Below are 63,186 nucleotides of genomic sequence, written 5' to 3' on the forward strand. Positions count from 1 at the left end.
CCGAGGCACACAGTCTGCCGGTAATCATCGCTGCCACTGTTTCTGCTGGTGGTACCACTGACCGAATACTTTAAAAAGTACTGCCAGAAAATAGAAAAGAAATAGCTAAACATTATTCTTGCCTTCTAATCTCACTCTGGTATCTCCCATTGGATGAATAGGAAAGGGGACCAGCTGGCAAGGGAATTTGGAGAGGCATAGTGCATAGCCTCCCAGCTCTGGTAGGCAAGAAGACAGCATAAAAGGGTTACTATGAAGCTGAGAGAATAGTCCCTGTTTGGCACAGTCCACTCCTGGCAGCACATTTTCATATCCACCATTCTTCTCATATTTAAACTTCCTAACAACATCAGTTTTCCACACAACAAAAAGCAGAGAATTTTCATAAATACAAATATAGGAGGTCTGTCCAGAAAGTATCCGCTATGTGCTATGAAAAATAGAGACATTTATTGACGAAGATAAAGATATAAGAAACATTGTACATAGGACAATGATGCTTCAGTCCCATTCAAAATAGGCACCTTGGAACCACATACAGTTCTCCCAGCATCTCTTCCATTGTTCAAAACACTCTGCAATATCCTTTGTTGGAATCGCCATCAGCTGCTCCATCATATTTTCAAGTCTTATCGATGGTCTGACAATAGGTGATTTTAGTTGGGGTAAAGCCATAAGTCACAAGGTGCCAAATCTGGGCTGCAAGGGGGATGAATCACCTGGCTGATTTGATATTTCACCAAAACACTCTGCATGAGATGTGTTGTATGAGCAGGCACATTGTAGTGATGAAGCTGCCAGTCACCAGTTGCCCATAGTTACAGACTATTGAATCATATTAATAGTTTTCCCAGAGGAATGCTCAAGCTTAATGCAGAATTTAGTACAGATTTGTTGCTTTACTCACTCAGTTGTTTTGAATGTGATGGCCACACAGTACATGTGCTTACTCAATGGCATCTATTACCCTGACTGAGTAGTATAATGAAGTCATCATTGTTCATGCATACACATTCCAGTCCACTCTCCTTTGGCTGCCAGGTTGCATTTATGTTGTGCCAATCATTGTTGTTACATTAATAATGGCTGGACTTTTTCTGGAAAGACCTTGTATACTCACCCATTTCCTGAAAAGAGCACATGTTAAGTCAAATAAGTGGCTGGATAATATTAATTCCATTTCTAATTTAGTTACCCACCACGAAGATATATTATTACCTGAATACACAATTGTAACACTTCTACATAATATAGTAGGAAAAGAGAAGAGGAGATAATAATATATAAAATATGCATAGAGCAAGCAAACAGGAAAATATAAGTAGCTGCTAGTAATCATTTCTGTAGCTATCCATGAGAAGTTGATATTCATAACTTTCTTAATCTCCAGCTATGTCTTCTTTCCTTTGCTCCAGTGAATGCTTCAGCTGATTGGTGATTTTTATCTGGTGTTTGACCTAAAAATTTATTTCTGAATGTTCTGATAACTTAATGGCCCCACTTTTCCTGGATTTCTGTAATCTTTCATTAATGTTTAACTACTGTACATAGAAGTCATGGAAGTACTCACAGGCACCCCAGAAAATCCCCTGGGTTTCTGTGTTCTCCCGCCTGTCAGCAACAGTCTGTTTCCATTTGATACATAGAGTAAATAAACCCTGACTGCTATAGTAGCCCCATTATTTGCCTCTTATTTCAAAGGCATGAAGAACACTAAATAACCAGGGGATGGTTTCAACTTTGATTTTACTGAAAATAATATTGTGATTCTTAGAAATTATCTTCCTGGGAACTAAAACTCCTAAACCAGATAAGTTCAAAATTTTGGGAATGAAAAGGAAACATTTATGAGTGTGTTGTTAGGCTCATTAGTGATATGAGTCATTCTGGCTTCCACTCTTGACTCCTAGACTACTGCATTCTTGCTGCGAAAGAAACAGCATGATATATTCCTCACAGGTTCAAAATATGTAATACACCCTATAGGAAGTAGCCAACTACAAGGTGTTGTCTCCAAGCTGATATTGGGAATTGCCTCTCATCCTATATGGCCAGCTGTTTCAGAATGATGAGGTAAATACTATAACCAGATATGCTCACACAGGGGATTGCTGAGGAGTCTGACTCACCTTCTCATGCAATATATTTGTGTTGAAGATCCAACAGAGCCCAATATCACATGGAGCACTGTTGTTTGGTGCAAAGTAGTTGATGCAACCACTATTCCTATTGCCACTACTGACTAGAGACACCTTCTTTTTCCTTTGTCCCACTTTCTAATATTCTGTCAGCAGTTCTCAGGGGTAGAACCTAGCAGAACTGTGTCTGAAATGTAACAAGCAGCCTTCTAGCTCCATTGTTAGAGAAGAAGCTATAGAAGAGCAAGTATGGAGCTGAGGAACCATACATTTCCTTAGACACAGAGACAGTTCTCAAATAATATTGGAAGGCAAAGTCATAGAGTTATAATAGCTTCTTTCCTTACACTCAAAATTGTTATTAACTATTTAATGCAATTCTTTTCTAATTTAAAGTCCCAGTTCTCATCAAGGGCATAATAAAGCCTTATGTAATGGAAAATGAGACCACTATAATCAGGAATCTAAAAATTACTAAGCCCTTAATATGGACCAGGCATTTTTCTTGTGTTAGCTCTTTGAACTTTCAAACAATCCTGTGGAGGGGCACTATGATGCTCCTAATCTCAGTAATGAGGAAATTGTGCTATAAAGAGTTTAAATAATTTACCCAGGGTCACCCAGAAAGCAAATAGTGCAGCATAATACAAACTTAGTATAGGAGAACATTTTGCCTTGCCTGGGCCCAGCTCTCACTCGGAGATGCACAGGACCCATGACCACAGATAGGCTCTCCTGTGGGGAATCAGGCCTGCAATGTACAAAGGCCACTTTGAGAGTTGCTTTTGCTAAACCTCCCTCAACCTGAATTGAGGCAGAAACATTTATTATGAAGTAACTTCCTAAAATCCATGCTAAACCTTCCAAGGACGAGTGTAACCAGTTTAACCACTTTCCCCTTTTCATTTGCAAATATCCTTCTTCTGTGATGCAATTAATAGCATCCTTTCCTTTGTTTTCTGTAAACAAAGGAAGGCAAGAGCTGAGGCTTTTTCTCCTTTTGAGAGAGAAGCCACCCACCCTTTTTCTCCACATGACTCAGTAGTCCGTGTGAATTTCTTTTGTCTGAGCTACAACGTCCTGGACCCCACAAACTTGGGTCTGTGAAAACTCAGCTCATCTGACTCTGTAGTCCAAGTTCTCAATCACTAGGATGACCCTACCTCTCTGACTTAACCTCGTTTTTACATACAATGACTCACAAAAAAATTGACATTGTTTTCGAAGCAGCTTGCCAGGACAAAACTTAGTTTAATTGTCCTATTGGGCCTTATTATCAACACACTCAAATAAATTGATAAATTAACATATACTAGACAGATAAAACCCACAAGTTCAGCCTGATCTCTTGTTGTGTGAAGAGGGACCTATAAAAACAGGTAAAATTAAAGAAATAAAGCAATATCTGGCATAAAGCAAGCAAACAATAACACATACTTATGAATGGATTAATCATTTCTGTCTGCAAGGTGTAACATGTACCCAGCATGTCTGATGTAGAATAAGCCCACTTTTTTCCAAATGTGAGATATTAAACACCTGTAAATTATGTTAACTCCTCTTCTACTCTGTACCAAATGACAGAAAGATGCTTAAGTCTAACATCCATGTTTTAGAAGAAAGGCAAAACTTAAACTCTTGTAAGTTAACTAGACAAGGTTATTGGGCTACAAATTCCCCAAAATATACTGACATTTTCTGAGGTCAGTCATCATGGAAGCAATACATATCAGGAAGTCCTAAGTAAAGATTTAACTTTTGGTGCCCTCTCTAAAGTCTTGAATACACTTTAATTATTTTTGACTTATGAATAATATTGAAGCCAATTAGAATAAGGTTATATTCAAGGGTGGACCCATAAAGAGAAACCTCTGGTTTTCACAGCAAACACCAAGAGAGCCTTTAGACATGAGCTTTCCTGGTCCTGGACCTGTATATAATCACAAGCCCTGATTCTCCTTGTTATTAGCTAATATAAATTGAAATTATAATGTGGACATTATTATCCCTTCATGAAAAAAATAATAATGAATGTCCTGACTGTCCTTCATCCCAGTAACGTATCTCGACCAAACTAAAAGACAAAGAAGTCCTCTGATGAAATCAACAAGATGGACACAATGTCTTAAAAGGTTCCTTCTCTAAGTTATGTTGTTTTTCTACTCTCCATTCTTGTTTTCTATAACTTTTATTGCCCTTTATGCTTTTATTTTTATGCATTGCAAGACCACTTCACTTTTGCCATTAAAAAGAAGCTATTGAGAGTAATTTGTTAGCAATAACTTTGGTTCCTTTCTCTACTATGCTGCATCAAATTCTTTCATGAAATGCTCTACCCCTCCTCATCCTTATTCTACCCTAGGCAGCTGCTTTCTTATGTTATTCCATTGAGAAAAGACTGTTAACATAACATCAACATTTTAGTTTACTCTTCCCTTTCTTTTTTAAAAATTGTTTAAAATTCTCACGCAGAGATATTTTATTATTGATTTTATTGAAAGAGGAAGGAAGAATGAAACATAATAACTTGCCTCCTGTGTGTGCCCCACTGAGGACTGAATCCAAAAATCTAGGTAGGCCCTGACTGGGAATCGAACCCATAACCATTTGGTGTATGAGATGATACTTCAACTGACTGAGTCACTGGCCAGGGCCTTTTCTGGTTTTTAAGATATGTAAATGAGTCAAATTGAAAGAGTGTCTAGTCATTTATTCATCTGCAGAAAATTTTAAATTTATTGACCAGTTACCTAGGTGCTGGTCTTTTGCTTTAGACCTTAAAGCATACAAATTTTGATATTTTTTAAATGAAATCTTAAGGCACACCCTTCATACCTAACTACCAGCTGTGTCCTCACAGCAGGCATGTCCTTAATGTGACAGGCAGGCACATTATGCTAAGTAGATAATCACAACAATTAACTTAAAAGGTTATAATTTCATCCTGTTTGCTACACTTGGCCTGTCAAAAATAATTAGGTTAAAATAGATCTCAAGCCTCCCTCTGCAAAACTGAGAAGAAAAAAGGACTTCAGCCAAGAACTTTTAACTTGGCCAAATTAAATGTTCTGAAATTTCACTGCTGGATCAAACAGGAGAGAGAGATTTGGTAGATGAGTCCTTTTATTTCAGTTGGAAGTATTTGGTTTCTGTTTCAGTGATTCCCTGCTATTATAGATGGAATATAGATCACCATTATCTTCGAGGTCTTACCCTCACAAAACTTCCAGTCCAGCTAATGATGTAGGATATAAACCCATATCACAAACAGAGAAACAAAATAGAGCATAGTGGGCAAAATATCACTAACCTTTAATGGTGTCCAGAGCATGGATCCCCTAATAATAGGAGAACACTGCCCCAATCCTGACTTCAGGCAGGATTGGGGGGCAGGGAAAAGTACAGCATTCAAGACACATTACATAACCAAGCAAGTTAACACCCCGTGCCTTCCTGAAAGGAAGATCTTGGAAGCTACAGAATTGTGTACATGACTGTGAGAATGTGCAGTGAGTGACCCATGACCCACCTGGGGGGAGGCTCACACAGTACCTGCGTGAGCTAAGCAGGGGTGTGTGCCCACCCCAGATGCCTTTGTGTCACTGGTAACTCTTGCCTTTTCTAAAGATGGCAACTGAAAGAGGATCATAGACACTGAGGAGCTGACAAAAATGGCAGACGCTAACATACCATAGGAAAATCTGGATATTAGATCATGCAGGGAGTCAGCCATGACGTCTGAAGAGAGGTCTGTAGAAAAGTCTGCTTGAAGAAGAGGGCAGCAGAGCTGGTGGTGCTGTGGGGACCTGCCTGGCCACCCAGACTCATGAGAGATGCTTGGAACTGAGCTGTGACTGGGAATGCTGAGCTGCTGACTTCTGCTTTTCTGAAAGATGGTACTTCTGAGTGGTGTATTCTGAAACTGGCCTGGTTTGGTGGAGGGAAGCAGGAGTATTCATTTTTGGGTATTTTTAAAGAGAGGGGGACTTAACGGCAAAAAGCTGCCATTATTCTAAATCCGTAAACCTTTAGTTAAACAACCCCTTTCTTTTTTCACTGAACTTTTGCCTTGGGAGTCATGCTTCTTGGTGGCAGGCCATTGAGCCTCCAGTGTGTTCCTGACAGCACTGGCAGAGTTCTGTAACAACCTCACTGGCTGACATCTGGGTGGTCCAGGAAATGAAAATCACTGTGGCTTTCATCACAGACTGCTTGAAATTTTATACAACATTCTTTTATATCCTAAAAGAAACTCTGTATATTGTATTTACATAAAATTGGACCCCTATATACTATGACAGATCATAAAAAGTACAAGATGAACAGTGTAGATGCAAATTGTGTCAATACTGCCTCTTTTCACAGAGGCTCTTCTTACATGTTTTTATGCAGTCCTAATGTGCATCATCATTATTTTTGCAGAAAGAATATGAGATGCACTCTCTGCCTTTTTGAATTTGCTTCTCTTCAGAAAATTTCCCATTAATTATTTTTATTTTTTACAAAGTTACAATGACAAAAACACTATAATTGTCTTATTTTCAATTCCTAAATGCGTTTGTATGTTTGGCTGACTTATATTAAACCCTTTTGTTACAGGAGGCAGCTAGTTAGGTATTAACAAAAGAGAAGAGAGCAAAACTAACTAGGATTAATTAAGTTGGGAAATGACAGCTTCTCAGATGCCCTAGGGGATGGCCCTATCCTCTGCCAAACTGTTGTTAATTTCCAGCAGGAAGGAAGAACTGGTTTTCTAATCTCCCCAGGGAAAAACCGGTCTTTTCCCTGGGTTACTTTGGTGATGGAGGAACAGTACAGGGAAAATCCCCCTGCTGAGGCACGCACAGTAGAAGCCATATGATGACCATAAAAGGGAGGGATCTAACCTGGGAAAATTCTGTGGAAAGGACCAGATAGGATAAGGGTGTGGAACCTGGAAGATCCAGGGAAGGGATTAGATAGGTGGAGAGACCAGTACAAGACTAGAAAGAGAACTAGGAAGATTGGTTAGATTAAAAGCAAGATTATTCCTTCCCCAAACCACGCTTAATGAAGGTCTGAGGCCCATTCATTAGGGTCTGGGTGTGGCAGTTGTGCAGTTCTGAGCACGGGCCCAAGTGAGGGCCAAAGCAAAGTGCAGCCCGAGTGGTGGACTTGCAGTGGGGAAACATGGGGCAGAGAAGTTCTGCATCTCTGGGCCCTAGCCTTTCTGAGCTTGGCGACAAGTGTGGGCTGAGGGCCCAGAAACTGGACTTCTTTCACAGCAAGATGGAGCTGAGCCACCTGATTGTGGATGAGACACTGGGCACCTGGGGGCAGTCCTTTGTTTTTGCTTGACTAAATCTTGCCACAGGTGCTTACAGCCTCCTATGCATGGGTTATTGAAATGCTTTTCTCATGACTCTGTGGAAGAATACTATTTTCACTGGCAACATTTTCTCATGCTTGCTACCAAAGTAAACTTTATTTAGCATATTATAGTTCACAACATGCCTGAGTGTGGGGGTGACTTTCCTCGCAAGTCCCTTCATGTGCCAGGGATGAGAGTAAACATGACTGAAACATGATGTGATCTGCTTGAGGAGGAGAGGTGGCCAGTTTCTCAGAGGAAAAAGGCCTTGAGTAGTGGCCAGTTTCTCAGGGGAAAAAGGCATTGAGCCCCTTCCTCCAAGGGCTTTTATTGGGTTGTTATACACAGGAATACAGGGGAGCAAGGATCAAACAGTAGATAACATTTCAAAGAAATCTAAGGGCTTAGTCCGAGTCAGAATCTGTCAGTAACAGAATTGTAGAGTTTCCTGCTTGAACCCTTAACATATGAATGAAAGCACTCTTAGCAGAGCAGATTTCACAAGTTTATCAGGAAGTCTTTGTGATGCCAGATTTTTTTCCCAAGACACACTCTAGCAAGGCAAGGAGCTATGCCCCTCCCCATCAGGTATTCAAGCTTAAGTGGATTAGAGCCAGGAAGCACTTCTCCCAGAGGTCATGGGGACTCGGGCTAAGTGGGGGGCGGGGGGGGGGCGAGAGACCATTGCTCTTTGTTGCAGCCCCCCGGGTCCTTCTATGATGGCCTCCCAAGTGATCGTGTCTGGCCTAGGTTGCCCCTCTCTGAGGGGTCATACCTGCCATGGATATCAACCATGCTTTGGGGGCAGGGAGATGAAGCAGGGCCACCATCTGCTACCAGAGACAAGCAGCTTTGTCTCCTGCCGCTCGCATTCCAGAGGTCATCGCTCATCCCTAGCCACAGGAGATCGAGTTACAATTCCTAGAACCAGGCAGAGCAGTCCACAACACCTGAGTGGCTCTGCATGTTATGTAGCTTATTCATGTGCTTTCCCAGTAAATGAGCAGGAGTCATCTGCCATATTTATGTAGATACTCCAGCTCCCACACAGTGTTTATCATATAGTAAATATTAATAGCAGACATTATTATAGATTTCCTACTTAACAACCATCCTTGCCCCTTTGTCATTTCTAACAGAGCCCAGATTTCATTTAAGAACCCACCCTTTTCCACATAGCATTATACTTCCAAAGAGATAAGCTCTCATCCAGTCTTGGTGGGTGATTCACTTTCTAAAGGGAACACTGGTCTCATTCCTCTTGTGAGTGATTGAAGTCAGGTGATACTTAGGAAAATTTATTTTATGAGATAAAAATTTCAGTGGTATGGTATTTCTGAAGCTCGTTAACTGAGCAATGAATGATGTCCACAGGAACCCATGTTCTATCCACCTTTTTTCTCTGTATCCTCAGCAGATTGGCTTCATCTTCAGAATGGACCTCCTTCCCTTTGTAAGATGGCAGCTCCCAGTCCTCAGATGTTTTCTACAACCAGAAAATGCAGAACAGAAGTTTTAACTAATGCTTGTTAGGAAAAGTCTTTTGGGTTGTCTTAAAGGAACTCTTGCCAGTAGAAATAGACATAGAAAGACAAAATCACTCTCCTCTGCTATATATTTTCTCCTTCATGAAATACTGTCTGGAAGTGTGGCTGCCACTTCACAACCCTAAGGACATCCAGTTTGAAGAAAAGCCAATATGTTGAGGAGAGCAGAGCAGAAAGATAGAGTAATACCTGCTGATTTAATTGACCTTGGCAACTGCCCTACCACAGCACTTACTATATAAGATAAATTTTCCCTTTTCCTTGTCAAAAGGTTTTACCTTACATAATGTCAAAGTTACCACAAGAATTTTAATATACTCTTAATGAATGCTATTATCAATCCTATAATGGGTGATATTATTATCAATCCCACAAAAATGATTGGAGTTTAGATAGAAATCAAGACATTTTGTTTAAACAATGGTTTCTCAGCTTTAGCATTATTGACATTTTGAGGCAAATAATTCCTTGTCATGGGGGTGGTGGGATGCACTATAGCATGTTCACCAGCATCCCTGGCCTCCACCTACCCATAGCTCCCCACCACCTACGTGTGACAATCAAGAATGTCTCCAGAAATTGCCAAAAGTTCTCTGGGAGATGAGAAGCACTGGTCTAAATGTATAATTTTATAAATAAGTAAACTTAGAATCACTTTTTAAAGATCATATAGCTATGAAGTTGTTGAAGACATAAAAATCCTGTGTACTAATTTCCAACAGATATTTGTTGTATGCTACCTCTTTTTGTCTGTGGGCCACTGTGTTTAATGAGTTAAAATTATGCAACTATATATGGATGAAATATGGAAATGTATTAGTATTAGTTTTGCTGTTAGTGACAAAAACTCAAAATAACAGTGCTTCAGGCAAAATGTTTTTCTCACATAAATCCAGGTCTTGGTAGTAATTCAAACAGAGAATTAAAATACCAGTCATGTACACAACTCTGCAGCTATCAAAATCTTCCTTTCAGGAAGGCACAGGGTGTTAACTTGCTTGGTTATGTAATGTGTCTTGAATGCTGTACTTTTCCCTGCCCCCCAATCCTGCTTGAAGTCAGGATTGGGGCAGTGTTCTCCTATTATTAGGGGATCCATGCTCTGTACCCATTAAAGATTAGTGATATTTTGCCCACTATGCTCTATTTTGTTTCTCTGTTTGTGATATGGGTTTACATCCTACCTCATTAGCTAGACTGGAAGTTTTGTGAGGGTAAGCCACCTGAAGATAATGGTGATCTATATTCCACCTGTGAAACAGAGGTTTTGCTTCTTGTTTTTTAAAATTTCTGACAGCACTTTTATGTGAATTGTTATTTATTTATTTATTTTTTAATTTTTATGTTGGAGTTATATCCTATTGCTTTCTGACATTAATTCATCATTTCTACTGTGCTTATAGTCTTTATTTCTGAGCTGGTTACCCAGTAAAGCTGTAGGAACACAATATATTACTACTATTATTATTATCTCATGCTCATTTTGCAGAATATGGGGTGGAAAATACGTTACATGACAGTGTTATTAGAGAAGTTTTCTGGTCAGTCACAACCCATATGGACCTTTTGTTTATAAGTTTAGTCATGCACTGGAAGGTTACTTTGGGGGGCTGCCCTAATAGTTTACATTATTTTCAACTACTAGAAGTTGAAGCTCAATTACTTTTGAGTTTCAGATTTATAATAAATAATTCCATTTAAGCTCCTGGTACTTATGAAACTATATATAAAAATAAAATGCTTCAGTCATTTATCTATTCATTTTTAAAGTTTTCACTGTTAGATGCTCTTCTAAATGCTCAAGGTTATTGCATACTATTGGGATCAAATGAGATCTGCAACATTTGCAACAGAATATGCTTCCTGACTTCTCAGTCTGAGTGAATCCTTTCTGTGCATTAACAAGGCAGTTAACCTACAATACTGGTTCCCTTGCTTGTCCTCCTCTTGGTTTGCGACTTCTTGGACCAAAAGGATCACCTTGATCATCTGTCAGTACTGTGTACCTAGCACTCAACCAAAGTTGGTTGAATGAATTTTTTAAAATTCGCAACAAAATTTACAGTTTGTATTTTATTTAATTCAATAAACTGTAAGCAATAGAATGTATGCACTTAAAGTTATTCAAAGGGACCAAGAATAATGTAGATGAGAACAACCATGAAGGTCTCAAGGAGAAAGAAAAGCAATGAGCATCTTTATTTAAAGCATTGTCTCTGTCTCATCAGGAGCCATTCTTACTACTATAATTAGCTTCAACTTGTCTGCTAACATGCAATGTCAAAGGAAGAGGCAACTCTGAGATAGCTAATTCCATTACCAGGTAGTGAAATTATACTACATTTGTAACTCCTGAGAACTAGCTCTTGAAAAGTTACCATTTCTAAAGAAATGCCTATGTGGGAGATACATGTTTGTGTGGCTAATCCTCTCTCTTTATTCTTGACTATGCTGCTCAGAGGACGGGTACATCCACACTGGCTGACAGGGTAGCAGCTCTGCAGCCAAGAAAGTCACTGTGGATATAGCTGACCAGGCCAGATTTCACACTGATTTGCTAGGAGATGAACTAGTAATGATACAATCATATGTTACTTTGTTTTATATCAGAAAATTCAAACCAGGTAAAATATTTATGCAAGTTTAGCACATTTTGTACACATTAAATTTTGATGTTGGAAACTTAAAATTATTCTGAAGCCCAGTGCTTCTATTCTTTTTCTCTAGAATACCATATTGTGTTTTACTCTGTATATTTCTCACATAATATAAAAAATACCTAGAATTTGGGAAAGTGTACTGCCCAGTGTGATTGCACTAAAACTTTGGAGTGTTTGATAGGCAGGCAATGCAACACTAGAAAAGCAATATGAATATATGTCTCTTTTCCTTCTCTCCATCAGATCCCCTGTTACTTCCCTCATGATTGACCATAAGATATACCTGTTTGACTTCAAGTGATGCTTCCAAAGAACATTCTCTCTCCATTATTCTATAAAATGGTCTACCCCTCAAACCTACCTACTTTGTCATTAATTTATTTATTTTTTCTTCTTTTTTCCTTCTTTTCATCCTTTCATTCAGTAAGCACTTAATCTGCACCATGATTTGTCATGGAAAAAGCAAACATATACTCAGGTTAATCCGATCTGAATTTTTAACTGAAATATTTCCTGTTGCTCCAGAATTGGTCACTAAAAACCAATGTTTAAGATAAAGAAGGATACTCATTACTTTAAAGTGAAACCCAAACAGCTAGTGGGAAATGTCATCTTTGGGACATTTTGCAAGGTCATTAAACAAACTATGCTCTCCATCTCAACTTCTCCCATCCTTCATCTCATTCTGTACCTGAAGACTAGAAGAACTAGAGAGAGAAGATAAGCATTATAATACAAGTTATTGGCTATCTATAGCTGCTGGAGCTTTCCCCACTGTTCCCCAAAATGGAGACAAAAGGGCGCTTCCTAGCTGACAAGACAGGGGAGAGAAGCCCAAGAAATCTCATTTGTAGAGACTGAGACTCTTCAAAAAGAACAATTGACAGCTATTCTTTGATTTGATACTTTTTATGCAGTAGACTTGCTGACCTTCTTTCTAAGCCTATATGAACAGCAGAGAAGGAATTACTGAGTAAAGCTGGACAAAACAGTGGCCCGCTGGTCTGGCAAAGATAACTGAGTATTAGTGAATCAAGGAGACACTGTGGGATAGCGTAGCTTGAGTTGTGCAGCAAACATCCTACCCAAGAGGAAGGGCACGGGAACCTCATCATCAAGAGGCAGGGGTAGAGAAGGGTTAGAAATGTCAACCCAGAATCTCCCACATCAGAGAACTGTGGAGGAGAGAGGGCTCTTAAATGGTAGGGCAATTCAACAGTTAAAGATTTTAGCTTTAGTTATAGTTGATAAATTTCAGTGATTAATGCATGTAGAAAGCTGCCCCAGGAACTGGAATACATGACCTATGTGACTGACTTCAGGAGGTCAACAAGCAATGCAACCATTGTGCCCCAGTGTGTGTTCAAGTGATTGAGATGGTTTCTGAGCCCTGGTAATCCAGAGGGGAAATGCTTATGATGCAGACTAAGAGTTGTTGATCAGTAGATAAAGAAATACTAAGAAAATCACTGCTGGGCTGCAACTATTATCTGACTAACTTTTTCCCAAACCCCTTACTTACTCTCCTTTTCTTTTCCTTATAAAAGGGTTGACTTGAGATGAGGTGTTAGGATGGTTTCTAGGCTACATAATTCACCACTTTATTAGATCACTGTTATCTGAATAAAGCACCCATAAATTTCAATCCTTGTCTCTACATACTGATTTTGGTAGTGACAGGCAGCACGAATGCTGACTTTTCTGTTTTCAATAACTCAATATATTCTCCTATGAGAGCTAGCATTTGGATACCTGCCTCAAAGAGGGCATCTCTGGCCAGTTTGGTTTAGCCAGAAACACAGTATCCATTAAGAAAAAAAAGAACTGACAGAAAGCTAGCTAACAAAAGCACTGTTATTTCTTTTATTGCTCTTCAGCTCTCTTAACTCCAATAAAAAGGAAAATAAAAAATGTAAATGAAAGGGAGGTAAAAACAGACCATTGTTTCTTCCTTCCAAAGGGCAAAGTAGGAGGGGGTCTCTCAGTCTATGAGGTATTTTAGAATTCTACTACAGAAAGGAGGGCATGTTGTAATTTCTTACACTGGATTGGGTTTTAGTTTTATATTTTAAATTTGGTTTTAAATTTTTAAATTTCACCTGCTTCATCTTAAACCAATAATCCATTTATATGTTGCAAAGATCCAAATGACAACATACTATCCTACTGTATCCATTCCATACCTTCCCTGAAAATAACAACTTATATCAAATTCTGTGACTTTATTATACCAAAGAAAAAAAATAATTGTGTCTCTTACAAAAGATTCATGTGTCTACTTTTTCTATTAAAAAGTTTTATTTGATATGATACCCACTACTCTGGAACTTTGTGTTTCTTTTAGCAATTTATTATGCAGATCTTCTTTTACCAGAACACAAAGCATATCTTCATTTCCTTTATTTGTATAATGTTACATAGAGTAGATGTATGAGATTTTTTAACTATGCCTGAAATCTTAATGCCCATAAGTTACTAAAAAACTATAGGATCTACCAGACATTACTTTAGATTTGACAAAGTATGAACAGATGATAAGTTTATAACCTATCAAATTCTGGTTATTTAACAAGCTTTTCCACTAAACTCTTTATGCTCATTTTAAAACTTTATGTTTAGCTTTATATATACAACCCTCCCCCTTCACTGTCTCATAAGCATCTCCAACTGATCAATTTTAATAGATGGTGCATATTTATTCCACAACTCATCTTTAAAACAGGCTAGGGTCACTTCTGATGCCTAGTGAAACAGCTCATCATGGCTCCCTATCTGGCTCTCTCAGGTAGCACTAAAGAACAGTATTGGTAGACTGGTTGACATTAAGGCAGGACAGAAAGTCATAATAATAAGGATCTTATTTGTCCATCTTGAAATTCTTCTCTGTTAAAGGAGGGGTAATATCTGACATTGAACTTTAGAGTCCAAGTCTTCAAAACTATCCAGCCCTTCCCACCTTGACTCCCACAAAGGAGAGGCCAAGCAAGTTCAAATATTTTAGTACTTTAAGGTGTTTCCTAAAAAATGGTGCTGTCAGTTGGGAAGGTAGATTGAATAATGTGAAGAAATGTTTTTGCCTAGGCGGAGTTCAGTGATCTGCAGTTAAATTAGACCATGAACTTCCATTATCATTGCCCCAGTATGTGTTCCTGCCTTGGACTCAGATGGGAAATGCCTATTTAGGCAATAGATAGTGTAAGCCAGCCAGAGAAGTCAATATGCATCTTAATGCTTAGAATAAAGTTTAACAATTTTCAAGCAGAATTAGCATTGATATCATGGCTTGTAAGGAGGACTACAAAGAAATTCCTGAGGGGCCATTCTGTTTTTTTTTTTTTTAAGATTTAAAAATTTATTTATCTTTAGAAGGGAAGGATTGAGAGAGAGAGAAATATCAATGTATGGTTGCCTCTCATGCGTCCCCTGCTGGGAACTGGCCTGCAACCCAGGCATGTGCCCTGACTGGGAATCGAACCGCGATCCTTTGGTTTGCAGGCCCACTCTCAATCCACTGAGCTACACCAGCCAGTTCCTGAGGGACCATTCTTAACTTGCTGGAATTCTGTTACTCTTAAGTGTATTCACCTGTCAAAGTACCTAGGTTTTGTGCTGTATTTTATTTAAATCTGCTAGAATCTGCTTTACATTGTCAATATTAAAATAGATGTTGGGAAAGAGGTAATAAGGATTAACCTAGAATGAGTTTGTTTAATACTCCAGAGACCAAGTAAATGGATTTTGATACAGTAAAACCAGTTACAACTGAAGTGCAACTTTTGAATGTGCTAAAATTCAAAATGCATTCAGAAAGGTACATCACTCCTTTGTTGTTCTTGTCAAAAACTGTTTAATTGCATTTTATCTGGGGAAATTATCATGCAAACCCAAATCAAGGAACATTCAACAAAATCACTGACCAATAATTTTCAAAAGTGTCAAGGTCATGAAAAACAAGGAAAGACTAAAGAACTCTTTCAGATTTCAGGCAACTAAGGGGAAAGCAACTAAATGCAATGTGAGGTCCTGGATTAATCATAGAACTAAAAAAAGCATTAGTGGGAAAAGTGGGAAAATTTGAATACAGAATATAGTTTAGTTAATAGTATTGTGTAAATGTTACTAACGTTGATCATTGCACTATATAAGATGTTCACATTAGAAGAAGCTGGACAGGATGCATTGATTTGTATATTTTCTTTAAATTCAAAATTATTTCAAAATAAAAATATTTTGATTTGCATTTCTTCTTTAAGTTTAAATTTATACAAAATAAAAATATTTTAAAATAGATAGTACAATAGGATTTATAAGGTTTGTCTGGAAAAAATTCAACCATTGTTAATATAACAAGAATGGTTTGTGGACCATCAGTGTAACTTGGCAGCCAAGGATAGTGGACTGGAATGTGCATGTGTGAAAAATGATGACTTCACTGTACTACTCAGTGGGGGCAGTAGACTCTATTGACTAGGTATGTACTGCCTAGCCATTGCATTCAAAATGACTGAGTAAATAGAGTAACAAATCTGCATCAAATTTTGCTTAAGCTTGAACGTTTCTCTGCCAAAACTATTTGGATGATTCAGAAGGCTGTAGCTATGGGCAATTGGTGATTGGCAGTTTCATCATGACAATGTGCCTGCTCATGCATCACATCTCATGCAGAATTTTTTGGTGAAACATCAAATCACCTAGATGACTCAGCCCTACTGTAGCCCAGATTTGGCACCCTGTGAGTTCTGGCTTTTCCCCAAACTAAAATCACCTTTGAAAAGGAAGAGATTCAGATCATTCATGAGAATCAGGAAAATATGATAGGGTAGCTAATGGTGACTTGGAGAACTGTGTAGGTCTTGAGGTGCCTACTCTGAAGGAGCTGTTGTGTCATTGTCCTATGTACAATGTTTGTTGTATCTTGTATCTTCTTCAATAAATGTCTCTGTAGTTTTTTGATCCATTCATTTACTGATGGGCACTTAAGTTGCTTCTAACACTTGGCTATTGTAAATTGTGCTGCTATGGAATACCATGCAGCAGAAAGAAGGAGCTCTTACCCTTTGTGACAGCATGGATGGATTAAGAGAGCATTATGCTAAGTGAAATAAGTCAGGCAGCAAACGACAAATACCATGTAATCTCACCTACAAATGGAACCAAATCAATAAAACAAAAAAGAAAGCAAAATACAACCAGAGGCATTGAAATCAAGAACAATCTAATAATAGCCAGAGGGGAGGGGGGAGGGGATAATGAGGGGAAGAAAGGGAGAGGGTTGTCAGGAATATGTATAAAGGACACATGGACAAAGCCAAAGAGGGGGAGGATCAAGAATGGGAAGTGGAGACCACTGGGGTATGGGGTAGTGGTGGGGGGAAAATGGAGACAACTGTACTTGAACAACAACAAAAAATGTAAAAAAAAGAATGTCTCTATTTTTCACATTAAATAGCTGGATATTTTCTGGACAGACTTCATATATCATATATACTATATGTGTGCACACATACTATATTTAGTTCCCTTTCTTTCCTTCCCTACACACACACCATCCTGAAAAACAGTTCTCCTACAAGTCACGTAGAAAATCAAAGTAAAATATATTACCATATTCTTTTTTTAAAAGATTTTATTTATTTATCTTTAGAGGGGAAGGGAGGGAGAAAGGGAGAGAAATATCAATGTATGGTTGCCTCTCATGAGTCCCCCACTGGGAACTGGCCTGCAACCCAGGTATGTGCCCTGACTGGGAATCGAACTGTGATCCTCTGGTTCGTAGGCCTGTGCTCAATCCACTGAGTTATGCCAGCCAGGGCATATTACCATATTCTTAAAGAAGAAGCTAAAAATCAGAAGAGTAAGCATGAACTCTGCTGATGTGACAGCTTTTCTGAGAGAACTTGCTGTTAAGAATAGTTTTCAAACCTTGGTGTACATCAGAATCACCTGGAAGACTTGTTAAAACACACATGATTGAGGTTCATTGTCAAGTTTCTGACTCAACAGGTCTGTCCTGGGACCCAGACATACTCATTTCTAGCAAGATCCCTGGTGATACACATTTTGCTGGTGTAGAGAACAGCCATTGAGAACCAATGAAGTGAGAAATGGTGAACTGAAAGACAGGGTTAATGCCAATAAGGCTTTCCTACCTACCACTCCACCAACACAGTTCTTGTTAAGGGAAATCACGAGCTCCACATTAAAAAATAAAACCCTAAAGATTAACTCTGTTCCTCATCTTACTTGAGCTATCAGTAGCCTTTTTCACATGTGATTGCTTTCTCTTCTTGAAATATTTTCTTAAATTGGGTTCTAGAACACTACTCTCTTGATTTCCCCTCTAATTTCACTGGTCATGACTCCCTCAATCTTCCAAGCTTCAAATGTTAAAGTGAATCAAGGCTCAGTCCTTGAACATTGCTCTACTTATACTTAAGTCTCTGGTTGCTCCAGTTCAGTTCCATGGCCAAATAGGATCTTATGCTAAAACTCTTGAGTTTACACCTCCAGGTCAGACCTTTCCAGTGAACTCTCAAGTCATAGACCTCTCTGTCTCCATCAACATTTCCAATTAGATATCTAATAGATTTATAAGACTTAAATGAACTTTTTACTTCTCTCTCCATAACCTGCTTGTTCCACAATATTCTTGATCTCAGTAAACAATAATTCATTTTTCATCCAAAAGTAATATACTTTGTTTACTTAAAACAAAATATTCTTGTTACACATGAATTTTGTAAATATTGTAAATATTAAAATAATATTCATATTTTGTGAATTTTATCTCCAATATGAATTTTGGCACCAATGTCTTATCTTCTTCAGCCTAAATTGTTCTAAACAAATTATATCAGTACCTTAAAACAAACAAGCCATTTTAAGCAGAAAAGAGAAAGAGAGACAATATTTTTTTATGTGTTTGCAGTTACAAACTACAAAACAAACTGGATTAGATACGGAAGTATCAGGTCAAATATATAAAGTAAAAATGAACGGATCTACAAGGAGTAATCGATAATTCCACACATCTCTCAGTAGTTAATATATCAAAGCTGCCCTCTTCACCACACACACAAAAAATGAGGATGTAAGAGAAGCAGCACATAGCTCTCTATATCTTTGCACGCTACAGTTTTCTATTTTATTGGCTTTTGTGCTTGAAATAGCTCCGAGGCCTTTCCTTTGTCTTTTCCTCTCAACTCGTATTATGGTACTATTTCTTTATTGTCAGATCAAGTTATATTTTAATTCTATTCTGCATTCTAATTCTTCTTTTGTCTTAGTTTAACTTCTACAGTTAAATATTTTCAATGCTTATTAGCTGTTTTTGTTCCTTTAGTTTTTCTGTTTCCTCTGGTATACAAATTTTATTTAAATATATTTCTGTCATTTTTTTCTGATCTACCTTGTTCCTAACTATCATTTATAATTTACCCATATTAATCTTAGTATGCCATTTTACTTATTTTAAAACAAACTACTTATTTAAATGTTATATTTTAAAACTATAGAAAAAAAGAATAACTAAGAATCATATTTAAACAAATCCTAAGATATGCCTATAATATTTGACCCATTAAGTACAAGTCACTTTTCTTAAGGTTTAAGAACAAATATGTTTATACATTTTATCAATTTAATTTTTTATTAATTAAAAAAATTAAATTGCTAAGACTCATATGGTGATTGTGTGAAAACTATGCATCTATTTTTAAATAAAATATTGAATTTAGGGTTATAATATACTAGTCTATATGATTCTCTCTAATTATATTATTTTAATAAAGTTCTAGTTATTTGAAAAAAAAGTCTCAGTCTACACTTAGAAATTTTTCAGAAGGAAATTGGGTATATAGACCAAATATAACTAATACATTAAAATCTATTTACAGAAACACATTTTTAAAGTCTTGACTAAAATTATTATTTTTTACTTTTTTAACATTATATTCAAATACAGACCTAGATTTACTCACATGAACAAGTATAAAAGACACATGGACAATAACTAAGGGTGGGGGGTGGAAAGGGGAGGGAGGCGGGGAGCATGGGGTGGGGGGCGGGCAGGGTTGGGAATATAAGACAGAAACCTGTACTTGAACAAGAATTAAATAAAAATTATATTAAAAAAAAAGAATTGTTCTAGAAAATAAAAAAATAAATAAAAATAAATAAAAAAATAAAAAATAAAAAATAAAAAAAATTAAAAAATAATGCATATTTGTTAGTGGCTGGGAGTAGGCCCCAACAATCTGAATGTTAATGATTCCCCAACACTAGGTGATTCTGACACAAACTTGTGTCAATCATACATTCTCAACAGGATGATATTTCCTAGAAGGTGTGAAAATTGTTTCTTTGTGTGAAGAGGAAACCATAGATATTACAATGCTTACATCAAAGTTGTACTCTTCCAACAAAATCTTATTCCTTAGTATTTAATTTCAAGAGAGAGTGGCAATATTCAATACATCTCCTATGAGATCCTAGGAAAAATGTTGACAAAAATTGGGGTAGATCAACTTGGGACATTGTGGGGGTCCGCCAGGCCTTAAGGGGGCCAAGGACAGAGTTCTCCACTGTGAAAGTGGTGGACGAACTTGGTTTCTGGTCCCTGGAGCCGGCAGGTACCTTGACACTTTCCTAACCTTTTAGTTCCCAGCCTTGAAGGACTCAACAAGGCTCTGGCGCAGGTGTCATGTTCCCAGATGGTTATGAGAACTTCTTGCCCTTGGTAGCTTAAGGGAGTGCACGAACTTTGAAAAACAATATTGTTTCTAGTTCCCTGCAGTCTTGCTTTAGGCATTAACAGTTTGTATTTAAGACAGCTGTTGCTCGAATAAAGTTGCCATATGCCAGCAGAGCTATGGTCCTCTCCATTATTTTAGTCCCTCGCCTCACTTCGTGATCACGTCTGCTGCAGCGGGCTGCGGCAGGACATGGGACCATGAAGTCTTTGAAGATGAAAAGAACTATTATCTTGGTCCTTGAATGCTGACTAGGACTGAGAAAAGTAGTGCAGAAGAAGAACCAAGTTCCCAGGGAAATCCATGCTTCTCAATGCACCAAGCCAAGCAACTGTAGTAGAAAACCTGGGTGCAGCAATCAGGACAAGGATGGGACCAAAACCTTCAATTAAAAAGTTATTAGGGTGGTTCATTACCTCAAAAGGACAGAAGTAGTTGTCTCAAGAATGAGTAAAATAAAATCCTGATTAAAACTGCTGAATGTTTAGAGCAATCTGATGCATTGGGCCCCAGGCCCAAAGTACTTGTGTGAATCTCACTACTGGAATCAAGTCACTGAGATTCAGAATTCAGGGAAATCAGAATAAATTTGGAAAATGAGGTCTAAGAAATAGTGAAGAAAGGGATCCAAATGTTTATTTTGAGTACTAGTTGCCTGTCGCGATGAATGGGTGTGTGTGTATGTATGTGTTATGTATAATGATTGCATAGATCAATATGCAATCTGTTATTAGTAGTTTATTTCCTTTCATAATCATAGAGCTCACATGTTGCTTGTTTACTACTATATCAACCACATAATAGGTGTTCAGGAAACATTTTCTGAAAGAATAAACCTTGGACTATGTGGTATGGTCATTGATGTCCTTAAAACTTTAGCTTTATTCTTTAGTCTTACATATATTTACTTTATGAGACAAGGAACATGTCAGAATTGAATGAAATCTGTGTCTGTGTGTATATACTTGTTTGTGCACAATTTCTGGAATCCTCAGGAGACTAGAACCCTTCTACAAAAGAACCACTGCTGTAAGCACTATAGGATCTGAAGGTTTCTAGATAATGACTTCCAGTTTGTTAACATCAAATAAAGTGCTTTATACCAGGTGGGCAAATCACATGGCCTGATTCTATCTTTGCTGTGGTATTTAAACTTGATGTTTCTCCAGCTCATGTCCCTGTCTTTTCCTGGTATAGTGGTTCATAGATTGCGTAGAATTTCTCACTAAGAATGCAAAGATCAGAGAAGTTTTTGACCACTTACAAATTAATGACCAATTATTAACTAGATAAATTTTATAATCAAGTTATGATCTAAATCAATATTCAGTCTTTGGATCCTGGACTGTGAATTTTTATTCTAGATATTTTTAACCATGTTCTTTTAAATAACTTAAATAATCTTGGGTGAAACAACAGAAATCTCCAGGAAAACCACATAACCTTTTCATTCATTGTAGAAATCTCAATAAAGACTTGTTTAGACACCAACCATTTCAGTAACTGCAACAACCTAACAGGAATTAGTAACTTTTCTAATTGATTGGCATGTCAAAAATTATGCATTTAAGGCTCAGTGAGCTTTTAATAGTAACTCTTTCTATTTAATTATTATTTATTATTTAGTTTTTAAAGATTTTATTAATTTATTTTTAGAGAGGGGAAGGGAGGGAGAAAGAAAGGAAGAGAAAAATCAGTGTGTGGTTGCCTTTCAAGAAAACCTTTATTGGGGATCTGGCCCTCAACCCAGGTATATGCCCTGATTGGGAATTCAACCTGTGACCTTTTGGTTTGCAGGCTGGTGTTCAATCCATTGAGCTACACTAGTCATGGCTTCATATTAACTCTTGAAACAGCCAAAGAAAGAGAAGAATGAAAAAGACACAACACAAAGCATTCCTTCTTTTTTTCCCTGGAATAACATTGTTTTATTCATCTTTATTTTATTATTGGTTTGGGGAAAAAATCTATTCCACCTGTTTGCACTGGGTGGCACTTGCATGTTCTTCCCATGTGTGGGTTTTCTCCCAGGACCCAGGTTTCTTCCCACATCCCAAAGGTAAGCAGGTAAGAATTTGTGTCTAAATTGCCTGGGTGGGCCCTGTGATAGAAGGGCCTTCTGTCCAGTGTTGGCTCCCACATTGTGCTCAGATAGGCTCCTGTCACCCACAACTCCTAACTGGAATAAGTGTATTGGAAAATAATTTTCCCTGCTTTTATTCATTCATTAAATGTGTGTGTGGCTCACATTTATTTCAGTGTTTAATATTAGAAGTGTTGGGTGATGTTTTTGTAACCAGAAACAGGCCATAGAAACTTAACTCTTGTCTATAAAAATTAGCCTATGGCAAAATTTTGTCACAGAATCCAAGAACCTATAGGTAACGTGAAGTGATGATTTACTCTAATTTTGTAGTAAAATTACTAAAATTTTGTAATTTACTATAATTTAGAACCTACCCTCCCTGCCCTTGTAGTTTCTAGGTTACTTTTTCCACTTGTAGATCTTGTGTGCTAGCCTCAGGAAGATGGTTGGGGGCAGGGGCGGTAAGTACTGTTCAGTGAGACCCACAGGTGGCTATAACTCTCTTCTTCATACTGCGTGAACACAGCCTGCCCATTCAGCTCCTCATACAGAGCCTCACCCGGGCCACTTTCTTAGCCTCCTTTTGTCTAAAATTCTCCTACAAGATCTGGCACAGGTCTGAAGAGACGTGTTGCAGACACTGAACCACCAACCAGCTGCATTTACTGTCCTGGATGTCAGGTGAACCTTGCCTGTCACACTGGAGTCCCCAGAAAGGTCAAGGTAATCATTTTGAATCTGAAAGAGCCCCCCCCCCCCAATCTCTAGCAGGATCTTCTTGGCCTTGGCATGTTCCTTCTCCCCATCAATGATTGCCACATACATGGCAGCAGCTACAGGAAGGTAGAAGGAGTTGGAAGCTATCTTATACTTAACAATAAATTTGTACCTTTTCTCAGTGAATCTGCCAAGACTCATGCTGCCTTGAGGAGCTGTGATGAGGTCCAGGGTCTGTCCAATCATGGTCTGATAGGAACTCTGCAGGAAGAGCTCTATCAGGTTCAGGTAATAGGGCTGCTCCCAGAAGCAGAGCTTCAGCCGTTGGTACATACATGCTTCCAGAAGATTTGCATCATTGCTGGCATCCAAACCTATGCCTGGCTTCTAATACCAGCAGATCTACCCCTGTTGGGTGAGAGATGAATCCATGATGTCATCTGACATTAGGAAGAATGTGTGAAGCAGTTCCACACACCAGCCCACAGTCATAGCCTGCTGGAGACTGTCAGCATCCAGCTTTCTTGGTTCCACCAGATCCTGGAATGTTATCAGCACAGTCATACTCCATTGGTACTTGCCTCTCATAACATTGTACTCCAGGATCTCCTTGAGATGGGCAACAACATCTCCTATTTCTGGGTGCCCCATGTCATCCTCAGTCAGCACCCTGACAATCTCAAATAAGTGCTGGATAAATCTCTGCTTTTTTGGTCATAAACATCCAATTTCTGGTCTCCATTCATTCTGAGGGAGGAGTGAAGGACTCTATTGCTAGATGTGGGTTATTGAAAGCTCTCCTTCCTCATTTTCTTCTCCCATTCATTTTCCTATCACACTGGCTAACTCTGTTCAGAAAGGGTAATTTAAGAAATTTTAGCTGTGGAGGTTTAAAGCCAACTGCATTCTACTTAAAGAGTGAGTCTAAGTGCTGCACTCCACACACTCGGGCACTAGGGCAGGATGGGCTTTTGTGAATTTTATGAGGCTCTAAGGAATAAGACTCTAGTGCATAATCAATATGTAACTATTTCTGGAGGCATGTATCTACTTTTAAGAGAGTAAGGGGCCCAGAACTTTATAATACAGCACTTAGTCACACATTCAACAAGCTTGTTTAGCACCATTTGTATGCAAGTCACTTTATGTAAGCTGGATGACTTAGAACAGAGACTTCCTATGAGTTGCTGCCTGACTTGATAATGTATAGATGGAGGCAATGACTGTTAATATATATATCATGATTTAAAGAAGCTACAAGGCCTCCTCTGCTCCAAACTATTGTTCTTCCTGGCTTAGTGTGGCTTGACCCACTCTTATTTTTGGTTTCATAGTCATGTCTCAGGAAACCACTGGTTTTTTTTTAGGCAACCAAAACCAGGAAGGTTTCCCTCAACCTTTCAATAATAAGAACAACAACAGCAATAACAATAAAAGCCTCATTAGCATCTATCCTGTTCTTTCCCTGTGTTGCCATATGTAAATACTTTGGACGACCCAGCATTCTTTCAACACTATTCATTTTTGTAAAAATTAACAGAGCAGCCAAAGATGCCTAACAGACACAAGTGAGTATCAGTTTAGCAGATTAATATCTCCCCAAGAGCTTTCAGCACACACTAAGATCCCAAAAGTATTAAATAAAAAGCAGCTTATTTTGTAGCATGGCTGCCATAAGAAAATTGGCTGGTTAGTAGAGAGTCTTGCAAAGAGTGACTGCCATAAATAATATTCAGCTTCCAACAATAGGGAATAGAGAGTAACAGAAATTGACTAAAATGTGAGGATTTACTATTTCAACAAATATTTGTTTAGCACTATTCTATGCCAAGACCATCAATGAAGATTACAGACATAGCCCCTGATCTCATAAGTGAAAGAGACCTATGGACACTTAAAAAAGATGCAAATAATAAAATCAGTCTGTGGACTTCTGGCCATGGTGGAGGCATAGGTGCATACACTTTGCCTCCTCGCAAAACCAAAAGAAGGACAACAACAAATTTAAAATCAGAAAATAACTAGAACTGCTAGAAAAATCAAACTGTATGGAAGTCTGACAAACAAGGAATTAAAGAAGAAACATTCATCCACACCAGTAGAAGGGGTGAAGATAGGCAGCCAGGGTGGAGAGGACTTGTGGCAAGCTGGAGGACTTGTGGCAAGGTGGACTTCTGGCCAACTGGGTGCTCCCACATTTGCATGCAGATAAACTGGGAGGAACTCAGGAGTGAGACAGACCACACAACCCAGGGTTCCAACACAGGGAAATAAATCCTTAAAACCTTTGATTGAAAAAGCTGTGGGGGTTCAGGTGGCAGGATAAACTCTGAGACCCACAGGAGAGTCCATTGGAGAGACCCACAGGGTCCTAGAATGTACACAAAACCACCCACCCAGGAACCAGCACTAGAAGGGCCAAATTTGCTTGTGTGTAGTGGGGAAAGTGACTGAAAGCTGGCTGAAAGCTGAGGAAACTGCACTGTCTCCTCTCAGATCCCTCCTCCAGATACAGGGCTACAATGCAGTGTAATGGGTTGCCCCACAATGATTTAAACCTAGGGCTCCACCCCTTACTACATGAAAGCTACAGCAAGACAAAAAAGCATGGCCCAAATGAAGTAACAGATCAAAGCTCTAGAAAAAATACAACCGAGCGATGAAGAGATAGCCAACCTATCAGATGCACAGTTCAAGACACTGGTAATCAGGATGCTCACAGAAATAGTTGAATATGGTCACAAAATAGAGGAAAAAGTGAAGGCTATGAAAAGTGAAATAAGGGAAAGCATACAAGGAACCAACAGTAAAGGGAAGGAAATTGGGACTCAAATCAATGGTTTGGAGCAGAAGGACAGAACAAGAACAGAATGAAGAAAGAATGCAAAAAAAGTGAGGAGAGGCTTAGGAACATCCAGGACAACTTTAAACGTCCCAACATCCAAATCATAGGGGTGCCAGGAGAAGAGAAAGAGCAAGAAATTCAAAACTTATTTGAAAACATAATAAAGGAGAATTTCCCCAATCTGGCAAAGGAAACAGACTTCCAGGAAGTCCAGGAAGCTCAGAGAGTCCCAAAGAAGTTGGATCCAAGGAGGCACACAGCAAAACACAACATAATTACATTACCCAAGGTTAAAGATACGGAGAGAATCTTAAAATCAGCAAGAGAAAAGGAGACAGTCACCTACAGAGAAGTTCTCATAAGACTATCCGCTGATTTCTCAAAAGAAACCTTACAGGCAAGAAGGGGCTGGAAAGAAGTATTCAAAGTCATGAAAGGCAAGGACCTACATCCACGATTATTGTTTCCCAGATAAGGTCAAGTTAAAGAAGTTCATCATCATCCAGTTCTTGTTATATAAAATGTTAAAGGGACTTATATAAGAAAAAGAAGAAGACCAAAACTAAGAACAGTAAAATGACAACAAACTCACAACTATCAACAACTGAACCTAAACAAACAAAAACAAAAAATGGACAAAGCAAAAACTAGAACAGGAACACATTCACAAAAATAGAGATCACATAGAGGGTTATCAGTGGGGAGGTGGAGGGGAGAATTCAGGGAAAGGTACAGGGAATAAGAAGCATAAATGGTAAGTACAAAATAGACAGGAAGAGTTTAAGGATAGTATGGGAAATGGATAAGCCAAAGAACTTATATGTATGACCCACAGACATAAACTAAGGTGGGGAACTGATGGCAGGAGGGGGGAGTACAGGGCAGAGGGGAATAAATAGGAGAAAAAATGAGACAACTGTAATAGCATAATCAATAAAATGTATTAAAATTAGTATTGTAATTATTTCTATGAAAGAGGCAAAGCAGATGCAATTATGAAAATATACAAGGTTTGGCAGAAGTACGGCTTGCTTGAGTGTGGATGGTAGGGTGATATTATGGCTGTAATAATTTATAGTTTTCATTTGAACATTTCACCTGAAGTGTCATATGGTGTGCTTGAGTGTGATATGTTACAGAATTACACACTTATGATTTTATAATAAAAGATTTTGTAATAAAAAGGGGTGTTACTTGTGCCAGACCCTGTATGTTAGCTGTTATGCAGTCATAAAGTGACATTAAACAAAGGACTGCTCTACCACTTAAGATAAAGTGTGACAATACAATGAAAGATAGTGGCATAGAGGAAAGAAAGGGTTAAAAAAAAGGAGGACAAATGAAAGTGAAAAATAAAGCAAGGAAAGCTATGTAGCCATATTTCAAGCCAATTAAAAGAGACCTTGGACTTCTAAGGTACAGATCCCAGGCTTTATGGTTTTAGATCCCTAGACTCTAATAGAGTTAGTCTGACACCCAGGGAGAGATGGCCATGAAAACATGAAGGACTGCATGATATTTCAGAACAAGGAACAGCAATTTATAAACTCCTGTGAGTTGAGGTAGAGTTGAGAAGATGGCGGTGGAGTAGGACAAAGGATTTCGCTTCCCTCCACACATCGGAGGAAAATCCGGGCTGATCTGAGGATGAGTTCAAAGGATAGCCAGCAGGGACCCAGCATGTAGGAAGGTAGGACTCCATAAATTGTAGCAGACACTGAATGATTACAGGGTGAGGAGAGGAGACCACTGCAGGTCAACAAGGTCCGAGGGAACAGCACAGAGGCTGCAGGCCCTTCACTGGGCTGCACAGGGCCTGGTGGTCCACCTTGGTCTCTGGCAGCTGAGGCCTGGCAGCAAGGACCTTGGAAGAGAGCCAGTCACCAGCTCCCTCCCTACCTGGCAGGGCACAGATTGAAAAACACCAGGAGAGATCTGTTTGCTTGGAAAGTCAGAGTGGGCACTAGGAAGCAAACCAGACAGCTCTGATCACCCGTGGAATCAGTCTGTGCTGATAGGCTTGGAAGAATTGAAAGACGCCCCTGCAATCTCCTGACCTGGGCCTGGTCAGACGGCTCTGCTGGGGACTCAGGGCACCGATGGCTGGCAGCAAGTTCCTTGGGAGAAAGCCAGTCATCCGCTACTTCCCTACCTGGTCGGGCCCAGATTGAAAAACGCCAGGAGAAATCTGTTTGCCTGGAGTGTCAGAGAGAGGAGTGGGCATTATGAAGCACACCAAAGAGCTCTGATCACCCGTAGAATCAGTCTGTGATCACCAGGGGAGAATTGAGAGTCGCCCATGCATTCCACCATAACACTTGGAAAGGTTCTAGCCTAAGCCTGCCAGACCAGGGAAGCCTGGCCAAAAGTGTGTGCCCACACCCTAAATCAGGACTGTAAATCCTGGGGAAAATCTGCTCTCAGTGGGGTGCTGGGGAGAGGCGCCAGTCTGGATCTTGAGAGGGCAGTGGTGAGACCAGCTGAGTTCACCGAGAAGGGAGGAAGGCCACACTAATCGCCTCTCAGACTGCTGCAGCTAGTGTGAGGAGAAAAGGTTTGACCAGCTAGAAACCAATAATAGGGTTTTTTAAATAACTTTTTATTTCTTTAACTTTATTATTGTTTTATCTTTCAATACTTTTACCCTCTCTCTTCTTCTTTCTTGTTTTATTCCTTCTTCCTTTCTTTCCAAATCTACTGCTTTTTCCTCCCACCGGCTGCCTTTTTTTCTTTCTTTCTTTCTTTTTCTTTTTTTGCCTCCTTCCCTGGCAAGTGAGACAAAAGACTTGGAATAGTGAAAACACCAGAGTTAGACTCAAAGAGGGGGCATCCCAACAGTAGAGACAGAGAGACAAAATTCACTTTGCTATAACAGAAAAACAACAAGTTACTGCATATTTGTATTTATTTATTTTTTCATTATTTTGTCATTATTTTTACATCTTTTATTTTAACAGTATCTCTGTATTCCTCCTCTTTCTGTATAGTCTTCTTTACCTCAGCTGGATATATTGTATCACTTGACAGGTTTCCTCTCTCCCTTCAAGTATAGTATATTGCTAATTTACTGTCCTTTACTTTCCCTTGCCCAGTTAGCACACTATTAAAGGTCCAATACTTCCCAATCTTGGTATATCATAGATTCTTTCATAAGATTTTTGCTCTAATATTACTGTAAATAATAGTTGTTACATACTATTGTAAATACTACACACCCCCCCCCCCCCCCCCCGCAGATCTTAGCCCACTTCATTGTTGCCTGAATTATAATACGGTAGTGCTTAACTCTATTCTCTCTCACACTACACCTATTTACCATCCTTTAATGGTAAATCTCACCTTACCTCAGAATCTGGCCTCCCTCAACCTAACTCCTTTTTAGATCCAAATCACAAACCTTCCATCCACAACAAGAGCCTTATCTTCCTTCCATTCTTTCTAAAAAGTGGCTAGTTGGGTTGAAGATTACGGTTATCACTGTACATAGGCAGCGGATCACCTATCCTTTCTCCACCAGCTGCTACTGTAAATATTACAGAATACTCTCCTGCTGTCACAAACCAGTTTGCCTTCCCCTCCAACTGATCACACATACACAAAAAGAGTAGGTGGAAATGGTGAACACCAGGATACCGGAAGGAAGAGGAAACCCAACAACAAAGAAACCACCAACAGATAACAACAGAGGAAGGTGAAGGAGAAAATAGAATCCACACAAACCTCAACCGGAGACCTATCTGGAAATACAACTGAACAGCAGAGAAACTACCCAGGGCAAACAACTGAACAAGAGCAAAAGAGAATCCTTAAAACCCTGTACACAGAGAAGAGCTATCTTCAACGCAAACCGCCCTCACCAGCATAACAAACTAAAACAGGTCGTGGACAGAGGGACCATGAGTTCACCAAAGGTGGGAAGGACCCACAAAACCCCCCCTAGAAACAACAAAAACCCAAAGATAAACTCAGAGCCAATGTAAAGGATAGCCCAAGACCAGTGAGCTGGGGAAATCAAGGAGAATACACCACTGAATCTCACAGGTATTATACCACAGAAGTTCACACCATAAATCCAGGAAGCCAGAACAGATTAATTTAAGAAGATGAAGCTAACAAAAAGAGCCTGACAAACAATGGGGAGACAAAGAAACAACCACCCCCGCCCCCCAATGAAAGGAAAGAAGGAAACCTCAGAAAGAATGCTAGATGAAATAGAGGCAAGTCAGCTATCAGATTCAAAGCACTGGTTATCAAGAAGTTCAAAGAGCTCACAATGAGCTACCAGAAACCACAGGGGAGCTACAATGAACTCATTGCAAACTATATCAACATGAAAAAAGAAATAGATACTATCAGCAAGGGCCAAGAGGAAATGAAGAATACAATTTCTGAACTGAAGACACAGTAGAAGAAATGAAAAGCAGGATCGATGAGGCAGAAGATCAGATCAGCGAGTTGGAGAACAAAGTAGAAAAAACACCCAGAAAGAGCAAGAAAAAGAAAAGAGGCACAGAAAGAATAAAGAAGGATTAAGAGAAATGCAAGACAATCTGAAACATAATAATATCTGAATAATAGGGATAACAGAAGGAGAAGAAGAGCAAGGGATAAAAAATCTATTTGAAAAAGTAATGATGGAAAATTTCCCTAATTTGATGTGAGATAAAGACACACAAATCCAGGAATCACAGAGAGTCCCAATCAAGAGGAACCCAAAGAGGCCCACTTCAAGACACTTCATCATTACAATGGCAAAATTCCAAGACAAAGAGAGAATCTTAAAGGCAGCAAGGGAGAAAAAGGAAGTAACATACAAGGGGGTCCCAATAAGGTTAGCTACTGACTTCTCAATGGAAACACTCCAAGCAAGAAGAGAATGGCAAGAAATATCTCAAATAATGAGAACCAGAGGCCTTCAATCAAAGTTACTTCACCCAGCAGGGCTAGGAATACAAGACAGAAAACTGTACTTGAACAAGAATTAAATTAAAAAAAAGAATTTAGATAAATGGTTAAAGTCAGTGGTTAACCATTGGAAAATAGTAATGAACATAAATAATACTGCCTTTCTGGGAGAAGGGAGAAGATACTGCGTTTGTTAAGCCTGCAATCTTACAGTTATGCATACACAAAAATTAAAAGGTTTTCATATTATATACTAATCTGGTAAATATTAAATTACTATATACTTCCAAAAGAAAAAAAAAAACCAACAAAGTTACTTTACCCAGCAAGGCTCTCAATCCAAGATAGAAGGCCAAATAAAGAGCTTCCAAGACAAAAGAAGTCTAAAAAAATACACCCCCACCAAACCAGCACGGCAAGAAATACTAAAAGGTCTGCTTTAAGGAAAGAAAGGAAAAGAGAGAGACAATGAAAGCACAGGTATAAACATGACAATGAATAAGTATCTATCAATAATAACCTTAAATATATATGGATTAAATGCTCCAATCAAAAGACATAGAATAGCTGAATGGATAAGAAAGCATGACCCACACATTTGCTGCCTACAAGAGACCAACCTCAGGACAAAAGACCTACACAGACTAAAAGTGAAAGGCTGGAAACAAATTTTCCAAGCAAACCACCTGGCAAAATAAGCCAGGGTAGCAATACTTTTAACAGACAAAATAAACTTCCAAAAAAGGGCCATTTAAAGAGAGCCAGAAGATAACTTTATAATACTCAAGAGAAGAATCCACCAAGAAGACATAAACATTGTAAATATATATGTACCCAACATAAGAGCACCCAAATATATAAGGAAAATCTTAGAGGACTTTAAGAAAGATAGTGACAGCAACAAAATTGTAGTTGGGGATTTTAACACCCCACTGTCAAAAATAGACAGATCTTCCAAACAAAATATCAACAAAGATGTAGCAGCATTAAACAACACCCTAGATGATATGGACTTAACTGATATATATCTAGAGCCCTTCATCCCAGAGAAGCTAAATACACATTCTTTTCAAATGCACATGGGACATTTTCAAAAATAGACCACATGATAGGTCACAAAACAAGCCTCAACAAATTTAAGGAAATTGAAATTAAACCAAGCATTTTCTTTGATCATGAGGGACTGAAATAGAAACCAACCACAACAGAAAAGACCCAAAGCATTCAAAATCATGGAGATTGAATAGCATGCTATTAAACAATGAATGGGTCAAGAATAAAACTAGGGAAGAAATAAAAAAAGTTTCTGGAAAATAATGAAAATGAACTCACAACAACCTAAAACTTATGGGACACAGCAAAGGCAGTCCTGAGAGGGAAGTACATAGCAATACAGGCCTATCTAAAAAAGATAGAAACATTTCAAACAAATAGCCTAACCCTATGTCTACAAGTACTCAAGGAACAACAACAAAGACAGCCAAGAGCAAATAGAAGGAAGGGAATAACCAAGATCAGAGCAGAATTAAATAACATAGACACTAAAAGCACAAGTCTAAGAATCAATGAATCCAGGAGCTGTATTTTTGAAAAGGTAAACAAAATAGACAAGTCTTTAAGCAGGCTCATCAAGAAAAAATAGAGAGAGGACCCAAATAAACACAGTCAGAAATGAAATAGGAGAGATTACAACTGACCCCACAGAAATACAAAGGATTGTAAGAAATTACTATGAAGAACTGTATGCCAAGAAATTTAAAAACTTAGGTGAAATGGACATATTTCTAGAAAAATATAATCTCCCAAAACTGAATGAAAAAGAAGCAAAAAGTCTGAATAGACCAATAACAGCAGATGATATTGAAACAGTCATGAAAAATTTCCCAAAGCACAAAAGCCCTGGGCCAGATGGTTTCACAGGAGAATTCTACAAAGCATTTAAGGAAGAGCTAACTCCTATTCTTCACAGGCTATTCCAAAAAATCCAAAATGATGGAAGACTCCCAAACTTTTTTTATGAAGCCAGCATCATCCTAATTCGAAAACCAGATAGACACAAAACAAAGAAAACTTCAGGCCAATATTGCTGATATTGCATCCAACAATACATGTCTATCGCTGAACATAGACGCTAAAATCCTGAAGAAAATATTGGCAAATTGCATCCAACAAAACATCAAAAAGATCATACATCATGACCAAGTGGGATTCATCCCAGGGATGCAAGGATGGTTCAATATTCGCAAATCAGTAAATGTAATACATCACATAAACAAAAGCAAAGACAAATATCACATGATCATATCAATAGATGCAGAAAAAGCTTTTGATGAGGTACAACACAAATTTATGATAAAGGCACCCAGAAAAGTGGGACTAGAGGGAGCATTCCTCAATATAATAAAGGCCATATATGAGAGACCTACAGCCAACATCAATGGGCAAAAACTAAAGTTTTTTTCCACTAAAATCAGGACAAGACAAGGTTGTCCATTTTCACCACTTCTATTCAATATAGTATTGGAAGTTTTAGCCACAGCGATCAGACAAGAAAAGGAAATAAAGGCATCTAAATCAGAAAGGAGGAAACAAAACTGTCACTGTTTGCAGATGACATGATAGTGTACATGGAAAATCTTATAGACTTCACCTACAAACTGCTTCACCTAATAAATGAATTTGGCAAAACAGTGGGATACAAAGTCAATATCCAGATATCAAAGGCACTTTTGTATACCAACAACGAAAAAGCAGAAGCAGAAATAAAAAAAGTCCCATTCTGCCCTGACTGTTGTAGCTCAGTGGATTGAGCACAGGCCTGCGAACCACACAATCGCAGTTCGATTCCCAGTCAGGGCACATGCCTGGGTTGCAGGCCAGTTCCCAGCAGGGGACTCACGAGAGGCAACCATACATTGATATTTCTCTCCTTCTCTTCTTCCCTTCCCCTCTAAAGATAAATAAATAAAATCTTTTTTAAAAAAGTCCCATTCGATATAGCAAAACAAAAAATAAAATACCTAGGAATAAACTTAACCAAGGATGTAAAAGACCTGTATGCAGAAAACTACACAGCACTGAAGAAAGAAATGAAGGAAGACACAAACTAATGGAAACATATACCATGTTCATGGATTGGAAGAATTAACATAATCAAAGTGACCATATTACCCAAAGCAATGTACAGATTCAATGCAATACCTATTAAAGTACCAATGATACATTTCACAGATATAGAGCAAACACTTCAGTAATTTATATGGAACCATAAATGACCCCAAATAGAAGCTGCAATGTTGAGAAAGAAGAACAAAGTAGGAGGGATCGCAATACCTGATATCAAACTGTATTATAAGGCCACTGTTATCAAAACAGCCTGGTACTGGCATAAAAACAGGCACATAGACCAACGGAACAGAACAGAGAACCCAGAAATAAACCCAAATCTCTATGGCTAATTAATATTCGACAAAGGGGGAGGCCACATAAAATGGAGTAAAGACAGCCTCTTCAATAAATGGAGTTGGGAGAACTGGACAGCCACATGCAAAAAAATGAGACTTGAACACCAACTTACACCATACACCAAAATGATTTCAAGGTGGATAAAAGACTTAAATATAAGCTGTGACACCATTAAAGTCTAGAGGAGAACATTGGCAGGAAAATCTCACATATTCCACGCAGCAGTATTTTTACTGGTATGTCCCCTAGAGCAAGGGACATAAAGGAAAGAATAAAGAAATGGGATCTCATCAAAATTAAAAGCTTTTGCACGGCTAAAGAAAACAGTATTAAAATAAAAAGACAACCAACTCTATGGAAAAACATATTTGCCAATGATATGTCAGACAAGGGTTTAATCTCCAGAATATACAAAGAATTTACACAACTCCACTACAAGAAGACAACTAACCCAATTAAAAAGTGGGAAAAGGACTTGAACAGACATTTGTCCAGGGAGGACATGCAGAGGATTCATAGACACATGAAAAGATGCTCAATATTATTAGCTATCAGAGAGATGCAAATTAAAACCACGATGAGATACCACCTTACACTGGTTAGAATGCCCACCATAAACAAAGCAACAAACAACAAGTGTTGGAAAGGATGTGGAGAAGAGGGGACCCTAACCCATTGTTGGTGGGGTTGCAGACTGGTACAACCACTGTGGAAAACAGTATGGAATTTTCTCAGAAAACTAAAAATGAACCTGCCTTTTGACCCAGCAATTCCACTGCTAGGAGTATATCCTAAGAACCCTGAAACACCAATCCAAAAGAACCTATGCACCCCAATGTTCATAGCAGCACAATTTGTAATAGCTAAGAGCTGGATGCAACCTAGGTACCCATCAGTAAATTAATGGATCAAAATATTATGGTGCATATACACAATGGAATTCTATGCATTAGAAAGAAAGAAGGAGCTCTTACCCTTTGCAACATCATGGAACTGGAAAACATTTTGCTGAGCCAAATAAGCCAGGTGTTGAAAGACAAATACCATATGATCTCACCTTTAATAGGAAGCTAGCAGCAAAACAAACAAGCAAGCAAAATATAAACAAAGACACTGAAATAGAGAACAGGGGGACAGTGACTAGAGGGGAGAGGGAAGGGAATTTCAGGCGGAACTGAGAAGAATTTACAGGAACGAGTATAAAGGACACATGGACAACAACTAAGGGGGGTGGAAATGGGAGGGAGGTGGGGAGCACTGGGAGAGTGGGCTGGGATGGGAGTACAATACAGAAAACTGTACTTGAACAATAATTAAAAAATAAAAACACAAGTAAAAACTATATAATTACTAAAGCAAAGTGCAAAAGAACTCTCCTGTGAGTTGATTAAATTCATAAGAAAATGTCATGTGTCAAATACTGAAAGATGAATGAAGTTATATGAACCATTATTTCCAATGCTGTGTCCACCCCAGAATATGCTTACCTGGCAACTTATACAACATAAAATGGTCCTGGATTATTTGTTACTGGTTTAGGTGGGAAGATACAGTGTGTTGCAATTAAAAATGTTGCAATTAAAAATGTACTTTTTCATACCATTGAGTTCTGTTATAAACTGTAGAGAACAAGAAATATCACTGCTACTTCCTTGCTCCCCTGCCCTCCATTTCCTATCAAAGAGAGGATTGTGGTAGAAGAGACTCAGGCCTACTGTCCCGTCCAAGGTCCAACAGGAAACTGTCTCAGGAGTAACAGTTTTTGAATTGGTGTTTCAGGGTTCTTATAATCCTAGCAATGGAATTGCTGAGTCAAAAGGTAGTTCCATTTTCAGTTTTTTTAGGAAATTCCATACTGTTTCCAACAGTGGATGCACCAGTTTGCATTCCCACCAACAGTGCACTAGGGTTCCCTTTTCTCCACATCCTCTGCAACACTCTGATTGTTGTTTTGTTTATAATGGCCATTCTGACCAGTTTGAAGTGGTATCTCATTGTGGTTTTAATTTACATCTCTCTGATGGCTAGTGATGTTGAGCATTCTTTTATATATCTCTGGGCCCTCTGTATATCCTCCTTGGAGAAGTGTCTGTTCAAGTCTTTTGCCCATTTTTAATTGGGTGTCTATCTTTCTAAATTGGTTGGTTTTGCTTTAGTAGGCCATGTTGTGGTCTTGACCATAGCCTCTTCATTGAGCTGCTGAATGTACCGAGTCTGGCAGAAGTCAGGCTTGCTCGAATGTGGTTGGTAGGGTACCAATGTGGGTGCAATTTAATTTTAATTTGAACATTTCACCTAAAATGTCATATGGTGTTCTTGAATGTGATATTGTGATGTTACAGAATTACAGGCTTATGATTTTGTAATAAAAATTTTGTAATAAAGGGGGGCGTTATTTATGCCAGACCTTGTATCCTTCACTACAGTGAGTGTTTGTTGCTAACCAATCAGTGCTGCATCCACCCCATAGAATTACTTTCAGACACTGAGAGCTTCCATCTCAAAAAGACATACCTTGGAGTTGACACATCTTCCAAGGGTCTAAGAGATAGCTGTCTGTAGCTAATATTTGACTGAAATAAAAGCTGGTCTCCTTTTCTCAAAGCAGAACAGTCTGGTGTGATTACTATTCAGAATTTATTGCAGGAACAGGCTGAAGCTTATCTCAAGGGGAAGCAACATTGATGTCCATCTTCTTCTCCTTCTCTATATTTCCCTCACTTAAAGTTTCCCACCTGAGAGTAAGCACAGACCTAGTAACTCACCAAAACAAAAATATCCATCTCAGGATCTGCTGTGAGGGAACCTGACCTATGTGGATGTTTTTTTGTTTTTTGTTTTAATTTGCTTTGAAGATCCCAAGTCAGGTGGTGAAAGACAAATACTATATGATCTCACTTGTAAGTGGAAACTAATCAACAAAACAAATAAGCAGGCAAAATGTAACCAGAGACATTGAAATAAAGAACAAACTGACAGTAACCAGAGGGGAGGTAGGAAGCAGTAATGGGGAGACAAGCAGGGAGAGTCATCAAGGAACACATATAAAGGACCCATGGAGAAAGCCAAAGGAGAGTAGGATAGAGGGTGGGAGGTGGGGATAGCTGGGGTGGGAGGGAGGGGAGGTGGTGGGGAAATGAAGACAACTTTACTTGAACAGCAATAGAGAGAGAGCGCTTGCGCGCGCGAGAGAAGATCTCCCAAGCCATCAAATATTTGAAACCACATTTCATGGAAAGATTGAAAGTAATTGAGAAAAACAAAAAATGATTTATGTTACTGACAGCTGGGCTGGAAAGATCCATCTTTTTTTCTAAGAGTTTCAAAGACAACTCAGTTTATTCTATGAACCGAAGGGTCCGTCTTAATCCTTAAATGCCCAAATTAACTAATCCCCACCAGTTTAAAGTTCAGACCAAATTTTTTGCAGCACTTCTTGGCAAGTAGAGCAACTATACACCTGCCTGAGGGAAAGTGGATTCCCAGAGCCTCTCAGAGGAGAGAGCTATGAACCATAAGCTCTCCAACAGAATTCACAACTAGGGTAGATGGGGAAAACAACCCACAACAAATCAAAACCAAAGAAACCAAGTAAAAACTTCATCCCTGAAACAATCTCCATTGCGTGTACAGTGGTCCTGCTTACCTGTGGTTGTGCTATCTGAGTTATGCTATGCTGTCTCAGTGCTGTCTGAGTTATCTGTGGTCAACCACTGTCTGAAAATATTACATAGAAAATTCCAAAAATAAACAATTCTTAAGTTTTAAATAGTGTGCCATTTGAGTAGCATGGTGACATCTCACATTGTTCTGCTCCATCTTGCCCTGGATGTGCATCAACCCTTTGCCCAGAGTATCCAGGCTGAACATGATCACCCCCGTCAGTCACTTAGTAGCTGTCTGAGTTATCACATGGTCATGGAATCGCAGCCATGTGCTCATGTCACTCTAAATTTATTTTTAAATGGCCCCAAAGAGCAAAACGAATAATGTTGGCTATTCAGATATGCTAAAGAGAAGTCATAAAGTGCTTGTATTGAGTAAAAAGGTATGCATGTACAAGAAAAAAAACTGTAGTGTATATAGAGTTCAGTACTATTCCTAGTTTTAGGCACCTGCTAGAGGACTTCGAAGTATCCTTTTCAGATAGGGGGTGGGGGGTGTGTATTAATGTGCTTAGAAACAAATGGCTAGAGATACAGTATACACTTTTTTTCCTATCAATGTTCTTGTGATTTCCATTCCATTGTAGAGTTATCTTCCATCCATTTTTAGAGGCCAGCAAGTTACATTTCTGAAATGGTTACTCAAGCTTCATATAAACATTCATTATATATTCTCACCCATTGTGAACCTATAACTAAAAAGATCATTTCAACAGTGCTAAGCTGCTTTTAGTTTGCATTAATAAAGTGGAGTTAAGCCACCATATGTGACTTAAATTTTTATGCAAATTTAAAAGTTACAAACCACACTTGAGGGTATTTGATGTTCTGCTGCCTTATCTGTGTTTGAGAAGCCCACTTTGTGCAAGTCCAGAAACGTCCTCTCAGTCATTTAATGTGGGTCTCTAAACAATGGTGATTAATTTTGTTTTGTTTGGCAAACACAAATTGTCCCATAACCATTTTAGCCTGGCAGCCAAGCTTACATTGGCGTGTTGTTTGTGTTTGAGAGAAGAAAAGGCAGTGGCTGTCATGAAAAATGGAAAGGGTTAGAGGCAAATAAAAGATTTTCTGTGCTGAGAAAAAATGCAGCTACTTTAATTTTCTACACCAGATAGGTTTCATTTGATATCTAAGTAAAGTGAATTTGAAAGTAGAAAAAGGCACTTCAGCTTTGAAGAAAGCTGTTTTTTTAGGCATCCATTATAAGTTTTGATTTATAGGCTCACCCCACACACTAACAGCAGACACTAAAGGGGATGAAAATTCCTGCATTTCCCATCCTAAAACACTGCAACTAATAATGGCATCACAAAAGTTCAGTAATGTGTTTTACACATGAACACACATGCAAACATACACAACATATTCTCATAAACTTCTTGAAAAGTAATAAGTACTTTGACATAAATTTATTGGATAAAAGGGAAAAAGAAAGAAGGAGAAACAAAGGAAAGAAAGAATGTAGGGAAGGAAGAAAGAGAAAGTGAAGCAAGTAACATTGGTGCTTGCATAACCGATTCCATGTCATCTGTCACATAAAGGATAATGCAAAATGATGGAACAACTAGGTTTTTCTTGTGCCACTTACTACCTCTAAGGCACTGTGAAAATCAGTGTCCTTTTCTAGGTATTCATTTTCTTAACTAAAAATGGGAAGGAGGACCACTACTTTTCCAAAGCGCCCCCAGCAGTGACCTCCTATGATTCTAAAGTGATTTCTGCAACAGAAGCTATTTGATAAATGTCCCTTTAGTGCCAGCTGGAAGGTTGATGAAAGTCAATAGGATACAAAGTTTCCAGGGAACTGTGCATAGTTTGAAAAGTAAGAGTCATTGAAATGTTCCGACAAAGAAGAGAAAGGTGTCAAGTCAGCAATCTGGAAATACCCTTTTGGGTAACATAAGAAACAATTATATTCTGCCAGACATTTCTGAGAGTTCACCTTGACAGCCTTTGCCATTTCATCTTTGTCTCTAAAGCATACACCTCCCACATTCGACCTAATGGCTCTTCCCTTTGGATACTCTTAAGTTTCTCTGACTTGGTTGGATAAGTTTAATTGCAAAGTATCATCTACTTTCCAAATACGAATTTTCTTTGTTTGACTCATTCTTTATTTAGAGATTGTAAGGTTACGACAAAATGGAAAATGCAACAAGGTGTAAAGCAGGATGTTATTGCTTAAGGCTGTACTCCCTGCCCCCAGAATGTTCCAGGAAGATAGGGTAAGTGGTTAGCCAAGTAAATAGCCAAATAAGGTAAATATGTGGAGCAAGGCAGACCGCCAGAATCTGCCCGACAACGAGTAACCCCGCCAATTAAAAGAAAAAGCTGTGTTCAATTGCACCAATCGCTAACAGCCACATCTGCTTCTGGATACTGCTTGCTTTCTGCGCTCTATAAAACCCCTGTAGTCTGTAAGCCAGGCGCTACTTCCATATTGCAGCTCTGAGGAGCTACGTGACTCCGGTCACAGTTGGGGAAGTTCGCCCCTGCACAAGTAAAGCTTTTGGCCAATAAATAACATCACGAGCTCTAAGTGCCTGGACATTTGGTTTCTCGCCATTCGAATACAACAGAGATAGGGATAATATGACCAACTGCGAAATGTTCTTATTAACAAATTCTTCACACTGAAACAAATGAAACAAAAATAATAATGTATCCCAAGTTCCTTTGAAATCTCATTGCTGTTGAGATTGTTCCAGGAATTAAATCTTAATAGGCACTGATTTTTTGCAGTATATGTATTTTCCCTGAAAATTTATTAGTTTCAGCATTATTATCTTTAATAACATGACTGACAGTAAACATGATTTGAATTTCACTGAGGTGTATGCATATATTCAAATTAATTCAACATTTTTGAGCACTTCATATATGTGGAGAACTGATCACAATTCTTGAATGGAGTGGATATGGGGGGATAACAAAATAAAAACATATGTTCAACTTTCAATGAGATTATAATCCTTTGTATTTGACTACTCAAAAGTGAGTCATGTCTTTTTTGTTGTTGTTCTTCTGGCAAACTCCTGAGGTAAGCAGTTCAGGGATTCTCTTGTCATAGGAGTTTTTAAAAACTTTGTATGATTTTGACTTTCCCAAGGTGCTGCAATTTGTGGAAGATCAGCATTAAAACATAATATTTCTTATTACAAACAAAAGCTTTCTTATACATCAGATAAACACATATGCTACTGAGCTTGGGTTTGTTATGAAACAAAAATGGGGCTTTGGTTGCCCACTGCCACCAAAAAGCAAATTTGAGAGCCAGAGGCTGGTGAGAAAAGAAAGAGGCCTTTTTAAAAAAATAAAATTCAAATACTGCACTATCTAGGAGAATGGAAACCTTTTTTTTCTCAAAGCCCATCACTTCTGAAAAACCCAGGCAAACCCCAGCCATCCTCAGCTACACCAGAACAAAAGGCAGTGTCTGAGTTCCTGTTTCCACTCAAAGTACTGTCCTTCAGGACCTGCAGGCGACTGCTAAGTGCTCATCCAGGCAGCTTAACTTGTTCCTGGCTGCTGTCTGGCTTCAGGTACCCTACTGAAAATCATGAGTGGGGCTGGTGCCATCATTGGCTATGTGGCTTCTAGGACCACAAGGTCCTGCAAATGTACCAGTCAGTGCATTCACTAGATGGGCGAGAGAATGGTTCTTTCTTCACCTGGGCCTCTATCAGGTCTGGTGTGGGATGGACCAAGTGCTTTCTCACACTTAGGTGGGTCCACTGCCCAACTAATCCCTTCTCTCCCTAGGTTAGACTGACAGGATTTTTTGGTCCAGCACCTCCTCCTGCCATTTTAACTTCTATTGTGCATGTACCTGCCTTCCACTAGTCCCATCTGGAATCTGGTGTTGGAATAGGAACGCTTTCTCCCCTGTGCAATTATCTTGCTAATCTTGTGCATGCTCAGTGCAAGAACCTCCCCCTGCTGTCATCTCTGGGGGGTGAGGGAGACTCTCACGGAGCTCCATCAGCTCCACCCCTTCCACACCCTCCTGCATGTAGTGAGTTGCCCACACTCGGCCCACCAATAGACAGCGATGGAACCCAAAGCCTAAGTAATTGGACCCTGGAAACTGCACAGTTTCTCAGGTGCCCCAGGGGTGGCCTCAGCAGGAGGGATGGCCATCTGCAACCAGGAGTAGGATTTCCACAGCAAGGAATGGACTGTACCTAAGGCATGTAAGTGCTTGCTTACCCAGGCAATACAAAAGCAAAACTCAGTATTCTCCCCATGGCCCCAAGAAGTTTGTGAAGACATTGTCTGGCTGCAGACCACACCCTCAGTGCTCTACCTCTGACCTTTGTTTCTGAAGGGGAAGGATCAATGCATGAGTGGCTTCCAGGGTCCATTCCCAGGGCATCGCTCAATCTCCTCCAGGGGCACCTCCCATTCTGTCTCCTCCCCAGCTTGCCCTCAGAAGTCTGAACAGGCTGTCTTTCATTACCAGGTTCAAGGAGATGACCAAGCACATAATGTTATTCTTTTTCATAAATTATTTTATTGTTGTTCAATTACAGTTGTTTGCATTTTCTCCCCACCAACCCCCCATCCCAGCCAAACCCACCTCCATCCCTTGCTTCCACCCTCCCCCTTGGTTTTGCCCCTGTGTCCTTTATAGTAGTTCCTGAAACGTCTTCTCCCCATTGTCCTCTGGCTATTGTTAGATTGTTCTTAATTTCAATGTCTCTGGCTCTATTAGAAATATCAATGTATGGTTGCCTCTCATGAATACCCGGCTGGGAACCAGGAACTAGCCTGCAACCCAGGCATGTGCCCTGACCGGGAACCAGACCTCGATGGTGTGTGGTTCGCAGGGCCACACTCAATCCACTGAGCTACACCAGCCAGGGCTGTTTGCTTTTTTCTTTTGTTGATTATGTTAGAGTTAAAGCTGAGATTATATGGTATTTGTTGTTCACCGCCTGGCTTATTTCACTTAGCATAATGCTCTCCAGTTCCATAGGGTAGGAGCTCCTTCTTTCTTTCTGCTGCATAGAATTCCATTGTGCAGATCTACCATAGTTTTTTGATCCACTCGTTTGCTGATGGACACTTAGGTTGCTTCCAGCATTTGGCTATTGTGAAGTGTGCTGCTATGAACATTGGGGAGCATAGGTTTTTTTGAATTGGTGTTTCAGGGCTCTTAGGGTATAGTCCCAGCAGTGAAATTGCTGGGTCAAAGGCAGTTCCATTTTTAGTTTTCTGAGGAAATTCCATACTATTTTCCACAGTGGCTGCACCAGTCTGCATTCCCACCAAGAGTGCACTAGGGTTCCCTTTTCTCTGCATCCTTTCCAACACTCGTTTGTTGACTTGTTTATGATGGCCATTCTGACCTGTGTGAGGAGATATCTCATTGTGGTTTTAATTTGCATCTTTCTGATGCCTAGTGATGCTGAGAACCTAGGTGAACACATTTCTAGAAAATATATAATCTTCCAAAACTCAATAAAGAAGCAGAAAGCCTGAACAGACAAATAATAGCTGATGAAATTGAAACAGTAATCAAAAAGCTTCCGACACACAAAAGACCTGGACCAGACAGTTTCACAGGAGAATTTTACAAAGCATTTAAGGAAGAGCTAACCCCCATCCTCCGCAGATTATTACAAAAAATCCAAGAATATGGAAAACTACCAAACTCTTTATATGAAGCCAGCATCATCCTAATTCCAAAATAAGACAAAGACATAACAAAGAAAGAAAACTTCAGGCCAATATTGCTGATGTACATAGATGTTAAAATCTTCAACAAAATACTGGCAAACTGCATCCAGAAGTACATCAAAAAGATCATACACGATGAGCAAGTGGGATTCATCCCAGGGATGCAAGGATGGTACAATATTTGCAAATCAATAAACACAATACACCACATTAACAAAACAAAAGACAAAAGTCACATGATAATATTAATAGATTAGGAAAAAGCATTTGATAAGGTACAGCACCCATTTATGATAAAAAACACTCAGCAAAGTTGGAATAGAGGGCATATTCCTCAACATAATAAAGGCCATATATGAGAGACCTACAGCTAATATCATTCTCAATGGACAAAAACTTGAGTTTTCCCATTAAGATCAGGAATAAGACAAGAATGCTCACTTTCATCACTCCTATTCAACATAGTGCTGGAAGTCCTAACCACAGCAATCAGAAAAGAAAAAGAAGTGAAAGTCATCCAAATTGGAAAGGAGGAAGTAAAACTGTCAGTGTTTGGAGATGATGTGATAGTGTACATAGAAAATCCTATAGGCTTCACCAAAGAACAACTCGACCTAATAAATGAATTTGGCAAAACAGCTGGATAGAAAGTCAATGTTATTCTTAAAGAGAATAAAATATTGCACACAAGTGGCAGATAAAACAGTCAATTCAAAATGTCCATTGGAAGCATAATCTGTATCAAGCTCTATAACATGCATTCAGAAAAAAATTTTGAGTAAGATGTAATATCCTCAAGAATTGTACAGTTTATAATATTTCAAAAAGGAACACATTGCAGCCATAATGAAATAACCAGTAACAGACTTGCCCTCTAGTCATAAAAAATTAGAAAACTAGATGAAATGTTCAAAGCATCTACTTTTAAAAAATATCAGACAACAGGTGCCATAGGATTGACTCCTGAAACAAGGGGAAAAACAATGGCCCCAGCTTTCTGCCAGGAGGCAGTTTCTGGACCACAGAGCAGGGACACGGAAGAAGCAAACACCAGCAGCCACAATGGGTTGAAAAACAAATGTCAGAGCTTGGAGAGGTGGATTTGGCTGATAGATAGGGGGCACAATACTGGAAAATAGATGTGTGCATATGATGAAAATTCCAAAAGAAATAGGAATCTTCATAGGTTTATCTTGAATCTTTAGCTAAATAATAAGCTGCACATACCTAAAGTGAAATGCCACAAGTCTGAGGATGAAGCAATTGTTAGAGAACTGTAAACTGAACAGTTCCCATACACCCAGATTCAGTGCAATCTCTACCAAAATGCCAATACACTTTATTCTTACAGAAAAAGAAAAATCAACTTTCAAATTCACATGGAATTGCAAAGGGCTTTAATAGCCAAAACAATCTCAAAAAAGAGCAAAAAAGCTGGAGGATTCACAATTTGTGATGTTAAAATTTACCTCAAAACTACAGTAATCAAAATAATGTGGTAACACCATAAAGGTAGACATATAAACCAATGGAACAGAATTGATAGTCCAGAAATAAATCCATAAACATGTGGCCGATTGATTTTCATTCAAGGTGCCAAATCCATTCAATGAAGAAAGGATGATATCTTCAGCAGATGTTTCTGGGACAACTTGGATTTCTACATCCAACGGAATGAAGTTTAGTCCCTCTTTTATATCATGTATACAAAAATGAACTCAAAATAATCAATGATCAAAACATAAGAGGTAAAACCATAAAACCTAGAATAAAGCATAATGCTAAATCTTCATTCCCTTAGATTTGATAATGAATTCTTAGATATGACATCAAAAACAGGAACAACAAAAGAAAAAAAAAGTAATACATTTTATTTTGTCAAAATTAAAAACTTTTTTGCATCATATTATCAAAAAATAAAAAGACAACCCATGTAACAGGAGAAAATATTATTAGTTCCATCATCTTGGTCATTTCTGTGTTTGCTTCTATTGACCAAGTGTTTTCCTAATTATGCATCACATTTTTCTGTGCCTTTCTGTGCATCACATGCCTTTTTGCATGACCCAAATTTTTTTGATTGGATGTTGAATATTGTGACTATTGGAAGGTTGAGTGCCTGCATTTTGTTGTGTTCCTTTATACACTGTCAAATTTTGTTGTGGCAAGCAAGTTACTTGTATATCAGCTTAATCCTTTCACATCTAGTTAAGCTTTGTTAGTTCAGATGTAGAGTAGACTTTACTCTATCTTAACCTTACCAATAAAATATAACACTTATGGGGTCCCTATGGAATGCCCTGGGTCTTCATTTGTATCTCTTGACTCTGGCTAGTAGTAATTGTTTTGTTTTTAGTGTGAAAGATTCATTATAAAGAACATTGTATAACTGGCCACATTATACATATTTCTAAATAAAACATGAGTCAAAGAATGAAATAAACATTTTGAGTTATTTGCATCTTTATTCTTTTTTTGTCAGTCTATAAGTTTATCACTTTTACTGATATTTTGAAAAAATAAACTTTTTGTTTTATTGAATTCTAATTCTGAAAGAAATTCTGACTAAAGACATTTTATCTTAATTTATTAATTCATCAGCTCAGTTGATCATAATCCTTAATTTAGTAAACATTTGGTAACAAATTTTTTTTACTAAACATTTAAATATACCTAGGAAGAACAGGTAAGATGGATGGGTACTCTACTACCTTTTATGTAGTGTCTCTCCTATTCATCATAATCTAATGTAAAAAATTTCAAATTACAACACATTATTTTATCAATATTCTCTCCTAAAAAATGACTCTGATGCAGAACACTGTAACATGGCAGTCTAACTGAGCCAAATATCAAACATTTGAGATATACATTTATTTAAAAATAAAAACCTAGGATAAAAAATTAAAAAACTAAGAACGGCCCTGGCTGGCATAGCTCAGTGGGTTGAGCACCAGCTGTGAACCAAAGGGTTGCAGGTTCGATTCCCAGTCAGGGCACATGCCTGGGTTGCGGGCCAGGTCCCCAGTGGGGCACATGAGAGGCCACTACACACTGATATTTCTCTTCCTCTCTTCTTCCCTCCCTTCCCCTCTCTAAAAATAAACAAATAAAAATATTTAAAAAACTAAGAACAAAAATCAATACATATACAAAAAGAAAAATTTAATGAAATTTATTAAACTTAGAAGAAAAACTGAGAAAAAGACAAAAATTATCTAAGAAAGAAAAAATAAATGACAAATGGCAAGGAATAAAAGATTAATTCAATCTTAAGTGCATTTAAAAAGGTAGAACACAAGCACCAGAAGAAAAATAAGTTAAAGAAATATTGAGGATCACAAAGAAAGTTGCTAAAATAAAGACAAGGAAAAATTCCAACATACATATAATTATAGTCCCCCAAAAGTTGCACAGAAGCGAAACAACAGAAAAAGAGTGAATGAAGAAACAAAAAGCATAACTCAAAGAGATATCATAGAAATAAGAGAAAATGTAAATCTTTACATTGAAATGTCCTACCACGTATCTGTCAACATTGACCTGAATGGGTTAATTCTTAGGTATTCAAGTCAAATAAAATAAGTTTTAGGGCCACTGGACAAAACGATCTATTTAATAATTACTTATAAGAGTAAGAAAAGTAGGCTCTCATCTCACTTTCTAAGAGTGACAATGAAGGACATTTTTTAATTAACTTGAAAGAGAAGGTACAAGACAAAGATTTTATATCTATCCAAACACTTTTTCAATTATGTAAACTATTTTAAAAGATTCAATTATTGTGATATCTCAAATTTCTGAGTTATCTACTAAAGGATAAACTTCAGTTTTCCAAAAGATAACTGCAGAAATTTCAGGAAACAACGCAATGTTGCGAATTTAATATACTTTGTTGGGAACTGCTCTGCCTGGTTTCAGAAATTGTAACTGCCTCCCATGGCTAAGGATGAGTGAGCGACTTCTGAAATTCGAGCCACAAGGAGACAATGCTTGTCTCTGGTAGCAAACGCTGCCCCTGCTAACTCTCTTCCCCTCAGTGCATGGTCAGATAGTCCATGATGGGTAAGACCTCTCAGAGGAGGGGCAACCTAAGTCAGACGCGATCACTTGGGAGGCCATCATGGAAGGACTAGGGGGGGGCTGAAACAAAAAGGGAGTGATGGACCCTTGCCCCCCAGCTATTCTGACATAGCCCGAGTCCCCATGTCCTCTGGGAGAAGCTCTTCCAGGCTCTAATCCACTTAAGCCTGAAAACCTGTGATGGGGGAGGCAGTGCAGCCCCTTGCCAGCTACAGTGGGTTCTGGGGTGATTTGGCATAAGAAAGAATTCCTAAAAGTCCTGTGAAGCCTGCTTTGCTAAGAGTGTTTTCATTCATATGATAAGGGTTTGAGCAGGAAATGAGTATGTCTCCCAAAGTTTCTGCAACCCCTTTCCTGACAGACACTGACTCAGACTAAGCCCTCAGATTTCTTTGAAATGTTATCTATTGTTTGATCCTTACAGCCTGTATTCCTGTGTATCAGAACCCAATAAAAGCCACTGAGGAAGGTTCTCTTCTGAGAAATTGGCCACCTCTCCTTCCTAAGCAGATCATGTCTTGGTAGTGTTACTTTCATCCATGGCAGATGGGGGGACTTGCGGGCAAATTTGCCCCCACAATACTTAATTTTAGATATAAGGGTAAAATAAAGATGAAGTCAATAAGTGTCAAGAATAGTATGTGAAGGATGTATTTTTAAAAATTAGAAAGAATGCAAGCAAAAAATGGGAGGAATACAAAGAAAATAGGAGCAGAATAAGTAAATTGCTTGTTGTGGAGAAAATAGTTGGAGTCCAAGAGAATAATTTAAAACTGATACACTAGCCAGTAATATTAAGTAATAGAAAGTAAATTGAAGACACTATAAGAGGTATAAAAATTTACATTATTCAACAACAGTCAAACTTCCAAGTTAAAATATTATATAATAAAAGATATGTCAAATAAAGAAATATAGCAAAATTAATGCAATTAAGGCATTAATTATAAAGTAACAATTAGCAGCAAACATGTCAGTCATATCAATAAATGTGATTGCACTTAACCAACCTATTTTAAATTATTTTCAAATTGATTCACAAAGAAAAACTTACTTATCTACTGCTTACCATAAATCCATTTTAAACAATGATATAGTGAATTTCTGAAAACATGGAAAAAGTGATGGCTCATGCCAAGTCAGGCTGAAATGCAAGAATTACTCTGGAAGATACTGGGGAAAGGGGAATAAAAGGTTCAGGTAGGTAGGCACGTGGAAATGCACACGTTTATGTGTGGTCCAAAGGAATACATGATGTATATTCTCAGAAAGGACCAAGTACCTTCATTTACCAAAGCTATAAATATTGTACTGGTGAAAAGAAATTAGAGCCACCCTAATAATATAAAGAATAAATGAGGAGATACTCATTATAGCTCCATGTATTTTATTTACAGTCTGGCTCCTAGAGAAACCAAACATACCTTGGTGGGTGATAGTGACAATCATGCACTCAAAAAAGTACTGTTTCTAGTTATCAGAATCACCATGCCAGACATAGTATCTTGGTAGCAGTGTATTACCATAATTTAAGATACATGGTCTGCAGCCATTATTTAGTGAATTTATTCTTTTCTATCTTAATCAGAAAAGAAAATCATGGACAGCTTATATTTCCATAGAGTCAACAATAACAAATATTCATAGTTTTCATCTAGGCAAGATTAACTGTCCTACTTATAATATAGTCCAAAAAGTTCTGGACATCTCACAAAATATTACATTGATAACTACATTGATCAGGCCAAGTAATACAATCTTGGTAGTATGCTGAAATACTTTGTCAAATACATGAGGTCCAGAGGGTGGGAGATAAATTCTATGAAGATCCAGGGTCCTGGTTAGACTCTTTAGGTTCTGAAAGCCATAAAGTCTGTATCTTGTAATACTGCTCTGGTCCATATAGTGTTACACGAATAAAAGTGTTTTGTAATTAATCTGAGAAACTTAGTTAACAGGCTTAAATATGTTTCTTTACTGCAGGGTTTCTCAAAACTTTCATATAAATGTGCATTATGGAATTCCAAAAATAAGCTATAGGATGCAGTATTTCCAAATCATGGAACAGATATTTGTGGATATTTATTTCCACAAATATCTTTGTGGAACACACTTTTGGAATCACTGTTCTGTGTGCACTTGAGCTGAAACCCTAGTTTCAGCTCTAGAGAACTCAGAGAGGGAAAGCAGGAGGCTGGACATTGTGAAATAGTCATATGCCATTTTTTCTGGCTTCCCATCATCCAGACTTTTAAAAAAGTCTTCCACTTTGTCAGTCTTGGTGGGAGGCAAGGCCTTGATTCACAACATCACTACAATTGTCCAATTCAATATCTAGCTAATCTTTTATTCCACTTTGGGCAGTTAGAGGATAATAAATACTCTAGACTCAGCCATCAGATTCTTTCATTGAGAGTGTTTGGTTCATAGCCATTGAGGTAAGAATTGGTTCAGGGCAATGGTATCCAAATTTTTTGGATTGAATAAAAAAGAAAACAACATGCCAAATTTTATGGCTTGAAGTGAGCAGTACTTTACAATTTATTGCACCAAATGTATATGTTAGGAAAGGAAAAAAGGTCTCAAATCAATTTGACCTCAACTTCTTCCTTATAGAACTAGGAAAAGATCTGCTCTGACAGTACATCTGCAGAAATTACATGAGACATGCCACAAAGAATTAGAAATTTAAAAATAAAAGAGACTAAAAGATTTGGAGCTTATAATCAGCTTCAATATGCTTCTGATCAGTAGCAATGCTTTCTAATCAGTGCTCCTTAGGCTACAGAATCCTGAAAGTGTGGGAGAAAAATCTCTTCAGTGGTTGAAATTTTTCAATATCTGATAAGAAGCATAAATATTTGGATTCAGAAGCACATCAAATCAAACAGCATAAACACATCTCAGAAGTGTCATGTGAACCAAGTTGTCATAAAACAGTACAATATTAATAATCATTTTCAATAAGGTTTAAATCGTCCTGGAGTATTTTCAAACAGTTTCTTCTGTGTATTAACCTATCGAGCCTTTCTGTGAGAAAAGACATAGTCATTCCTGTAAGAACATTTAAAAATTTTAATAATACTCAGAAGTGATGTGGTATAGCAAAAAGAAAAATGAAGCCACACTCAGAAGACCTATGTTGAAAATTCACCTGTGCTACTTTTTAGATATTTGTTCCCCATTTAAGCTAGAAACAGACATTGTCTGAAGGAGAGAGTTTTTTGTTCCAGTTCTACTTATAATTTATAATCCATGCCTAGTAAATGTATTCATTATTGTTTACCTAACTTTCTTACCTGAAAATTTTATTTAAATTACCTTACCTGTTGCTCAAGGATGTTAAAAAGCGAAGTAATATTTGAAGATAAATGGGAAAATACTTTGAAAAAAAAACAGCACACAAATACTACCTATTATTTCAGAATTTTTTCATTTGAATGTTCTATCTATCCCACATAAAAACAGAACCTTATACCTTTGCTACTGTTAAAAGCACAGTGCACATTGTCCTAGAAAAGGATTTGCAAGAAGACACCTAGGGCATATATTACTGCTCACTAAAGAATGTTGAAGTGTTACAAGCATATGTTCACTATATAGTCTTTCCTATAAGCCAGCCTTCAGTCCCCACTCAGATCATCTGACCCAGGCCTTAAGAACCAAAAGTGGGCCAGGTGGCTCAGCTGGTTGGAGCATCATCCTGTACACCAAAAGAACCAAAAACGCCAAGCCACCTGTGTGACCACCAGTCCTACAAGTGACACGAGCACAGGGAGCCAACAATGGTGACTTATGTTATTCATTCAGATCTCTTTTTTTTAAAGGGGGGGGACTATTTATTTCATTCCATGGGGTTAAGACAAGTAATTTCACACTTCACTTAAAGTCCAGAGTCAGAAAGCATTTCTTGTATATCTAGCACCAATAGAGATCATCAGATATCAATTAAATATTTAAATAGAGAGATCAAATTTTTAAATGGATTTCTATGAGTAAAATTAACAGGAAATACACATTATACAATCCACTCTGGATCAAGAGCCTTAATTTATTCAAATATTAAAATAAACTTGTCTTTTGAAATTTTCCTCATTTAAAAAACACAATGGGTTCAAGGATGGAGGAATCAGTCAGTACTCAGCTATGGGGGAACTCTGCCTGTAGAGCCCCCCGTCTGCCACAGATGAGAATAAATCTATCAAGACATGATCTGCTTGGGGAGGAAAGGTGGCCGATCTCTCAAAGGAGAAGGACCAAGAGCCTTTTTCCTACATGAGCTTTTAGTGGATTCAATTTGCACCAGAATACAGGTAAAGCTCATCAATCATTGTCAGGCAGTAAGTATCAAACAATAGATAACATACAAAGAACTATGAGGGCTTATACTGAGTCAGGGTCTGTTAGCTAAAGGGCTACAAAAACTTTGGGAAACAAACTCATTTCCTACTCAGACCCTTATCATTTAACTGAGAGCATTGTCAGCAGAGCAGGTTTCACAGGATTTTATGTATTCTTTCTTAGGCCTGATCACCTGGGGAACCCACCACAGGGCCAGCACAGGGCCACACCCCCCTCTGTCAATGTTTCAGGCTTAAGTCAGGCACAGGAAGTAAGGCAGCCAAGAGATTAGGAGACTTCTCAAAGACAGAATAAGGACTCAGGCTATGTCAAAGCTGAGGGGTGAAGGTCCATCACCCCCTTTTACTATAGTCCCCAAGTCCTTCCCTGAGCCCCCTGTGACCATGCCTGTTTTAGGTCATCCTAAAGGAATCCTAGAGGAATCTTACTTGTTATTGGCTAATTGGTCATGCACTGGGGGCTGGGCAGGGTAAGCAAAGGGGGCAGAGGCAGTGCCCCTGCTAGGGAGATAAGCTTTGTCTCCTTAGTGGCTTATGTTCCAAGGTTGCTCACTCAGCCTTAGCCATGGTGGAGGGGATACAGCTTGTAAAATCAGGCAGGGCAGTTCCCAACACTCAGAAATTCCCAGACATGACATATAAACATGACATTTTAAAGATGTGAACAAAGACTACATGTTGGCGCCACAGGGGATGGTCTTGCTCACTCACTTTCTCTCTGATGGAGAAGGGACATTTTATATTTCAGTTTCTGAATCTCCTCTGCAGCTCTAAGGGAGTATCCCCAGACCAGCAGAAACAAAGGTGCTGAAGTTCATATCGGAAAACCTTGAAGAATCTGGATTCTGTGGGCAGAGTGGGTTCTCTAGGGACTCAGATTATTTTTGCTCCTTTTTCTATGTGATTGAACCCAGTTCCTTTCTATTTCTCTGCTCATCTCTTCCTCATTTTCAGCCTTGTTGGTATGAGTCTGGTCAGTTTCTTCTAGCATCAAATCTTTTTTTACCTCTGACAGCCCAGTGCACTGATGTTTTCACTTAGTCACTCAAAGCCTCCCACTGCTGGAATGGCATCACTGTCTGGCTTCTTTGCCAGTAGTCATAGAGGGCTCCACTCTCTTCTTACTCAAAGTCTCTTTTGCCTTCTTCAGTTTCTGAAAAGTCTCCAATCCAGACTGGGCAGGGGGGCGGAGATGGGCAGGTGGGCAGAAAGGACTTGTGGCAAGGCAGTGGCTGGAGGACCAGATCAGGCATGGTGGCCTCTGGCAGTCTCATATTTACATGTGGATAACTTGGAGGAACAACTGTAGAGAGGCCATTCAGATCTTATTATGTAGGTTCACTCAGCTTTTATTAATGCAGATTTAATTCAAATCCATAATAACCTAATAATAATTCTAATCATTCAGAAACAATCAGTAATAATATCACACAAGAGAAATGGGGGATAACAAACCCAAGTCCTAGAGTCTCAATCTGCATGTCCAGGAGACAGCACAGTGAGCAAGGGAGCCATCAGCATCTTGCAAGGAAGAATCGCTGGAGCCAGGAGTGCAGCAGGGCAGATGAAGTCCTCAGTTTCTGAGCAGGGCAGAGCCTCTGGAAGCCCATGCCTAGAGAGTTCAGTGTGGCATTGAACAACATCTTGGTGTGTGGGCCTCAGCTGCCTCAGCAGGGCTCTTGGATCTGCATTAGCTACACCCTTGAGAATAGTATACTTCATCTTTCTGGGTCTCTTGATAAATGTCTCAACACCCCCAATCCCAAGTGGGGAATTTCTCCAGGAGCCTATCTATGGTCCTGCTCTGCAAACATGACTGTTCTGATCACATGTACAGGTATCTTAGGTGTGTATCCTTGCCAGATGTGTCTAGCATAATGGAGGTAGTTTCCCTCTCGAACCAAAGTGTCATGGCTGACTGGCAGCCATCTTGGCTGACATGAGTGACTCCATCTTGTTTTATATACTTTACGCTGTCTTGCCCAGGCCAATTTGTTTTATTGGTCCTGTTCACCACACTAAGTTAAGTAAAAGAGTTTCAGGATTGGAAGGGACAATAAAGGTCATATTTGGGGCTCAATAAGTATTTATTAGTAAACAACCTGATCTCCTTTACCACAGCCCTGCCAATGTGTGGTTAAACTTGTTATTGAATATGTCTCATATAAGAAATTCAATACTGCCTAAGGAAGCCTATGTTGTTTCAAAAACCTATTTTTAATAAGGCACACTCAGTCTATGTGAAACTTCTTTGCTTGCAAAAGAATAATGGAATGAAAATAATAGCAACCATGTATTGATTACCTATTGTATGTTAAGCATGCAATTAGGCACCTGATAGAGTTAAATTCTAATTATCATAAAACCCTGCTGGCTAAGAATAACACTGTTTTCCTTTGACATGTGAAGAAGCAGAGGTTCAGATTAAAGCGGCTTGCCTAAAGCCATGCACTAGTCATTAGCAAACTCTCCTTTCTAGTCCACTTAGGTAGCTGTAAAAACCTAAAAGAAATCATGCAAATAATAGAGATGTGTAAGCTGAAAATGTTTTTAAATATAAACCACTCATATTATTATTTAAAATGCCTATATGATAGGACCAATGTCTAATTTCATAAAGGCTAACTCAATTATTGCCATAACAGAGATGCTCAATAAAAGTTCATTTGATTGAATCTTGAAAACAGAACAGTGCCCTGTTCAGTGTGTTAGTAATGCTGAGACCTCCCAAGCTGTCCTTCTGGTAAAAAAAATCTATCAATAGAACAGGCAATATTTCCATAAGACCAAACATTTTAACTATATTTAAAAAATGAGTAAGAAATGCTCTTATAGAATGATTCTGATGGTTCAAGCTTTGGTTGTAAGTATTTTTGAGGATATGCTATATTTTCTATTCTGATTGGAAATTGTTAAGAATTTAGGAACAAGCCTAGAAAAATTTCCAGTTTACAAAAAAAAGACACAAAATTATCGGAGACCATTATGATTTCTGAGGCTCCAGGGTTTGAAAATGTGAGAACGTGTCAAGGAGAGAGCTTTCAAAGATTTCAACTTAAAAAATACATTTATTATAATAGTTTTTCTCTAGTATAGTTTGACTCAATGACTATTCCAACAAAATTATAAAATTATGAACACTTTGAAAGGCATAAAATTTAAAGTTCTGCAGAGAAAACACCAGAAAGAAAATATAAGAAAGAGTTTTTACCCCGACTTTACTCTTCCTGGCAACTCAATATGCTCCTCCAAAGTGAAGGTGGACTTGAGACAGGTTAGTATGAAACTCGGACAATTCTCTGGAGAGTGGAATGAGGAGCCTGAGACCACAGGCTGAGAAAATAATAGGCAGCTGATAAATCACAAGACTATCTTCCAAGAGCAGGTAGTTTAAATCACCTTAGTTGGGAAGACAGAAAACAACAGTAAAAACAACAAAAAGTTAGAGCCAGGCTAATCCAAAATAGAGGTGAAACTAACGAGAGAATGGCCCCAAACTCCATTATACGTTCATACAACAGGAAACACCCAGAAATTTAATGCATGTTCTGTTGAATCCTCTCTTGGAGTCTCCCCTAAAACTCCCACCTTTTGGAAAATAGATAAAACCCTCAGGAGAAAGGATGGTAGCATTCACTCTTCTTTGAGTACATCCGTGCCCCTGCTCTCCTAAGGCTTGTACTTTGCTTCTTAGGTTCCAAGCTCTAAGGGTCCTGGTAAAACTTGTACCCAGGGGGAGATTATGGGTTCATGCTTGATCCTGTCTCAAGGACCCTTCCTTTGCCTCATTGTCTCAAGCTTTAATAAATTTACTATCACTTTCATCTGGACTAGTGTCTTAAAATTTTTGCTGCACAAGTCAAGGACCTGGAGGTTGCCTGACACACAAAACTTCCCCGTGCACATTGAGGGAGGGCCAGCCCCTGGCACAGAATTGGCTCAGTAACAATTTGAGGGCTTCCTGAAGCCACAGCCATAGCCAAACAGTACCTTCAGTTTGCTCAGGCTCCTACTCCCTGTTCCTGTCCGGACACCAATCTTGAGACCATGGTCTTTCATTTTTTCCTAGATTCATTGTTCATAACTTCCTCTGCCTGACTTCCCTATACCTGATTCTGGCTTCCTTAGCTGAATTCATTACCAGGTCTGTCCATATTTGTCATTTCATTTTACCAAACATTTTTTGAAGGTCTACTATGCCCCAGACTTCTTGCTAGACCCTGGAGATAAAATGATTACCAAAACACACAAGGTCCTGACTCCAAAGAAATCCTGGTGGGATATAATCACATTGATAAAGGTAAAGTTAGAACTTAAAGAAGTGCTTTAAGTGGTGCCAGAAGTACCTATAACAGGGAGAACTGACCAGTCAAGGGAGTCAGGAAAAATTACCCTGGTGACAAAACAAATGTGGTGAGATGAAACCAGGTTAGGAAGTAAGTGAAAAGAAAGCCTAAATCTATAATGACTGAAAAAATATCATAAAAATATATTCATGCTTTTGTTCATAATTTCCCATTTATGTGCTTTATCAATGTATTAGTTTCCCATTGCTGCTATAACAAATTGTCATGAACTTGATGGCTTATGAAAATGCATACTTACTCCCTCACAATTCTGCAGTCCAGGCAGCTTATCTCAAGAGCTCCAAAGACCTGCAGTGAATGGAGGCTTTTTTCTTTCTATATTTAAATAAGCTGATTTGAAGGCACATCTTATTCTCTTATAGCAACCAGATTTAGGCTGATAATCACCCACTCAATATTTATAGATGTACAGACAGAAACAAACACAAAGATATATAATGTAAATTATTAATTAGTGCAACTTGTCCTAAAGAAAAGAACTGCTTATTTTTTAAATAAAATTACCACAATGAAAAGTGAGATTCTTTTCACTGAAAGCTTTAATAATAAATAGATCCCATTTATTAGTGCAGAAAAATTAAAATATATCAAAATGTTTTTCACTAAATGGTGATTAAAAAGACAGATTCTGTTTATTTTTTTACTAGTGAAGTTCAGTGGTCTCTCTCCTTATTCTTTCAAAATAAGCTCTTTTCTTCAAAAGAATCTCCTGGGATAACTAAAAATGCAAGTTCCTGTGTCTCATAGTAGGACTGTTAATGGGACTCCTTGAGAGCTAAAGAGCAGGCTTTTAGAGTTTGCAGACACATCAAGTGATTGTGTGGTACAATGAAGTGTGAGAATCACTGACAATCATTCTATTTAATTAAGGTGCGTCTATAGGAGTCAGCTTTAATCCATTTTGAATTGAAAGAAGATGGCCTTTCTTGACTGAAAAACTGGAGATTATATAGTAAATAGAAAGTTAAGGTCTTGTCTTTTTTGTTTTTGCCAGAAGATTTAGAATTTACATCTAAGGTATTATTCTCAACTAAAGATTTAGAAGTGACTGACCAGGAAAACGAAGCTAAATTGATTAAATCACTGATAAGAGCTTAAACTATGCTGACTTTTATTGTGCATGATTCTTCCAAGAACCCTAAGATGCATATAGTATTACTTTTCTTTTACATATGACAAAACTGGTGTTCATATAGTTTAAGTGTAGGCCTAATAGCATACCATACATTTAATAACTGGAACAGTCATTGAAACTCAATTCCAAATCTTATATATTCTCTACTTATATCCTCTACATCACAGGTGACAAACTCAAGGCCCACAGGCCAAATCCAGCCCTTCACCTTGTTTTATCCAGCTCAGTACCTTGTTTCTACCCGGTGGCAGCACTGAGCTCATTGCCCCTAGTTAAGGAGTAGTTACATTTATACAGGCCTAAAATTACATTCAGCCCTTTGAAGGCAACCTCGAGGCTGATGTGGCCCCTGGTGAAAATGAGCTTGACATCCCTGATCTAGAGAGTCAGACTATCTTCTGAGATTAGTCTCACATTTTAAGAAAAAGGAAGGAAGGAAGGGGAGGAAGGGATGGAAAAGAAAGGAAACCTCTAGCAATTTTATAGAATTTTTGTGTATTAAGAAACAGAATGTAGGGCAATTTTTAAATGCCTTTGTTAATAGTCTTCATTTCTTCCTGTTGATGAAATTTATCATATATTGTTTTATTTATTCCAAAGATAAATTTAATATTTGCCCTTTATTTACATCATAAATCCACGTAGATGTTTCACTCATCGTTGCCCTTCCAGGCAACTCTATCCTACCATCTCTTACCTTCAGGTTTGATCCACCAAAATCTGCTCATAATCAACTAGTGCCTCCCATGTAGGAGACTACAAATGACACTTCTATAAGATTTGTTAACCAATAGTTGTTGGTGCCAATTCAAGGCCAATGGGAGGTGAAGAAAGAAACTTTACTCAGTGCAAACAGCTCAATGGTGATGTATCAGAGCGAGACCTGTAGTGTTTTAGCCAGAGAAATGCATCAGTCTTCAGTCTTCCATGGAAAGAGAAAGTAGCTCCCCAAGCCAGCATGAAACTGGCTTATATATAGACAGAAATCCCCACACCTGGTCCCTGACTGGTATTTCTTCATGCACAGGAGGACCATAATCCTTGCAGTTTGATTGGTCCAAAAGGCACTGTCCTGATTGCTCATAATAGAGCCTCTGTGATGGTTGAACTTGTGTAGCTCCAATTGGATAGGAAAAGCCTCAATCATTTTGGTTGAAATAAGATTCCAGGAACTCCTTTTTAAGGGCTGTCTCAGATAGGAGAAACACATGTAGGCGGGCAGTTCAGTGCAGAGGCAAGTAGTTCAGTGCAGGCTTCTCACTGAAGTGCATTTTGTGTGAGAGGCCACTGTGTAAAAATGGCTGGTAGGTTCTGCTTTTTAAAAAGATTTGAGGCCAGTTAATCGCCATGAGCCCTTCTTAGTGAGCATATACTTTCTCGGATTCACAGACTGAATCACCTTCTTAATCATCTGTTTATGGGTAAGACATATACATGAGGTAATTTAATAAAATAATAGACATTTTCTTCAATCCAAAAAGCACTAGAATTTATACATCCACTTTAAAAATTCACAGCAGGAGAATAAGCAATATTTTGAATCCCTAAAATATTACGAGAAAGCTCTTTTGGAATGGGATTTAGAGCTCTTTCTAAACCCCATGAAAAATTATGTTACTACTTTATATTCACACTGTGTGTGCCCAAATGTGCCCAAGCACTACTACTGAAATCACAAAGAATGAAAATCTAACACTATTGTGGCATTTCCAAAATCAGAGTTCCCAAATACATGGTCAGAAGCACACAGCTGAGACGCTTGTTTGGAAAGTAACAGTGCTCATTTGAAAAAAAAAGTATTTCATTGTTTTCAAAAAAATCAAAATCAAAATAAAGGGAAGAATGCAGTTTGGCTAGTTAGGTCTAGACTCACTAAAACGGTGCCTCAATAGAATGTGGAAAGAAGGCATGTGGACAGTGGGCATTGAGACAAAATCTAAACAGAATCTGAAACAAATAATGGCATTGGCAATGAAAATGGCATAATAGAAAACTGGTAATGACTTTGGAATGAATTAGAGGTTATACTCCCACTGTGAGAAAATAGCAGTTTTTCTTTAATCAAAAAGGGACAAGAATGCAAAGGATTATGGGGATCTAGAGGAGGAACAGCTGCCTCAGGTTTGGGGACATACAATGGTTTCCATGGGTATTTCAGGGCACCTGCACAGCAGGACATACATGAGTTCTGATTTCCAGCAGATCTGGATCTTGTTCTAGTTCTGCCTCTCACCAAAGTGATACTTTGAATCATTTAAGTTTTACATGTCTAGTTTTCTCCCCTGTAATGTAAATATAATAAAGGCTCTCATGCAAACATTCTTGAGATGATTAAAAGCCTAATGTATACTCTGACTGAGGTGGTTCCGTGGATTGAGTGTAGGCCTACAAACCAGTCTAGGGCACACACCTGGGCTGCAGGCCAGGTCCCCAATAGGGGGCATGTGAGAGGCAACCACTCACTGATGTTTTTCTCCTCTTTCTCCCTCCCTTCCCCTCTCTAAAAATAAATAAATTAAAACAAAAAATTTTTAAAGTGTAATGTAGTAAGCTAATAAGATGATGGATTACTTGTAGGCACTGTCACCTGATAAATTCCCAAATGGATTCTTTCACCCAACAGGAAGGAGCACATGGCCCAAAATCAAAACTAACAAGAATCTGCAGTAATTTCCAATGTTGGTCTATCAATGCTGAATGTGAGAAGAAATATGGTTTGAACTTAGAAAAGAGAAAAGAAAGGTTATGAGTAGGGAAAATACAATTTTGCACACTACACATCAACCCTCACACCCTTTATACTTGTATAAGAAATAATTAGGACAAAATAATTATGGAAAACTTACAGAAGGTCTACCCTTGAGAGATGTTTATGTGATTTCCTACTCCCTTCTTTTAAGCTTGTGCTCAAACTTAATACCATATCTAAAACAGTGCCTCTCAGTATCCTTAACCTGCAATGTTTCTTCATAATTCCTGTACCTCCTCAGGGTTATATTCCTCGTTTTCTTGTCTGTTTCCCACTCTGTTACATATGATTTATGAGGACATACAGTAGTCACTCAATTGTCTGTTGACTGAATGAATGAATAAACCAAAAAAGCCATGCCAAAGAATTAGGAATGATTATTAAGGAGATATAAATAACGTGTTAATTATATCTCTAAGTTTTAAAGTGAGGAAGCATAAGTAGGAAAGACCACTGGTCTGAGAGAAAGGAAAACCAAATGAACTCAAGCCCTATTATTCATTAGCTAAATATTTTTGGGTGAATTCCTTTTGAGCCTAATTTCCAATATGAAAAATGAAGAGATTGGACCAGACAATCCCTTAGATGCATTTTCTTGCTGTCATTTTCTTATTTGGGGGCTTCATAACTGGAAGAAGAAAGATGACAGATGTTTACAGCCCACAGGTGGCCCAGAAGAGGCAAGTACATTTATGAAGCAGGAGAGTGAGGAGATGTTGACAGGTGATTTTTCCTGAGTGGCTGGGCACATAAGCATTACCTTCCAGAGACAGACTGACTCTGCACAACAGAAGCCCTGGACAAGCCAGGCTACAATTTGAAGAATGACAAGTTGAGATTGACCACATCACCTAACTACTGCATATTCTCACTATGTCCTGAAGATCTGTGTTATGACATTGCCTCTTTCAGATAGAAACCCAAAACTCTATCTTCAGAGCCTGTGCTGTCAATTCTTGCTTCAACAAGCAGTGAGCAAATGGATGTTAAACATACAAACCATCCAATCTAGATTTCAGTCTCATCTGGTGTCCCATGTATTTTATGATCAGCATATTTGTTAAATCCTCTCAAACAACTTCATTAACTCTCTCTCCTTCCAGTCTCAGTACCTTGCCTTTCCAAATTAGTTTTCCTACCCATGCTGCGTCTCAGCAATTGTATTCAGCTGTGTTCATTTGTTTCTAACTGGAAGGCACACATTTTCCTGCGACTTTTTCCACCTCTTAATACCAGTTTATATCTCCCCATCACCCTCCTCTTTCTATATGTACCTTCCTCTGCTTTCATTCTCTCCACGGCACTCACTGATTAGCTAGTGAGGCTTCGGGTTTCATTGGTTGTGTATAACTTGTTCACCCCACAGCTGCCTGGCACAGAATTGCTCTTGCTCAGGGCAGGTGTGTACTCAGCCAGCCCCAGCCAGTGTAAAACTTCAGCAAGGAGTCGGCAGCTCATGCACGCTGTCAACTTACTGCAGCTGAACTAGTGCCATGAGAGCCAAGTAGTTCCTCTCACAGGTTGTTCCTGTGTGGAGCGTGCATGTTGTGTTCTAACCTTTTGTTTGTTCTCTAGGACACTTGAAGAGCTTGTGGTTGAATTTCTTAGTGCTGCTTGAAGCTGCTGTCAGGCAGTCTTCCTATCATTTCTAAGCTGCAAACTTAAAAACAAACAAACAAACAAACAAAAAATGCACAAAAATGATGCCCTTAGAAAACAGTCACAAATCAGAGCCTGGAGTTAGAGAACAAAGGAGCTGAAGGGACAAGAGGAGTCTTCTAGCCTAGACTCCTCCTGGTTTGTCAGAAGAAACCAAGCCCACAGAGACGTGCTTACTTAGCCAATAGCACATCCTTAACCAACACCTTTTCCCAGTGGGTGCATGGGTAATGAAGGCAATGATGTTTAATAGTTGATCTGAGATAATCCATTAAACTGTTGACAAAATAAAGTTTAAATTTATATCAAGCTGACAGAGTTGCAGGTTACTAGCTCATCACAGGCAGAACAAATCAGTACATACAGATGGAAATAGTAGGAACACGTGTGATGAGGTCAAGAGGCGAGACTGCCATGGGAAGTGCAGTGGGTGTCTCAGCCGGACCTACAGTGGGTTCATGGTGGATCCAGCCTGATTGCAGAGCTGTTAACATTTTAATGGAAAGTGCTAGAGTTTATGAGAACCACTGAATACAAAGTTCTACCTTTGAGATTATTATTTATTTATTTATTTATTTATTTATTTTTAATTTTTTTTAATAGAATTTTTATTTAATTCTTGTTCAAGTACAGGTTTCTGTCTTATAATCCCAACCCTGCCCGCCCCCCACCCCATGCTCCCCGCCTCCCTCCCCTTTCCACCCCCCACCCTTAGTTATTGTCCATGTGTCTTTTATACTTGTTCATGTGAGTCCATTCCCTTTTCCCCTATGATTCTCTCCCCTCTCCCCTCTGGGCCCTGACAGCCTGTTCCATATTTGAGTGTCATTGGTTGTATTTTGCTTGCTTGTTTGGTTTGTTTAGATTCCTGTTAATGGTGAGATCATATGATATTTGTCTTTCACCGCCTGGCTTATTTCGCTCAGCATAATGCTTTCCAGTTCCATCCATGATGTTGCAAAGGGTAGTAGTTCCTTCTTCCTTTCTGCAGCATAGAATTCCATTGTGTAAATGTACCA

The 63,186-nt window shown here is 38.5% G+C and overlaps 1 pseudogene; it reads right to left on the reverse strand.

Moving 5' to 3' along the window:
* Nucleotides 1-22,930: 22,930 nt before the first annotated feature.
* LOC118989658 (farnesyl pyrophosphate synthase-like) lies at nucleotides 22,931-24,017 on the reverse strand (annotated as a pseudogene).
* Between the last annotated feature and the right edge of the window lie 39,169 nt (nucleotides 24,018-63,186).

The sequence above is a fragment of the Sturnira hondurensis genome, unplaced genomic scaffold, assembly GCF_014824575.4.
Source record: "Sturnira hondurensis isolate 20B ecotype Veracruz unplaced genomic scaffold, ASM1482457v3 Scaffold0006496, whole genome shotgun sequence".
Taxonomy (NCBI): domain Eukaryota; kingdom Metazoa; phylum Chordata; class Mammalia; order Chiroptera; family Phyllostomidae; genus Sturnira; species Sturnira hondurensis.